This window comes from Miscanthus floridulus, chromosome 8 (assembly GCF_019320115.1).
Source record: "Miscanthus floridulus cultivar M001 chromosome 8, ASM1932011v1, whole genome shotgun sequence".
Classification (NCBI taxonomy): Eukaryota; Viridiplantae; Streptophyta; class Magnoliopsida; order Poales; family Poaceae; genus Miscanthus; species Miscanthus floridulus.
The window spans coordinates 166,696,069-166,768,157 of NC_089587.1; the positions used below are offsets into that span (position 1 = coordinate 166,696,069).

The 72,089-nt window shown below is 46.5% G+C and overlaps 1 protein-coding gene, 1 long non-coding RNA gene and 3 pseudogenes across 2 annotated transcripts; 1 reads left to right on the top strand and 4 right to left on the bottom strand.

The window, feature by feature from the left end:
• Positions 1 to 20,768: 20,768 nt before the first annotated feature.
• On the bottom strand, positions 20,769 to 38,015 carry LOC136470133 (putative disease resistance protein RGA4; annotated as a pseudogene).
• LOC136475443 (uncharacterized) lies at positions 25,617 to 26,315 on the bottom strand (annotated as a pseudogene).
• Positions 38,016 to 38,247: 232 nt separating the features above from the next.
• LOC136477493 (uncharacterized) lies at positions 38,248 to 41,589 on the bottom strand. Its single transcript, XM_066475675.1, has 6 exons — positions 40,978 to 41,589; positions 40,669 to 40,861; positions 40,487 to 40,567; positions 39,313 to 39,420; positions 38,956 to 39,225; positions 38,248 to 38,621 (listed from the first exon to the last, which is right to left on the bottom strand). Exons 1-6 carry the CDS (start codon positions 41,487 to 41,489, stop codon positions 38,526 to 38,528), a joined length of 1,260 nt encoding a protein of 419 aa, XP_066331772.1. The 5' UTR covers positions 41,490 to 41,589; the 3' UTR covers positions 38,248 to 38,525.
• A 13,461-nt stretch (positions 41,590 to 55,050) lies between these two features.
• LOC136473932 (uncharacterized) lies at positions 55,051 to 58,789 on the bottom strand. The gene is made up of 3 exons (XR_010762811.1): positions 58,377 to 58,789; positions 58,176 to 58,224; positions 55,051 to 57,703 (listed from the first exon to the last, which is right to left on the bottom strand). It is a non-coding gene; the product is annotated as an uncharacterized lncRNA (long non-coding RNA).
• A 304-nt stretch (positions 58,790 to 59,093) lies between these two features.
• Positions 59,094 to 62,748, top strand: LOC136470134 (leucine aminopeptidase 2, chloroplastic-like; annotated as a pseudogene).
• Positions 62,749 to 72,089: the final 9,341 nt, after the last annotated feature.

Consider the following 72,089-nt stretch of genomic DNA (forward strand, 5'->3'; position numbering starts at 1 on the left):
TTATTTGATCTCATATGACTGCCAAAATTTTAATTCTTCCACCACTGCTACATGCTGAAAACTGCTGCACTATAGCTGACAAGAACCACTCCAAAACCGAAGCATTTCTTATCCAATTTTCATGAAATTTCTACAGCATCTTATACCATAAGTCTAGAGCATGTACACCAATTTTCATGCCAATCCAATAAGTTTTCAATACTCAAACATGGCTATGATCACAGCTAGCTCAGATTTTGAATATAGGACAGATTTCAAGCAATTGAGCTATTCTTGACCAAATATGAATCAAACTTGATACTAACTTGTTTGAATACTTCCATAAGACATATATCCATTCAAACCACTTACTAAATGTCATCTCATGAATTTATCCAACACAAATCAATCCAAACTTGATTACTAAGCAATTATCCATTCAAACATCTCATGGCAAGCAACATTGCATATTTATCCAATTCAATCAACTCATATGCACCCAAATGAAATGATCAACAAGAGATGTACCTTGATTATCTCATGATCATCCAACTAGCAAGCTTTAACTTAATTATTTGCAAGTCATCAAATATTCCAATAAATCACCACAACTTGAATATGATACTTGTATGTTGTAGCATTTGGACTTCATTCAATTTGTCATGGCATTGGGATTGGATGTGCACTAAGCTTCATATCTTGATTCAATTTATGATTATCACTATGAAGACAATTGAATCAATCCTCCAATGCAAATGGTACCTACACACATTCATCCACTTTTTGATGGTACCCAAACAACTTTGGGTCCTCTCAAGTTAGGAGCAACATACTTAGGCAACGCCTTAGTATGAGTAGTGGGATGTTTTGCAATTGCAACCAATGAGGTACCATTGCCATCCTTTCTAAGCATATCATGATCATCAATTGAAATAGGCTTAGAAATTTTACCTAGGGGACATGAATGTGTCATGTGTCCCCTTTCCCGGCATGAGTAGCACTTTCTCTTTGCTTGAGCCTTCTCTTCTTTGCTCATGTGGTGCTTCTCATTGCCTTGCCTCTCATGGATTGCTTGAGCCTTCTTCTCAAGCTTGTTAGGACACTTAGAGGCAAAGTGTCCCATACTTCCACACTTGAAGCACTTGATGTGAGCATAGACTTTCTTCTCATTGTCATTCTTGCTCATCATCTTCGCATCTTGAATTTGCATTGGATGCCTTGCCTTTCCACCCCTTCTTGTTTTCTTCTTCTTTATCATCAAATCACCACCATCTTCATGGTTGATCTTGATTTGCTCTTGGGGTGTCTTCTCTTGCTCAACTTGTGGCTTTGGTTGAGGCTTCACTTGTTGCTTCACCAATTCCTTGGTTGGGCACATCGAGGTAAGATGACCCCAAGTGCCGCACTTGAAGCACTTGACATGCTTAAGCCTCTCTTCTTCTTTTAGCTTCTTGAGCTTCTCAATGTTACGGCAACCATTTGCAAAGTGTCCCACTTCATGACACCGGAAGCACATGGTATGAGAGAGCTTTCTTTGTTGTAGCTTCTTCATCTTTCTTTCTCTCTTCATTTTGCCCTTTGTCATCTTCTTTTCGAAGCCAGGGCCACACTTGTCACCATAGTTTCTTTGAGTCTTCAATATATGCTCAAAGGTGACTTGAGAGTTGTAGCACCTCTCTAACTTGTTGCTCAATTTCTTCACTTCATTTTTGAGCTCATTGTTCTCCTTCAAAATGTTAGTCTCACAAGACATAGAAGTAGAACAAGCATATATATGTGAAGAGCATGGCATATCTAATAAATCATCGCAAGAGGTGGATACATGCTTCTTGCCTACATCACAAGGGTTAGCAATAGCATGTGATTGATCATTTGACCCATGTGATGAGCTCTCATTATTTTTAAGTTTCTTTGTAAATATTTTAATGAGAGAAGCTTGTTTTTCTAATAATTCATCATGAGATGCAAGTAGTGTCTCATGATTCAATTTAAGCTCATCAAGTGAAGATTTATATGCATCAAGTAATTTCTTATGATCTTCACAAGAGTTCTTTAGAAATGAGTTTTCACTTTCTAATTTTAATGTTTTAGCTTTCTCATTTTCTAAAGACATGGTCATGCTAGCAAGTCCACTAACAAGCTCATCATATGAATCAACATGATCAACCACATTATCATTTGATACCTTAGTGTCATTTTGTGACATGAAGCAATGTGGTGATGTGGTTGTTGGGCTTGTAGTAGCATCATCATGGCTTGAGCATGAACCATCATCACCATCAAGTGTGCATGGGGTAGCATCATCACTTGCAACACTTGTGGCATCATCATCAACCTTGTCAAGTGAACTTGTAGTGGATTGATCATCATCATCCTCACTTGACAATGAGGTGGAGCAATCTTCCACAATCACCAAATTGTGGTTATGCTCAACACACTCATGTGCCTCCTCCTTGAGCTCATCATCATCATCATCATCATCGGAGACCGTCCCATACTTCTCATTGAGATAACTCCAAATCTCATGGGCGGTCTTCATGTCCATGATCTCTCCAAATATGCAATCATGCAAAGATCTATACATGATGTTAGTAGCATGGATGTCGAGATCTAGGCATTTCTCTTGTGCTTGAGTTAGATTATCTTCATCTAACACATGAGAAAAGCCTACATCTACCATCCACCACATTTGAGGGCATACATACTTAAAATTACATATCATCCAATTTTTCCATCGTGCAAAGTGTGTGCCATCAAAAATGTATGGACAATCATCTAGCCCATTAGACGCCAACCTCTCGGGTTGGTGAAGACCACAAATGAGAGACCGGTCTCTGATACCACTTGAAGGGTCGAGATGGCGACTAGAGGGGGGTGAATAGTCTTTTCTAAAACTTAATCGTGTCGGCTAACCGATACAAATGCGGAATTAAAACTATCGGTCTAGCCAAGACTATACCCCACTATATATGTTCACTAGCACCTTGCAAGGATAACAATTATGCAACAAAGGTGCCGGGCTAGATAGAGCTCTCCTAAACAATTCTATGAGCAAGGTTACACAAACCTATGCCACTAGTACTTTAAGCAACAAAGAAGCTCCTACACATGCTAGTAAGCAAAAGCACAAAGCTAATGATGCTCACTAGCAATGCTCAATAACAAGGCAACCAATGCCTAATTAGAGAGCGCAAATACTTAGCTACACAAACTAAGCAATGTGACTAACAAGGTTACTAAAACCAAATTAGCCACACAAGGGAGCTACTTCTATGCTACACAAGCAAGAAGGTAATTAGCAAGCTACACAAGCTATCTAATTACAAGAGCAACTACACAAGCTTAATATGTATAAAAGTAATTGCAAGCTTGTGTAATGGGGATGCAAACCAACGGGAAGAACAAGGTTGACACGATGATTTTTCTCCCGAGGTTCACGTGTTTGCCAACACGCTAGTCCCCGTTGTGTCGACCGCTCACTTGGTGGTTCGGCGGCTAATTAGCATCACCCGCTAAGCCCGCACGTTGGGCGCCGCAAGAACCCACCCCTTGAGTGAGGGTAGCTCAATGACACGCTTTACTAGAGTTGCTCTTCGCGGCTCCCACGGGGCGAGCACAATGCCCCTCACAAGCACTTCTCCGGAGCGCCGCACAAGCTTCTTGCGCGCTTCGACGGAGACCACCACCAAGCCGTCTAGGAGGTGGCAACCTCCAAGAGTAACAAGCTCCACCGACTTGCAACTCGATCACCTAGTGCCACTCGATGCAACCTCACGATGCAATCGCACTAGAATCGCTCACTCACACAATCGAATGATCACTATCAAGTATATGTGTGATGGAGGGCTCCTAAGCACTCTCAAGCATGGACACAAAGTCCCCCAAGGTGCTCAGCACCAGCCATGGCCGAAGGCCACTTCTATTTATAGCCCCAAGGGCTAAACTAGCCGTTACCCCTTCACTGGGCAACGGTCGGGACGACCGGACGCTCTGGTCATGTTGACCGGACACTGGACCTCAGCGTCCGGTCGCTCGCAGACGACCATGTGTCCCGGTTCCAATGGTCATTTGACTTGACCGGACGCAGCAGCACTCAACTGATCGGATGCTGGACCCTCAGCGTCCGGTCGTTTCCAGTAAGCTCCCAAGCATGACCGGACACGTCTGGTCGAACGCGATCGGACGCAGCCAGCGTCCGATCACACTCTAGCTACTGCGTCACCGTACGTTAGCCTGACCGGACGCAGCCTTCCAGCGTCCGGTGCATTCAGATCCAGCGTCCGGTCAGTTGACCGACGCTGGCATCTTCGCGACCAACTCGTTTTCACTTCTAACTTCTTCACCCTTGCACCAATGTGCTAACCACCAAGAATTTGCATCCAGCGCAATAGAAAATAGACATTCCATTTTCCCGAAAGCACCGAATCCCGCCTCGCAAGCTCGGTGGGAGGGAGAGAGGGACCCAAACCCATCTCACCCCTACAAACACCACCGCCTTTGTAAATGTGCCAACACCATCAAGTGTACACCACCATGTGTATGTGTGTTAGCATTTTCACAATCATTTCCCAAAGGATGTTAGCCACTCAACTTGCCACGCCACTCGATCCTAGCGATAATACAAAGTTAGATCACTCGAGTGGCACTAGATGACCGATATGCAAACAAGTTTGCCCCTCTTGATAGTACAGCCATCTATCCTAAACCCGGTCATAAACTTCTCTACACACCTATGACCGGTGAAATGAAATGCCCTAGGTTATACCTTTGCCTTGCGCATTCCATTCCATCTCCTTCAATGTCGATGCAACACATGCACCAACACGATCAACAATGATATGATCCACTTCATATCATCACATGATCACATTGGTTCATCGATCTTGACTCTACTTTCTCTTCACCATTGCCATCGTCCATCGGCACCAAGTCTTGCTCAAGCTTCACCGCCACGCGATCCATCACTCCAAAGCCTTCGACTTGCCCTTCACGCTTGCAACCGGTTCATCAAGCCAAGTCTTGTCTTGATCTTCTCCACCTTGATCACATGACTCAATGTCATGTCTCATGTGCATTTAAGCTCCTTCATCATCACATGTGTGAGCTTTGCAACATCTCCAAGCCATTTTCACCTTCATGGCATATGTTGCTCACAACACATGTACCTGTGGACTAATCGCCTGTGTATCTCACATAAACACAATTAGTCCACCTAAGTTGTCACTCAATTACTAAAACCAAACAAGGACCTTTCAATCTCCCTTTGACAAGAGTCCAACCGGACTTCTTATACCCCCATCTTTCTCCTTCTCATTTGTAACCCCACTGCAAACTTTGAGCACCTGGGCTTAGGAATAAAATTATCGACCGACTCAAACTGGACGTAGGGCACATTGCCTGAACCAGTATAAACCCTGTGTCATTGAGTGCTAGGTCACCTCCGATCACAACGTATGATAGAACTACAAATATTTAGGTGTTGGTCACTTTCTGCACCGACAGTTGGCGCCGTCCTCGGGGAAGACGCTGTACGTTCAACACTTTTTGGTCATCGGATGGCCCACTTTTCTACCACCTTTGCCATGGCGGGCTCAAGCGATACGACTCGCTTCGGCTCACTAGAGTTTCCCGCACTCCCATCGGTTGGGATGTGGATTCCACCCATCATCGAGCCGTCCTAGGCCTTCCTCTTCAGAAGCCTAGACTTCATCGTTGATCGGCTTAGTGTACTGCACCTCTGCGAGGAGACTCTCATTCTAACACCCATCAGAGGGGCACCCTCCATCGACTTCGGGATGCATGATGACTTCAACGATGAGGCATCTATGCTTCATTCTAAGCAAACTCTCTGCTCAAACCATGATGTGAGTAATATGCATACTGTTATTTACTCTCTATTTACTATCTCCTGCCGATTATTCGGAGGGACTATATTGACAGCATCGCGGACACCATACGATCGGTTCCCCTATGACCTCATGTCCCCCTCAGATGCATGTGCTCAGGGACTCTGAGGGATGCTGCTGCCATCCCCCCTCACATCTAAATTCGTTGGAATGGCGAGCTATGCTCCTACCACTTTCCACAAACTCCCAGATGATGAGGGTGAGAGCGACGGCTCCAGCATCGGCGATGTGGCACCTAGCCACCGTCCATCCTGGGAGTGCGCTATGGTGGATGCTCTAGGACAGCCGCCGGTCATTGCGAAGTTTGCACAAACTCACACCCCTCTGGACCCGCGTGCGGGGGCCCTCATGTTTGCGTAAGGGCATGCCAAGGAACTACAACAACGGCGGCAGAACCAGCCACCACCTACGTCAGCACGCTCAGTGCAGCACGTTGCGCCCCATGCACATAACCCGGTAGGCGGTACCTAGGGTCGCGCCCACCAGGTCCAACACAACATCATGAATGAGGGGAATGATCTCCCAAAGTTCGCTCGGGCTACCCAAAACATCACTGCTATAGCAATGCTTCTGTGCGGCGTTCCTGAGCCCATCGACCCCCAGGAGTGGTTAGTCTATCGAAACCTCTAAGTTCTAGTAGAAGCCATCGTCATTCCAACACGCGTCCTCTCTCCCCACCAGGGGAGCGGGGATGTGCCAGCTCCATCCTCTCGCCGCTACAGCTGCTAGGTGTGGCTCAGGAGGTAATAGCTACGACATGGTCCAACCTAGTGCCTGCTCCGCACCAACCATTGGTACACGAATGGCCTGGTCCGCACCAAGATGCTCATAGCGTCATCAATAATTGGCATCTGGTCTGGCATGATGATGACGTCCACCGGGCAGCGATGAGAGCAGGCGACACAGATCCTAGCCAAAGCATCGAGGGGAGTGAAGAAATGCGCCCCATGCATGGTCGTTGGCCAGATGACTAGAGTCCTAGCCCTAAGGGCCTAGGACCACAGGACTTTGACTGGCGTATTCAGAGAGCGCCGTTCCTACAGCGCTTCTAACCGCCCACCAACATCACCAAGTACACCGGGAAGACAAACCCTAGTATTTGGCTCAAAGATTTCTGGCTCACCTACTGAGCCGGAGAGGTGGATGATGACTATTTCATCATTCAGTATCTCCCCATCTGCATAGGGGAATGTAACACCTCGGGTGTTTAAATACTAAAACCTAACATGTCATCATACGCATTGCAAAGCATTTGGCATTTGGTAAAAACTTTGAGATGCATATACTAAAACAAGTTTATATTTATGTGGTATATGTTGAATTGTATTGTTTGACTCAAGTTCAAAGTTTGCTTGGATTTGTAAATTTTCGAGAAAACCCTGATTTTCAGTATTTAAATCCTGCCCTAAAAACTCATTTCAAAATCTAAGCATATTTTGGGGTTGAGCCCAAAAGAAAAAGTGTAGAGCTTGACAAGTTAAACAAAGTTTGTTTTTGGAGTTTTTCAAGTTGTTTAGTAAAATTTGGAGTAATTCAAAAAGGTGTAATTCGTTAAATTTCCCCATTCGAAATTTAAAAGTTCATTTCAAAATCTAGACCGAATTTGGGGGTGGTTATAAAAGCAAAGTTGTAGAACTTGAAATTTTGAACAACTTTTGTTTTTGGAGATTTTTTAGTTGTTATGAAAATTTGGGAGTAATTTGGGAATTTTGGCGAATGGCAAATCTGTAATTTTTGTGAACAGTGTCCACCACCGAAGCTACATTATCGGCGTTTCCTTCTTCGGCGTTCCAGGCGCGGTCGTGGCTGTTTTGGCATCGCGCTAGCGCGGTGAAGGCCACAGCGCAGCTTCCTCGAGCTTCTTGGCCCCCTTTATAGCCTGAGCCGCCGTCGTCTTTGCCCTTTCTCCCTGCTCTGTTTTTTTCCCGTCGCCTTGCTCATCTCCGACGAGCCCGCGCCGTCGTTGTTGTGCTCCACCGTCACTGATAAGCTAGATTCAATTTCGCTTACTCCTTGTGCATCCAGCGGACCCACCAATTCGGCTCATCTTCGTCGGGAACTCGAGTTGCATCGTCTTCTTCCTCGCGGCCGGCAACTCCTCCGCCGAGCACGATTCGCTGCGGCTAGAGCTCCACGGTGCATCTTCGTCCCTAGTTTTGGTTGATTCCGTTTCGTCTCGATGCTGTGGTACTTAATCCATAGTTGGTTGCTCATTTTGACCACTGCAGTCACCGGTACACCATCGCCGATGATGTTTTGCTCCGCCGTGCTTGCGCTGATCGTCGAACCACCTTGCTGTTGCTCCTTAGGCTCGGTAATTGACTCCAAACCGTTCGGGGTAAGCTACTAATGCTTCCCAGACCTTTTGTTTAACTGCTACCGGCTTGTTGTTGCCGGCATAGCACCACCGTGCATTCGTGTCTGCCATGGCCGGCATTGTGCTCGGTCCAGTCGCTGTTGGGTCTTGATTTTGCCACCAATCGATGCGTCCTGTTGTCGTGAACATATTAGAGCTTTGTCTGTCGCCGATGATCTCACCGTCGGCGAGTTTGCGCCGGTCAGCGCCGTTGTCATTGTAGTCAACGTCGGAGGTTGAAGATGACATGTGGGGTCATGGTGTCAGCGACTCAGCGTTCAAATGGATTTTTCTATTTTTAGATTTGAATGAATAGTGATGTAATTTGTTATTTTTGTGTAGATTTATTTAGGGCTCCAAAAATTATGAAAATTTTTGTGTAACTTCTATGTGATGTATAGTATTTAATAAAAATATGAAATAATGTTTTTCAGTAATTTTTGAATGTGATAAAAATTGCTCAATTTATTAATAAATGGATTTCTATGATTTTTCTAGGCTTATTTAATTGTCCAAAAAATTATGAAATTTGTTTTGCCACTTACTTATCATGTAATAAACATATACTAAAATTTTGAGCTCAATTAGAATAAGTTGATTTATTTCATAATTTCGAATTAAATAATTAATTCATAAAAGCAAATAGTAACCTTTAATGATTTAGGTTTTGTTTGAAATTTTGGATTGAGTGATGATCTTGGATCATTTGTTAATAATGATCCATGACAATTGATGTATGTGTTACGAAAAAGATTTAATTTGTTTAACTTACAACTGTACCGTGAAGGAAAGTTGTATTCAAATTGTTAATTTTTGCATCCATCATCGAGCATCATGTTTTGTATTCCGCATCATGTTAAACATGGCATTGTTATTACGTGTAGTGAACGAAGGTGAACACGTGGTAGTTAATCAAGTTGTTGAGGAGGTTAATCCGTATGTTGAGGTCGGATCGAATACTTGTGAAACGTCGCAGGAACCAGACTTTTCCGTCAACGAAGGCAAGCCCCGGATGCATACAACCCTACCTTGTATTTTTCAAATTGATTTCGCTTTTGCTTCTCATTACTACATTAAGTGATTAGGAGTCAAGTAAAAAAACAAATTGGTGCATTACCAACCTTGTGATTCCATATTTACCATATTACCGGTTTTAAATTCGTATATGCCTAGTTTTGCTTAGCTATGCTTAGAACGATGAAAGTCGGGTGATTACCTGTCACCTGTGAACTTTAAACAGAATTTTGGTTAACTCATGTTATCATGTGATATGGGAATGTGGAGTAATAAATCTAGATCGGGCGGACTCGGTGTGTGTGAGCCACAAGACATGGAGGTCTTGTGAGCGGGTTCTTTCTGCCTATGTCGATTAAGGCACGTCCGTTATTGAATTGCATGAGGTGAGAATTTGTAGTACTAACCACATACTCTGGTAAGCCTTAACTTGGCGATTCTAGTACGAGAATGGCTACTCGTGCACTAGGAGTGGAGAGATGGTGGGAATAGCGTGTACCCACGTGGCCATGGGCTGGAATGGTGGAGTACTGTATTCTCGGGTGGCGCAGACACGTTCTTGTTTTAGAGGATCTGAGGGTAGGTTGGTATATGGAGGTCAGGGATCTACATATGTTGTGTGGTCTAGAATTCCCAGCTGGGTTTTTAATTGGTTCGAATCGTCGTTGCTCCTCGGTTATGGAGACTCAACTCACTGTTCATCATCGTAGTATTAATAACTAGAACTTGAGGCTGGTTGAGAAAGTGTTGGATATGAAGTTTCATGATCTTCATACGGATCATGTTAGCTTTGTATATGATTTATGAAGTTATAAATGTCAAATTAAAGAATTTTATTAAAGAGCTTTTACGCAAAATAACTTTGATTATTGCTATAGCCATATCTTGAATCCCTGAGCCTGCATTCCTAAGTTTATCAGTTCTTATTTCGGTTAAGTCTTGTTGAGTACTTTTGTACTTAGGGTTCGTAAACCCTTGTTGCAGGTGAGCCTCATGAGCAGATCTGTTTTGGATCATGCTGCATGACAGTTGTTCCTTGTGATGACGATGAGAAGTAAATGTGTGGCCCTTGGGTAGGGCAGTTTCATTATGTGTTTTGTACTACATTATAATGCCACTCCACTATTTCGTTTTGTAATAATCATCGAACTTAGTTATGAGGTTTGAAACTACTGTTTTGTAAATTATGTTATTGTAAGACTTCAGCTGTTTTTACTCTGATGTCGATATTTGAATAAATGTTGTAATACTGCAATGACTCTGTAACATGATCCTGCTCGGAAATCGTGGATGATTCAGGGTTCCCCAAGGACACCCGACAGTCTTCTTAAGTTAACGGAAACATATGCATAAATATCAAAGGTCGTCGGACAGTGACAGGTGCATATGGGCCCTATAATTTAGGAGGTTCTGCCACAGAATGGTATCGGAGCGATTGTTACAAGGTTTTTGTTGTATTGTTTTACAAAAACTTCAAAATGATTTGGGATGACTAAATTTAACTTGATAATTTGGTCCAAATTGCTTCTGACTTATCTTATTTCTTTCTCACCATTCTGTATTTGATTAAAAAGGTTTTGTGTGGTGGAGTAGTAATCTTACTATGCCCTATATAAAAAATAAATGTTGTTTATGTGCATTATAAACTTTGATGTTTTTGTTCATAAGAACGATTCATGCATCATGATTAATTCACTCATTACTTCCTTCACCTCTTAGTCTGGAGTTGAGTAGTGAGTCTGGTTTGAGTAATGTAATCCATCTTAGCTACTCTTTAGACTTTGATCAAATGGTCTTACTTGGATTAAATTGGCTTCCTACAGTATGGCTCATGCCAAGATGATGCCTCGTAAGTCCACTAGACCCAAAGGAGTTCCTCATCACCAACTTACCCCTAGAAATGATGGTGCTAGCAGTAGCAGTTCTAGGCCTAATCCCCAGGTAGAGATACAGAGGATTTCTGTAGAGTTAGCACAAGCTACTAGAGATAGGGCTTTGGATGCTATACAGGTAGGAGAATTACAGGATCAATTGAGGCATCTCACCATCGCGCATAGGAACTGCGAAAGTATGTTAGTTCGTACGGTGGAGGGAAGAAATGAAGCTTGGCACAGGGAAAATATAGCTAGAGCTAGAGCTAGAACTCATGAGCTAGAATTCTATGTAGAAGATTTAGAAGAACATAATACTTATCTGCATGAGGAAGTTCATAGGCTTAGCAATCTACTAAATCCAAATCATGAGCCCCAAGCCGATGCAATGGACCCCGGTGTCATCCTTGCCGATGATAACGAATCGAAAGAGGAAGAATAAGAAGATCCTGAAGAATTAGTAATGATCAATGAAAGTGATGATGAAGGCGGTAATAATTCCGGAATGGATACCAAGCCTAAAGTTTGAAGTAATCACGGAAAGGAGTAGAGTTGTATAAGAGTTAGTTATAGTTAAGTTATGTAGTTTTGTTTTGGTACTTACAGGTTCTGGTGTTTATATTAGTAAACCCTATGTAATGTGTCTAGAGTAAGCTTTTGTGCAAATTCAATAAAGGCTTGTGAATAAAGTTTGGTTTGTTATGAGCAGATGCGTCGTACGCGGGGTACGTATATTCCTGGAACTTCACAAGATGAGGATGGTATTCTAGATCTGCCACCAGTTCCAACAAATCTGGCTGATGCTATAACCGCACTTGTCAATGTGACGGCCGAAAATTCTCGTTTACTTCATGAGATAGCTCAGAGTAATCAGAATCAGATGCATGGAAACCGTGGTCGCCACCATAATAGACAGGAGGCTACATATGTTGATTTTATAGACACAAGACCACCGGTGTTCACCAAGGTAGATGAACCATTGGAGGCTGATGACTGGCTTCGAACCATGGAGCAGAAATTTGATCTTATTCCATGCACGGAGTATTAGAAACCTGCGTTTACCGCCCAACAACTTAGAGGAGCAGCAAGTGCTTAGTGGGCAAACTTAGTGGCTATGCAACCAGCTGGCATTCCAATAACTTGGGCTGAGTTCCGTACTGCCTTCAGAGCTCATTATATCCCTAAAGGAGTGATGGCAATGAAGCTAGATGAATTCCTTGCTTTGATGCAAGGAGATCAAACCGTGATGCAGTATGTGGGAAGATTTAATCACCTGTCACAATATGCGTCAGAACATGTCAATACTAATGCAAAGAAGAAGAGGTGGTTTATGAGAGGTTTGAATACCAAGCTGCAAACAATGATGACAACTTGCACCAATGTCACTTATCATGAGGCCGTAAATATTGCAATTGCTTCAGAGTCGAAGTATCGGCAGCATAAGGAGCTCAAAAAAAAGAGTATGTCATCTAGATCTTTTGGGGGAAATCAGAAGAGGCAGAGGGTGATTTATCATCTAGTACATTATAATCATCCTCCTTACCGTTCGCCATAGTCTCAAGCTAGGCAATAGTCAAATGGCCGTCCTGCTATAACCTATCCGAATTCATAGTCAACCAATGCTCCTGGTGGCAATGCTCCAACGTCCCAGGGTCACAACTATCCATGTTACAATTATGGAAGGACTGGTCATTTCTCCAGGGAATGTCCATACCCTAGATAGGCTAATCAAAATTATTAGAAGGCCCCTACAAATCAACAACAGGTTCAGGCACCAAACAAGAACCCCAATCAGAATGCTCAGAAGGGCAAAGATGAGAGGAAGACAGGACGGGTGTTCTATATTCAAGCTGGAGAAATTTTGGAAGGGAAGCCAGTGATGATGGGTATGTTTCCTGTTGCCAATCACCCTACAGTTATACTTTTTGATTCTGGCGCATCGCATTCATTCATCAATAGAACATTTGTCGTGAAGCATGAAATTTCAATTGGGGCAACAAAGGAAAGTTTCTTTATACAGTCATCCGGGGGATGTCTGCGTACTAAGGAAATGGTATACTAGGTACCTGTAAACCTAGGTGGGCATATTTTCCCCACTATCATGATTATCCTTAAGGATCAGGATATAGATGTAATCTTGGGAATGAATTGGATGTATCAGCATAAGGCTGTTATAGATGCTTTGAATAGGACATTAAGAGTGAGTTTGTCTGATAGTAATTCTCAACTTCTCATCCAACTTCCAACCCTAAGAAGATCAGTGGGCAAGGTTTGTGCAGCTGCTATCAAAGAGATTAGAGATATTCTGGTAGTGTGTGAATTTCTGGACATGTTTCCTAAAGATTTACCCGGTCTACCACCTGATAGGGATGTACAGTTTAACATAGAGTTACAACCTGGAACAGCTCCGATTTCTTGGAGAGCTTATAGGATGCCACCTAAGGAATTGGCTGAGTTGAAGACTCAGTTACAAGAATTGATTGAGAAGGGGTTTATCCAACCTAGTTCCTCACCTTGGGGATGTTCGGCAATTTTTGTGAAAAAGAAAGATGAGACCCTGAGGTTATGTGTTGACTATCGTCCGTTGAATAAAGTGACCATCAAGAATAAGTATCCCTTACCTCGAATAGATTTGCTTTTTGATCAATTGGCTAGAGCCAAAGTTTTCTCCAAGATAGATTTGAGGTCAGGATATCACCAAATCAAGATAAAGCCTGAAGATATTCCCAAAACGACATTTACCACAAGATATGGATTATATGAATACTTGGTAATGTCTTTTGGTTTGACAAATGCTTTAGCTCATTTCATGTATCTGATGAACTCAGTATTCATGCCTGAGCTAGACAAGTTTGTAGTGGTGTTTATTGATGACATTTTAGTATATTCCAAGAATAAGAAAGAACATGCGGAACATCTTAGAATTGTTCTAACACGCTTGAGAGAACATCAACTATATGCCAAGTTCAGCAAGTGTAATTTTTGGCTGAAGGAAGTGCAATTTCTTGGACATGTCTTGTCAGCCGAAGGAGTTGCAGTTGATCCCAGCAAAGTGAAGGATGTGCTTGATTGGAAACTGCCAACCACAGTTCATCAAGTTTGGAGTTTTCTGGGTTTGGGCAGGGCAGTTTCATTGTGTGTTTTGTACTATATTATAATGCCACTCCACTATTTCATTTTGTAATAATCATCGAACTTAGTTATGAGGTTTGAAACTACTGTTTTGTAAATTATGTTATTATAAGACTTCCGTTGTTTTTACTCTGATGTCGATATTTGAATAAATGTTGTAATACTGCAATGACTTTGTAACGTGATCCTGCTTGGAAATCGTGGATGATTCGGGGTTCCCCGAGGACACCCGACAGTCTTCTTAAGTTAACGGAAACATATGCATAAATGTCAAAGGTCGTCGGACAGTGACAGGTGCATGTGGGCCCTATAATTTAGGAGGTTCTACCACAGGGAACATGTTCGGGCATGGCTTGAATTCCTCCCACACGATAGCATCCATGACTGGGCGGACCTCAAGAGGGTCTTCGTCAAAAATTTCTAGGGGACGTATGTCCACCCTGGAAACTCCTAGGACCTCAAGAGTTGCCAGCCAGAGCCTAGCGAGTCCCTGCAGGATTACATCCGCAGGTTCTCCCAACGATGCAACTCACTCCCTGATGTTGTCAACACTGATGTCATCAGCGCATTCCTCTCTGAGATGACCTGCGAGTCCCTGATCCACAAGCTTGGATGCCTGAAGCCCTGTACCACCCGTGACCTACTCAACGTCGCCAATAACCATGCCTCTGGTGAGGAGGCGGTCGGAGCAATTTTCAACAGGGGCTAGGACAAAGACAAGGCCAAGTGCACGGACCAAGACGAGGGCCCCTCCACATAGAGGGGCAAGAAGAACAAAAAGGATCGGCACCGATTGGACAACATCACGTTGGTCACCATGGCTGATCACATGGGCAAGCAGCCCCAACAGGGACTACCTGACCACTTCAACAAGCTCATGGATAGCCCATGCACCAACCACGCCTACCCCGTTAAACACCTTACAAGGACTACGAGCTCCTCAAACATTTCTTACGACAAGTCGGTGGGCCAAAAGAGGGAGATGATAGCCAAGAAAGGAGGTGTGGCAGGCAAGGATGGGGACAGCTTCCCCGACCCTGAGGAATGCATCATGATCTTCGGTGGATGCGACGCCATCTGGACCAAGCGCCAGCACAAGGTGCACTATAGGGAGGCATGCACCACCGAGACAGCCGTCCCCTCCTTCCTCGGTTGGTCAGAATCCTCAATCACCTTTGATCAGAAGGACCATCCCTCCCACGTCCTGAGACCAGGATGCTACCCGCTCGTTGTTGATCCCATTGTCTGCAAGAAGCGCCTCACCAAGGTGCTGATGGACGGAGGCAGTGGCCTTAACATCCTCTATGTTGACACCCTTGAAGCCATGCGCATCCCCCTGGTCGGAGCTCCACCTGGTGGGCTCTCCCTTCCATGGGGTGATCTTGGGAGCGTAGGCATACCTGCTCAGGCAGATCGACCTGCTTATCATGTTTGGCAACCGAGCCAACTTCCGCTCGAAGGTCCTCACCTTTGAAGTGGTAGACTTCCTAGGGTCCTACCATGCTATCTTGGGGTGACCATGCTATGCCAAATTCATGGTAATCCCCAACTACACCTACCTCAAGCTAAAGATGCCAGGACCAAATGACATCATCACCATGAGCAACGCCTTTTCGCATGCCTTCATGTGTGACCGTGAGCACTTCGAGCTTGCCACTGTGGTCGTCAACTCATCTGAGCTCTCGTGGCTCAGGGAATCATCGACCCTGGTAGTCCTAGACTACAACAAACTAACCTCCTCGATGGCCTTCTACCTGCTTGAGGATACCAAGGCACTGGGAATTGACCCCACTGACCCAACCAAGATGGTGTGGATCGGGACCCAGCTCTTGGCCAAATAGGAATATGTGCTCATCGACTTCCTGCGCGCCAATCATGATGTCTTCGCATGGTAGCCTTCTAACATGCTAGGCATACCGTGGGAGGTCACCAAGCATGCACTACACCTCATCCTGGGCTCGAAGCCCACCAAGCAGCGCCTGCATCACTTCGACGATGAGAGGCATAGGGCCTTAGGTGAAAAGATCGCCAAACTCCTAGCAGCCAGATTCATCAGAGAGGTATTCCACTCCGACTGGCTTGCCAATCCTGTTCTTATTAAAAAGAAGACCGGGAAGTGGAGAATGTGTGTCGATTATACTAGCCTCAACAAAGCATGTCCAAAGGATCACTTTCCTTTGCCGTGCATAGACCAGATAGTTGACTCCACCTCGGGTTGCGAGATCCTCTCCTTTTCTAGATGCCTACTCGGGCTATCACCAGATCACGATGAAAGAGACTGATCAGCTCACAACCTCATTCATCACCCCATATGGTTCATACTGCTATGTAACCATGCCTTTCGGCTTGAAGAACGCTGGTGCCACCTACCAATGGTGCATACAGCAATGCTTCGCTGACCAAATTGACCTGCTCGATTAGCATGATCAAGCCGAGCGGCCAAGACCAAAGATCACCATCTATGTTGATGACATAGTGGTCAAAACAACTCTAGCTTGTGACCTAATCGCAAACTTGGCCGCAATGTTCGTGAACCTCCGGAGGTTCAACATCAGGCTAAATCCCAAAAAATGTGTTTTCAGGGTTCCGAAGGGGAAGCTGCTGGGATACATTATGTCCGAGCGCGGCATCGAGGCCAACCCCAAAAAATCATGGCCATCTCCAACATGGGCCCCATACACAACGTCAAGGGTGTGTAAAGGCTCACCGGTTGTCTGGCTTCCCAAAGCTGATTCATCTCCCGGCTCAATGAATGGGGGAAGCCACTCTACAAACTCCTCAAAAAGACAGACACTTTCGTCTGGACTGAGGAAGCTCAACAGGCTCTAGAGAGCCTCAAAGCATCTTTGATGTTAGTCCCGATCCTCATTGCTCCTGAATAGGGAGAACCCCTTCTCTTGTACATCGCGGCCAGCAACCATGTGGTAAGCGTCGCGCTCATCGTCGAAAGGGAGGAGTCGGGACACCACCTTAAGGTCCAGTGGCCCGTATACTTCTTCGGGGAAGTACTCACCGACCCCAAGGTCTAGTACCCCTAGGTGTAGAAACTCCTATACGCCATACTGATGGTGACCCGAAAGCTCCTGCACTACTTCACGGACCACGAAGTCATGGTCGTGACTTCATACCCGCTCGGGGACATCATCCGCAACCGCAATGCCATGGGATGGATCTCTAAGTGGGCACTCAAACTCATGGGCCACAACATGAGGTGCGTCCCCCATACCACCATTAAATCTCAAGCTCTCATGGATTTTGTTGCCGAATGGATAGAGGTGCAGCTATTGACCCCGGATGTCACCCACGAGTACTGGACAATGTACTTCGATGGGTCCATAATGGCACCCGGCTCAGGGGCTGGAGTGGTTCTAATCTCCCTAGATGGGAGTAGGTTCCGCTATGCCATCCTCCTCCACTTTTTAGCCTTGAACAACGCCACAGAGTATGAGGCCCTCATCAATGGACTACACATCGCCATCGAGCTTGGTGCTACATGACTCTACTTTTGTGGTGACTCAGAGCTGGTTGTTGATCAGGTAATGAAGGAGTCCTCCTACAAAAGCCCCCTCATGGCAGCATACTGCCAAGAGGTGCGTAAGCTCAAGGACAAATTCTAGGGGATCAAGCTACCTCACGTCCCCCGAAAGGACAATGATGCCTCCGATTTTCTTGCAAAACTAGCCGCCAGGCGGGATCCATCCCTAAGCGGGGTCTTCATCAACGACGTCCACGAGCCATTCTCCCGCATCCTAGGAGGTCCGGTCTAGACACACCCCAACGCCTAGCCGATGCCCAACGGCTCTGACCCCGATGCCAAGCCAGCGCCCGAGGGCTTCGACCCCAACACCAAGCCAGCGCTCAGGGGCTTTGATCCTAGTACCTCTATAATGACATCACCCGCTGACGTCGCTGTATTGGCACTTGATCAAACCGACTGGCGAGCACCGCTACTCGCCTACCTCCTCGAGGAGGTTCTCCCACCCGAAAGGACTGAGGCCCGATGGATCGCTCGACGTGCCAAGACCTTCATCGTGCTCGGTGATGAACTCTACAAATGGAGTCCATCAGGTGTACTCATGAAGTATATTCCCACCAGCCAGGGGAAGCAGCTCCTCCTCAAGGTCCATGTAGGGATCTGCGAACATCACGTGGCCCAAAGGTCGCTGGTCAGAAAAGCCTCCCACTAAGGTTTTTACTAGCCCACCGTGCTATGAGATGTAGAGGAGGTCGTCCGCAGGTGTGAAGGATGCCAGTTCTACGCCCGGCAAACCCATTTGCTGGCATAGGAGCTCCAAACCATCCCCATCACCTGACCATTCGTGGTCTAGGACCTCCACATGGTAGGACCCCGCAAAAAGGGCCCAGGTAGTTTCACTCACCAACTCGTAGCAGTTGACAAGTTCACCAAGTGGATAAAGGCCACTCCCATCACCAACATCCGCTCGGAAGAGGCGGTCAAATTTTTCCTCGACATCATCTACTGGTTCGGCGTTCCTAACTGTATCATCACTGACCATGGGACTAACCTCACCGAGAAGAAGTTCCTAGACTTCAGTGATGGATACGACATCAGAATCGACTAGGCCTCAGTCGGACACCCATGTACTAATGGTCAGGTCGAGCATGCCAATGGTCAGAATCGACTGGACCTCCAAGGACTCAAGTCACGCATCTTCGACCGACTCAACACGTACGTCGGGCGATGGGTTGCAGAGGTCCTAGCGATCCTCTGGAGCCTAAGAACGACCTCGATCCGATCTATAGGGTTCACACTCTTCTTCCTAACCTATGGAGCTGAAGCAGTACTGCCCTTCGACCTCGACCACGGTGCCCCAAGAGTGAAGGTTTTCAATGGCGACCGAGCCATGGAGGCTCAGCAAGACACAGTCGACCTACTCGAGGAGGCCCACAAAATGACCGTCATCTGCTCCGCTCACTATTAGTAAACTCTCCGCATGTACCATGAAAGGAAGATCAGGGGGAGGATCCTTGAAGTTGGAGATCTCGTACTCCGGAGGACCCAATCAACGAAAGAAAAACACAAACTCTCTCCACCATAGGAAGGACCCTATATGGTGACCGAATTGATCCGACCGGGCACCTACCGACTGGAGGACAACAACGACAATGTTCTCACCAACACTTGGAATATTGAACAGCTCCGTCGTTTCCCCCTAAATTTGGTCTTACCGCTTTTTAGTCAACACTTGCCCCTGTAAAGCACCCCAGCCCAAACGCTTTCAGCCTAGGTCGCTCAAGGGCTCCATGAGGGTACAATATTGAATACTACCTCTTTTTTTACTATCACACGGTAAGGCTCCCCCCACATGCCTCTGAGGCATCGACAGTGTTGTGGGCGCCGGTATTTACCGTACCAGACGAACATGGTAAAACCCCCTACATGCCTCTCGACATCAACAGTATAGTAGGTACCGACATCTGTCATACCTAAAGAAGACGACGCAACCTCCCACGTGCATCTGACATTCAACAGTATTGTGGGCGCCTACCATCATCTTGTACCCGCCGGCGTGGTTAGCAAGACTTAGCAGTGAACGTACTCCCTCCCTCTCACTTGTAAGGCCATCCCATTTATCTATAAAAGGGGATGCACTCTCTTCCAACAGATAAGTTGATTCAGATCGATCAAGTTTACTAGTACACCACAACAGAACCACCAGGTTCGAACCTCGAGCTCACGCTCAAACACATAGCACATAGCGGAGCTCCCGTCACTCTCGGCCCCTCTGACCAGAGTCCGACCGGACTTCTTGTACCCCCATCTTTCTCCTTCTCGTTTGTAACCCAACTGCAAACTTTGAGCACCTGGGCTCAAGAATAAAGTCACCGACCGACTCAAACTGGACGTAGGGCACGTTGCTTGAACCAGTATAAACCCTGTGTCATTGAGTGCTAGGCCACCTCCAATCACAACGTACCGTAAAACTACAAATATTTACGTGTTGGTCACTTTCTGCACCGACACTGAGTATTACATTATTTTGCATTAAATTTGCAAATTGAGGTGCAAGGTAGATGCCAAAAATTGACAGACATCTGACTGCCTTCAACTATACCTGGAACCTAATTCAAACAAGTGCATTCAGTGAAATTACCTGCAAGACATAACAAATGACACTGTAAGAAGCTTAAAGATCTGTATCCACTAACAAAACAGAAATGGCAGTGGCACTGCAGGGGGAGTTGATTAGAGCGTTTAGCCAATAATCATAACAAGATCAATGATGGCATGCCAACAGGAATAATTCACAGTCAAAACTAAAAGGCATATTCAATCATGCCATACAACTCACTATTGAAAATTTCAGCTACCTTTGTCATCATTGAACACAATGCGGTCCATACTCCATAAATTATCATAAATGAAAATGCAAACATACTTGGTGATGCTAATATATATTAATTACAATTCAGAATGTAAAAGGAAAAGCGTGATAGAGAACTGCATAGTTCCAAGTCGTACCAACTGATGCATTTCACCAACGAGTGCCACAGTGCATATATATATAGAGTAAACAAACAGACTCAGACAAGGTTTTCTTTATCAGATCTCATCGGACATCATGTACCACATAGTATTAGGAAATATCGACATCATGAATGTGTGCAATCTTGCCCCAATCAGAGCCTACATTCTTTTTGTAGCGTTCCTTGAGCTCAGTGTGGCAATTGTTGATGTGTAGATTACTCAGAGATGCAGGCATATCTGGAAGCATCTGAATCAGATTTGCATTGGATATCTGCAATGACTGCAGGGAGGTCAGACTTCCAATCTCTTGTGGTAAACGTTGCAAATGGGAAGCATCACGCGCTACAATCACTTCTAGGGCTTGACAGTTGCGCATAAGCCATTCCCCAGGTAAAAGTCTTAGTTCAGGACCGCCAGAAATTCGGAGCCTCTTCACAATGGCCATGCTCCTTAATGGCTCTTTGAGTAAGAGAGATGGGTGGTCAATATCAAGCTCGCTGATCTCCAAGGCACAACCGGATAGATCAGCACCCTCCCCTGATATGTCAGGCAAATCTTGAACAAGGCTGTCACAACCAATGATTACCAAGAATGTGAGCGAGCTGAGCCCTTGAATTCCATCCAGTGAAAGTAGCTCTTTGCAATCCCAGATGTCTAGATTTTCAAGATTTCTCAGTCTTGCAAAGTCTTGTGCGGAGGGGAGGGATGTCATTGCGCAGTCACTAAACACCACAGAAGTTAGGCCTGTCAAACACGCAAAAACTTTAGAAGGGAGTAATGACATTGCACACCCATCCAAAAACAATCGCGTCAGTGATGTGAGATCTTGCAATGAGTAAATCAGTGGAGTTTCAACATCATCACATGATCCCGAAGTGAAATATCTCACCGTAGGGGGCAACCTGATCTCTCCTGTCTTCAAATTTGGACACTTCACTATATCAAAGGTCTTCAGAGCAGAAGGTGAACAAAATGAATCCTCAGGTAGGTATGACAGGCTCGCACATTGTTGGATGGACAATTCCTCCAGAACAGGAAGAGAGTACCCCTGCCACAAAGTTGACAGATCTAGGCAGCAAGAAATTGTTAACTTTGAAAGAGACAGGCATGTTATAACCATAGGATCGATCTAGGGTAGAACCGAGGACCTTCTAGGTAACCAGTTGATCCAAACAAGCCCTAGTACATCTAGACCGAGAGATAGAGAGATAGGGGTTCGAACCTGAGACCGCAGAGGTGGAAGATCTAGTGGCCTCCATCAGGTTCATCTATGCAGTCTGCGCACGGGCAGCGATGGTCGGGGAAGATGTCGGTGTAGTTGCCGTCGTCGGAGCGCAGCGGCGCGGCTGGTGGCTTTCCGTCACTGGCTGCGCCCCTCTTGATCGGATTAGGGTTAGTGTCGGTGGGGAGGTCGGCTCAGGTCAACCTCGTGATTAGAGCCGTCGGCCCCCACCTCTTTATATAGCGCAGGGTGACAGGGGCCCTCCAGCCATGATGGGCTGGGCGCCCCGATCAGGGCGCAAATCAAAGGCCTAACTGGGCCGTTGGGTCCAGTTAGGTTAGAGATCAATATAACAATCTCCCCCTTGATCTCTTTCCATCTTTCACTTTCATATTCTTTACTTTTGTTCATTCCATTACAGATTAGCACATAGAGCATGTCTCATCGTTACGGTCCATTGCCGATAGATTTAACAGCTACAACACACTACTCTGTTCTGAAATAGATACTTATCTTTGGGCCTTCTTTTGTCCAGGAATTATAGGCTTTCCCTTAAACCCATGCCGGCTACATGTTCTCTGAACACGTTGGGTGGTAAGCCTTTTGTAAGCGGATCCGCGAGCATCTTTACTGTACTTATATGCTCAAGACTTATGATTTGATCCCGAACTGTGAGCATACTGTATTGCTGGATTATTATCGCAGTATAACTTTAGTGGTCTATAGATGTCGTTAACCACCTTCAAACCGGGTATGAACTTCTTTAACTAGTTCACCTGCCACATTGCCTCATAACACGCTACAAACTCGGCATACATTGTGGACGATGTAGTGACGGTTTGCTTTGAGCTTTTCCATGAAATAGCTCCCCCTGCGAGAGTGAATACATATCCAGACGTGGATTTTCTATTATCTCCCGCGTAATCAGAATCTAAATATCCCACTATATGGAGTGAATCAGATCTTCTATACGTCATCATGAGGCCTCTTGTTCCTTGCAAATAACGCAAGACTTTCTTTACCAATTTCTAGTGTTCTATTCCAGGATTGCTTTAGAATCTGCCAAGTAACCCGGTAACAAATGCCAAGTCAGGGCGCGTGCATACTTGAGCATATTGCAAGCTTTCGACAGCTGAAGCATATGGAACCACTTTCATTTGATCAACCTCATATTGGTTCCTAGGGTATTGAAAATCCCCATATCTGTCGCCCTTGACTATAGGAGCAGGTGAGGGACTACATTTGTGCATACTGAATTTCTTTAAGATCTTTTCAATGTATGCCTTTTGTGATAGTCCTAATACCCCTTTTCTTCTATCTCGGTGAATCTCGATCCCTAGAACGAACGAAGCTTCACCAAGATCTTTCATATCAAACTTTAAGGACAAAAACTTCTTTGCTATAGTAGTAGACTAACATCACTACTAGCAAGTAAGATATCATCCACATACAGGACAAGGAAGATAAACTTTCCATTCTTAAACTTTGTATAGACACAATTGTCCTCTACATTCTTTTTAAAGCCAAAATTCTTTATTGTCTGATCAAACTTCAAGTACCACTGTCTTAAAGCTTGTTTTAATCCATAAATGGATTTCTTTAGGCGACATCCCATTCGTTCTTTTTCTTTCATGACAAAACTTTTCGGTTGTGCTATGTAAACATTTTTCTTCAAGTCTCCATTAAGAAATGTCATCTTTACATCCATCTGATGTAATTCTAAATCGTAATGTGCCACTAATGCCATTATGATTCTGAAGGAATCCTTACATGAGACTGGAGAAAATGTCTCATTGTAATCAATCCCTTCTCTTTGCGTAAAGCCTTTTACCACAAGTCGGGCTTTATATCTCTCTATATTCCCTTGAGAGTCAAGCTTTGTCTTGTAGACCCATTTATAACCTACTGTTTTGGTTCCTTTAGAAATTATCTCTAAATCTCAAACTTTATTGGCATTCATTGATTTCATTTCATCTTCTATGGCCTCAAGCCACTTTGATGAATGATCACTTCTCATGGCTTCTTCAAATGAGATGGGATCATCCTGTATTTGAAATTCCTTAGTGTTGTACACTTCATAATCAGTAGGAATAGCTGATTTTCTAACTCTTTGAGACCTTCTAGGGGCCTCCACATTTGACACATCTTCTGTTTGAGGCTGTTGTTGCTCCCCCTCATTTATGGCAATAGGTTCTACAAGATCCTGAAGAATAGGTTCCTCATCATCATTCATTGGTGCCACAGGCGAGATAACAACAGGTGCTGGCACCATAGTGTCTTGCACTGTCGGTGCAGCAATAGCAGGTAGTAAGAAAAATGGCTCATGAATCATCGAAGTGGGTGCATACACCCGCTTTTCTTCAAGGTCAATTTCTCAAGCTACCATGCTCTCCCTCATCATTTCATCCTCTAGGAAGACAGCGTGTCTCATTTCCACAAACTTTATATGTCTATCTGGACAGTAGAAACGAAAACCTTTTGACTTTTCTGGGTAGCCAATAAAATGGCAACTTACTATTTTGAGATCTAGCTTCCTAATGTTTGGGTTAAATACTTTAGCCTCAGTAGGGCTCCTCCACACACGCAAGTGGTTTAGTGAGGGTACTCTTCCTGTCCACAACTCATACGGTGTTTTGAGCACCGATTTACTTGGTACTCTATTGAGAATATGAATGGCGGTTTTTAACGTCTCCATCCATAGGCTCAATGATAAGGTGGAGTAACTTGTCATACTGCGCACCATATCCATCAGGGTACGATTACGTCTTTCAGCTACTCTATTCTGTTGAGGTTCGCCCGGTGTTGAATACTGGCAACTATGCCATTCTCCTGTAAAAACCTTGCAAAAGGTCCAGGAACTTGGCCATATGGGGTATGCCGACCGTAGTACTCCCTTCCATGGTTGGACCTAACTATCTTAATCTTTAAATTATGTTGGTTTTCAACTTCTGTCTTAAATATCTTAAATTTATCTAATGCTTCTGTTCTTTCTTTGATTGGATAAATATAGCCATAACGGGAGTAATCATCTGTGAATGTTATGAATGAATCATAACCATCCATACTCTTTACGGGGAAAGGACCACAGATGTCTGTGTGAATAATCTGTAGAATTCCCGTGCTTCGTTTGGCATATTTCTTAATTTTCTTTACATACTTTCCTTTTATGCAATCTCTGCATTGTTCTAAATCTGAGAGCTCTAATGGAGGAAGAATATCATTCTTAACTAATCTTTCTATTCTCCCCCTCGAAATATGGCCTAAACGACAGTGCTATAATTTCGACAACGCATTGTGAGCTCTCTTTCATTTTCTGTTTACATCCACAGACGAGGATACATTCACATTGTCGCACGCAACGTTTCCATTATCGCATACAACATTCACATCATCACGTAGTGATAACAAATAAAGCTCATTTTGTAAGATAGCATGACCAACACATGCATCATTATATGTTATCTTACATTTGCCATTTCCAAAATAGCAATCATAACCATCGTTGTCCAAACATGAAACACTAATCAAATTCCTCTGTAGGGAGGGAACATAAAGAACATCTCTAAGTATAAGTTTGAAACCATCAGCTAGCTCTAGAGAAAGATCACCAACGACTTCAATTTCTGCTTGGACTCCATTTGTGACTTTAACGTGTCTTTCGCTTCTTTGCGTAGTCCTCGTCGAACAGAATCCCTTTCTTTGCCATAATCATCTTTAGGTAATCGGGACAATCTTTCTTATGATGTCCCGTCTTCTTGTAGTGGAGACATTGATCTTTATCCACTGTAAACTTATTTTGCTGAGGCTGATGCAGCATGGGACCTTTTCCCTTTGACTTTGAAGAGGAGTTAACATTATTATTCTTTTTCTTATTATCTTTAAGATAACTAATAGTGCCATCATTGGCAGCTTTTATTCTCTCCTCCTCTTATACACACATAGCCATGAGCCTCTCCATGTCCCATTTCTCGGGCTGTATGTTATAGTTGACAACAAAAGTGTTAAACTCTTTTGGCAAGGAAGCAAAAACCAGATGGATAAGGAACTCATCCTTGAGAGCCAGATCCATTGGTTTTAGCTTGGATGCCAAATGGCTCATCCTTAGTATGTGCTCTCTTATGCCACCATTACCTAAGTATCTCTCTATGACCAGCTGCTTTATCAGCTGGGTAGCATATATCTTTGAAGAGCCAGTAGACTGACTCTTTATTCTTTCGAGATACTCAATGACGGTGTCACACTCTGGGATTGAGCCCACAATAGCAGGCTCAATCGTGTTCTTTATCACTACCAAACACTTTTTGTTGGCAGTGACCCACTTCTTATGCTCAAGGTCATAGGACATTTTTTGGGATGCAAAATCCCTCTTTCTGGTTGCCCAAGCGGCATCAGCCTCGTTTGTCTCCCGCACCGGTGCCACAGGCTCTATGGGACATGGTGTGGTGACTACCCAGTCCACCTCAGCGAGGATGAAAGCCAGGTCGATCTTTTTCTTCCACTCAATGTAGTTATCACCTTTTAGAGTGGGGATTTCTTTGATACAACTCATCAAGTTGTATACGCTTGAAAACACAATTCAAATAGTGTGGGAACATAAATAATAACAATAACAATTGCATGTCTTAGTTCAACGTTGGTCAAAATTAAAACATACAATTATTCTCTACATTAATTCTATATCACCGTTGGGCAGAAAATAGAATTGATGCAAGACAAAACATCATAATATTGCCATTAATCAATGTTGGTCAGAATAATAACAATATTATAATCAATTAAAACATATCTATTTTTCAAAATTAAATTCTCCCGTTGGTTCGAATTTAATAATGGAAATTACATCTTTACATACGCAGCGGAAAATTATTCAATTTGATGAATTTTACCCATAGGAAAAATCCTCTTTTCTATTTTCTTTTGAGCCAATTTCTATTTTCAATTTTCTGGAAAAAAGAAAAACGAAAATTGGGCTCATTTTTTACTATTTCGGCCCAAGACTGGCAAAACTGGCTCGGCCCACACAGCTGAGCGACGCCCAGCCGCACCGAGGCCGCAAACTGGGCCTGGGCCGGCAAAGTGATTCAGCCGCGCGCGCCCGCCTGGGCTGCGAGTTGGCCCATTCGATCCGGCCATCCGTCCTGATCCGACGACCGAGCACGCATCTCGCTCGGATAAAACGTAGACACGGCGCGCCCCCGAGCAAACCCTAGAACCATTCGGCCTAGCCCTCTCTCTCTCTCTTCGCCTCACTCTGCTCTCTCTTCTCACTTTCCTCAGCGCAGCAACGCACCGAGCGAGCGAGTGGGCGAATCAGTGCAGCAGCGAGCCCCGGTGCTGTCGCCGGCCCCCTCGCCGGCGTGCGCGTTCCCCAGCGGGTGAGCGCGCTGCCGTCGAGCGGCCTGGCCGCGGGGCCCCTGTGGCCGGATCCCGGCGAGCAGTGCCCCGGCCGTCCCTTTCTTTTCCCCGCGCGTCGGCATGACAGCAGCGCTGCATAGCGGCGAGGTAAGCCACCCCCTTCCCCCTCTTCCCCTTTCGGTTTCTTTGGTTCTTGTGCTCGGATTCAACCGATTGGGGATAGTTAGGGTTAGGGTTTCTTTTCTTTTTAGGGTTTCACTATTTATCTTCCCCATGATGTCTTCACGGGTTTGAGGTTCGGTTTCCAGTTGAAACCATGTTTTCATCTCTATCCCAAAACCCGATCTTGGGTTTGGATGTTCCTTTTCTTCACTTTTCCCGAACCCGATCTAGGGTTAGGGTTAGAGTTTCTTTCATCCGAATCAAAATTTGAATCGTTCTACTTCTTTCTCTTTCTACCCCAAGATCTAGATCCACACCTAGGGTAACAACCTGCTCTGGTACCATTGTTATAACCATAGGATCGATCTAGGGTAGAACCGAGAACCTTCTAGGTAACCAGTTGATACAAACAAGCCCTAGTACATTTAGACAGAGAGATAGAGAGATAGGGGGTTCAAACCTGAGACCGCAGGGGTGGAAGATCCAGTGGCCTCCATCAGGTTCGTCGATGCAGTCTGCGCACGGGCAGCGATGGTCGGGGAAGATGTCGGTGTAGTTGCCGTCATCGGAGCGGGGCGGCGCGGCTGGTGGCTTCCCGTCACTGGCTGTGCCCCTCTTGATCGGATTAGGGTTAGTGTCGGTGGGGAAGTCGGCTCAGGTCAACCTCGTGATTAGAGCCGCCGGCCCCCACCTCTTTATATAGCGCAGGGTGACAGGGGCCCTCCAGCCATGGTGGGCTGGGCGCCCCTAATCAGGGCGCAAATCAAAGGCCCAACTGGGCCGTTGGGTCCAGTTAGGTTAGAGATCAATATAACAATGCCCAGCCTCGGCGATGAAGAGGAACTTGCACCTAAACTTGGTGGCAGCGGTATAGCATGTAGACCAGCATTATAGATTTCAACATGTTGAATGCTAATAGGTATATTTGGTAGTTGTCTCAACACCTTACAGTCACGCACCACAAGTGTGTCAAGCTGGGGAAATAAGTTCTCACCCTCGGGTCCAACCCATTCAGTGCATATAGGCATGTCTTGAATCTCTAATACCTTAAGGGATTGCAGTCCATAAGGTTTCTCACTTCCAAAAAATGAAGAATCCACAAGGTCAACTGATTCCAGATTAATTATATAGGGATACTGGAGAGAAGGTGGCTGCCCAATAGGTGGAAGACGCTGCAATCTTTTACAATCACATATAAAGAGATATGTCAAATTGATGAGTTTGGGAATTTCCAGCCAACATGGAGATCGAGAACCAGGATATCCTTGAATCTTCAATTTACAAGCGTTAGGATGTGGTTGAAGTTTTTCAAGAAGTTGCTCAGCTTTGCTTGGGTCACATGAGTCAGAAGAGACTGGGCTAACTTTTAGTGGGTCTCTAGGGCCTGGTGGAGACCAACTATAAGTGCTATTGCAGCTAGATTCTCTTTCTGGTTCAACATAACTTCAGCAGCTTCTTCTGTGTTCATTACTTTGTCAAGACCTGAAACATCCAAATAGCAGAGGTTCTTTAGATTCTTTAGTTCACCAATAGTATATCCATCTCTTTGTTGGATGAAGAAACCATATAGTTCATGTAGAGAAGTCATCTTTCCTATGTAAGGAATCATAGCCATTATAAAATATGGTAACTGCATATGACGCAAATTAACTAGATTACAGAGACTGTCCATTTTTCCTCTTACAGGAGCTGCAAGATGAGGATCATCGTACTTCATTATTTGCAGGTTGTATAACTTGTATACGGACTGTGGGAACCAGGAGACATGTGTCATGCTTTGTCCAATCCGAATGAGAGACAAGTAACGAAGGTGCACTAGATGCCCAAATTCATTAGGCAGCTTGAAGACAGAATTTGTGGTTAGGGACAACACCCGCAAGGTTTTGGCCACAGTCAACACTTTGTTGAGTATGAGTTCTTGTGCTGCTTGATCTTGCTCTTGAAAATGCATGACACGGGTGCGCAATTTCTTTGCTTTAGACATTTGTTCAACCACAGTAGGATTTATTATTTCAATGTACATGTGTCTAACAGTCTTTAGATTCATTTCAGAAAAATTCCTGTCAACTCTAACACATTCCTTTACTGAAGCTGAAACTGCCAACTCATGCAAAAGATCATGAATAACATATTTTTCTTCATCATATTCATTAAAATTGCATCTTATATCATGAAAAGATAGAGGCCTTGATTTTGTTAGTCGTTGAATTCTCACTCTTGGTAGTAGGAGAATTCTTACTCTCATCGAGAGAGGACGACACTAGGAGTTGGGGCAATTTTCTTGTCTATTTCTCACACAAGCTCACACAAATGCCATACCAACCTGAGGGGTTGGGGTTACATATTTATAGGCTGCTAGCCAGCCAAGCATATGCCAAGATGCTAGTCTAAGATGCTAGTCTAAGATGCTAATATGCTGTCCTAGCTAAGATGCTGTCCTCTAGTCTAAGATGCTGTCCTCTAAGATGCTGTCCTCTAGTCTAAGATGCTGTCCTAAAAATAGAAAAACAGCCACAAGGACCATGACCATGTGAGCATCATAGCCCCACAAAGACCAGCCACACATGAGACTTATCCATCATTCTCCCCCTAAGTCTTGTGCGTCGTCTTGTGGGAGAGTTGAACCATCCCGGTCCTGGAGCAGAGCTCAAGGAACTTGATCCTCCCAAGGGGCTTGGTGAGCAGGTCCGCAAGCTGGTCGTTGGTGTTGATGTAGCTCGCCTTGATGCTCCCTTCCTCCAAACAGCCTCGGATGAAGTGGTACCTCACCCGGATGTGCTTGCTGCGTTCGTGGAACACGGGGTTCTTTGCCAGGGCCAGAGCGGACTTGCTGTCCACCCTGAGCTCCACCGCTCTGGTGTCTCTGCCGAGGAGATCACCAAGCAGTCGAGCGAGCCAGAGCGCCTGAGTCGAAGCGGTGGAGGCCGCTATGTACTCGGCCTCGCAGCTGGACAGGGCCACCACCTGCTGCTTGACCGACTGCCAGCTAACGAGGCACTTGCCGAGGAAGAAGAGGATCCCGCTCGTGCTCTTGCTGGTGTCGATGTCGCCGGCGTGGTCGCTGTCGCTGTACCCGACGAAGTGTGCCGCCCCAGGGCACCTCGGGTAGTAGAGGCCGTGGTCGAGAGTCCCCGCAACGTAGCGGATGATCCTCTTCATAGCCTGCTGGTGCTCCGTCGTCGGTCGCTGCATGAACCGACTAACGTAGCCGACGGAGAATGCCAAGTCCGGCCGTGTGTGGGCGAGGTAGCGAAGGCTCCCCACAAGACGCCGGTACTGCGTAGCGTCCACCTCCTCCGTCGTGCTATCGCGGCTCAGCTTCAGCCTCTCCTCCATCGGAGTGAGAGCTGGGTTGCAGTCGGTGAGCCCAGCTAGCTCAACGACGCGCTTGGCGTAGGCGGTCTGTCGAAGCGTGATCCCAGAGTCATCCTGGTGTACCTCGATTCCCAGGTAGAAGGAGAGAGGCCCCAGGTCACTCATCTGGAAGGTGGCCTTCATCTCTTCCTTGAATGCCGCCACCTCCGCATCCTTGGTGCCGGTGATCACCAAGTCGTCGACGTAGACACCCACCAGCAGGGCATTACCTCCATTGCCCCGTCGGTAGATGGCCGCCTCGTGCGGGCTTTGCTCGAAGCCCATCCCCTTTAGCGTGGAATCCAGCTTGGCATTCCACGCCCTCGGTGCCTGCCGCAAGCCATAGAGGGCCTTGCGCAGGCGGAGCACCTTGCCCTCCTTGCCGGGGATCGCAAATCCCGGCGGCTGGTGCACGTAGACCTCCTCCTTCAAGTCGCCGTTAAGGAACGCCGACTTGACGTCCATGTGATGAACACGCCAGCCCTCCTGGGCAGCTAGCGCAAGGAGGAGTCGCACGGACTCCATCCGTGCCACGGGAGCAAAGGCGTCGTCGAAGTCGACCCCCTCCTGCTGCACGAAACCTCGTGCCACCAAGCGAGCCTTGTGCTTGACGATGGCACCGGCTTCATCCCTCTTCAGCTTGTACACCCACTTAAGGGTGATCGCGCGATGACCACGAGGAAGGTCAGCAAGCTCCCAGGTGCGGTTCTTCTCAACCGCATCCATCTCCAACTGCATCGCGGCGCGCCATGCCGCGTGTCTCTCGGCCTCTGCGAACGACCGAGGCTCGCCGTCGTCACACGCAAGGTGCAACTGCGCCTCCAGGTCCTCCAGGTCGTGAGGCACCAGTCCCGGCACCGGCTGGTCGCCGAGAAGGTTCTCCACCGTACGGTACCGCAACGGCTCACCGTCGTGGTACGCGTCGACGCGCTCCTCGTCGTGAGAGAGCGGAGTAGCGAGCTCAACCGGGTCGTGCTCGACACGAGCTGGTGGTGGAGTAGACGTGCCCGGAGTGGTGCCTGTCGGTGCTGGAGTGCGTGGCGTTGCCGGCTGTGGTGGAGCCGGCGAAGAGCTCATCGCAGCCGAGGTCCTGGCTGGAGAGCGTGGTGCTGTCGGAGTAGCAGGTGCCGGGGTCGGTGGAGGCTCGGAGACTGGGGTAGACGCGCTTGCCAAAGAAGAACTGCCTACTCCCCCAGTTCCCTCGAAGTGGACGTACTCGACAGTGAAGTCGTCGTACGTCGGAGCTGAGCCGTCGTCCACTGCCTTGTCCCACGCCCATCCTCGCCCTTCGTCGAACACAACGTCGCGCGCCGTGCGCACACGCTGTGTCTTCGGGTCGAGGATGCGGTAGGCCTTCGAGCCCTCCGCGTAGCCAATGAACACTCCCGGAGTGCTCCTGTCATCGAGCTTGCTGATGTGGCCAAGCTCCTTGGCGAATGCGAGGCAGCCGAAGACCCGCAAGTGGGAGACCGCCGGCTTGCGCCCATGCCAAGCCTCGTACGGCGTCCTGCCGTCGAGCGCCTTGGTAGGCGAGCGGTTGAGGATGTAGATGGCCGTCACCACCGCCTCTCCCCAGAAGATAGCCGGCATCCCCCTCTGCTTGAGGAGGGCCCGAGCCATCCCCACAACCGTCTGGTTGCGCCGCTCGACGACGCCGTTCTGCTGCGGGCTGTACGGCGCGGAGTAGTGGCGCTGAATGCCCTCGTCAGCGCAGTACGACGCGAATTCAGCCGCCGTTGTCGGTGCGCAGCACGCGCAGCTTGCGGCCGCACTCCGCCTCCGCAGCAGCCTGCACGCGTCTGATGGCGTCCGCAGCCTCTCCCTTGCTGCCGAGGACCATCACCCACATGTAGCGGGAGAGGTCGTCGACGAGCAGCAGGAAGTAGCGTCGTCCTCCCGGTGTGGCCGGTGTCACCGGGCCACACAAGTCCCCGTGCACGAGCTCGAGCCTCTCCTTGGCTCGAAAGCTCGCCCGCTGGGGAAAGGGGAGTCGCCTCTGCTTCGTCAACACACAGACGTCGCAGAGCTGCTCCACATGGTCGAGGCACGGCAGGCCTCGCACCATCTCCGTGGCACTGAGCCGCTTCAGGGCCTCAAAGTGAAGGTGCCCGAAACGCTCGTGCCACTGCCACGCCTCGTCGTCCCGACGAGCAGCGAGACAGAGGGGTTGTGCCACCTGCACGTTAAGGACGTAGAGTCGATTTGCGCTTCTGGATACCTTGGCAAGAAGGCGACGGCGACGATCCCAAATCCTCATGACTCTGTCCTCAACCACCACGCGCGAACCGTTCTCATCCAGCTGTCCCAAGCTGATGATGGAGTTCCTCAACGCGGGGATGTAGTAGACTCCGGTGAGCAGCCTGTGCTCACCAGACACGGCGGTGAAGATGATGGAGCCGACGCCCTTGATCTCCACGCCGGAGGCATCCCCAAACTTGACGGAGCCTCGGACGCTAGAGTCAAGCTCGGTGAAGAACTCCCGTCGATCGGTCATGTGATGGGTGGCGCCGGTGTCGAGGCACCACCCGTCAGTCTTGTCGTTGCCGGAGCTGTCGCCGAGGAGGGCGTGTGCTTTTAGCTCGTCAAGGTGGAGGAGAGCCGCTGCGGCCGGTGCCGCTGGAGGTAGCTCGATGCTGGCATGTGCCATGAACAGAGCCGGCTCCTCCTCCTCCGCCTGTGCGACGTGGGCCTGGCCGCGTCGTGGCTGTCGACAGTCCTTGGCCCAATGGCCAAGCTGGCCGCAGTTGCGGCAGGTGTCGTCTCGTGCCGGCTTGTGCCTGCCGGCGACGCCGCCCTGGGCGCCTCCGCGGGCATCACCCTCGGCACGTCCTCACGCCCCGGCCTGGGCGTCTCTGCACGCCTTGCGCGGCTTGCCACGCTTGCGGCCGCCTGTCGCGGAAGAAGGCTCCCCCTTCCTCCGGTCACCTTGGCTGGCAAGCCACTGCTCCCGAGTGAGAAGGAGCTTCCCGCCAGTGGTGATGGGCCCCGAGAGGGACTGTGGCTCATCGCTGTCGACGACCTTGAGGCGACCTATCGCCTCCTCGATCGACATCGTGGAGAGATCCAGCAGAGACTCGATCGAGCGAGCCATCTGCTTGTACTTCTCGGGGACGCAGCGGAAGAGCTTTTCGACAGCTCTCTCCTCGCCGTAGGTGTCGTCGCCGAACTGCACCATCTTCTGCAACAGAGTATTGAGACGGAGAGCAAAGTCATCAACGTCCTCACCTGGCTTGAAGGCCAGGTTCTCCCACTCCTTGCGAAGTGCCTGCAGTGTGGACTTACGGGCGCGGTCGCTGCCGATGCGTGCTGCAGCGATGGTGTCCCAAGCCTCCTTGGCAGTTCGCTTGCTGGTAAGCGAGAACTGCATCTCGGGCGGGACTGCAGCGATGAGAGCATCTAGCGCCCGTCGATCTAGGTCGTAGTCGACGTCGCCGTACCGGACTGCCTCCCACATGTGCCGCACCTGGAGCTTTACCCTCATCACCGCAGCCCACTCGATGTAGTTGGTCTTGGTGAGGGTAGGCCACCCACCGCCGGGACCGACGTCCCTGACAACAGCCTGGAGCCCGTGGTGACCACGGTACCGATCCGGGGAGAGAGAGCCATGCTGCCTGTGAAGGCCGCGCTCTCCATCGACCCGTCGGTACCGATCCGGGGAGAGAGAGCCACGCTGCCTGTGAAGGCCGCGCTCTCCATCGACCCGTCCGCCACCGTTGCCGTGCGCGCCTCCTCCAGGAGCGCCGCCGCCGTGCGCGCCTCCTCCAGGAGCGCCACCGGCGCGTCCGCGCCTGTCTGGGCTGCCGCCGCGCTCGTGGGCGTGCGCGGCCGCCCCAGGAGCGCCACCGCCGTGCGCGGCCTCCTCCAGGAGCGCCGCCAGCGCGTCCGCGCCTGTCTGGGCTGCCGCCACGCTCGTGTACGTGCGCGGCTGTCCACTGCGCCGCCCGCGCTCGCGCTGCCTCCCTCTCTAGCAGCTCGAGGTCCGCGTCGGCGGTGTCGTCAGCGGAAATGGAGCTGCCGATGCTGCCGCGCAGAGCCTCGACCTCCGCCGCCGCCGCACGCGCTGCATTCGCCGCCGCCGCTGCTTCCGCCTCCGCTCTGGCTGCTGCCAGCTCCACCGCTGCTAGCCTCGACGCCCTTGCCGCCGCTGCAGCGGTCTCTGCCGCCGCTCGCTCGCGTTCCTCTGCCGCGGCAAGTTCGGCCTCCTGCCGACGCCGCGTGCTCGAGGCGACCGAGCGCTGAGACTGCCCTGCGGACATGACGCGCTACCGGGGGGCTGCTGCGTGGGGAGAGGGCTGCTTCAGACGAGCTGGGAGATGAGTGAACAGGAGCGGCCGGAGGAGCTGGGGCTGTTGTGGGGCTGGGAGAGAAGATGAGCAAGAGATGCTCAGGCTACAGGATAATACGGCTCTGATACCAGTTGTTAGTCGCTGAATTCTCACTCTTGGTAGTAGGAGAATTCTTACTCTCATCGAGAGAGGATGACACTAGGAGTTGGGGCAATTTTCTTGTCTATTTCTCACACAAGCTCACACAAATGCCATACCAACCTGAGGGGTTGGGGTTACATATTTATAGGCTGCTAGCCAGCCAAGCATATGCCAAGATGCTAGTCTAAGATGCTAGTCTAAGATGCTAGTCTAAGATGCTAATATGCTGTCCTAGCTAAGATGCTGTCCTCTAGTCTAAGATGCTGTCCTCTAAGATGCTGTCCTCTAGTCTAAGATGCTGTCCTAAAAACAGAAAAACAGCCACAAGGACCATGACCATGTGAGCATCATAGCCCCACAAAGACCAGCCACACATGAGACTTATCCATCAGATTTGATATCAAAAAAATATTTCTTGGTTAATATATCCAAGTACTCCATTCCAACATCCTCTGGCATCTTGTCATCCACCACATGTTGGATCAGTCCTGATCCCATCCATAAGTACACCAATTCTTTCTTTGTGAACTCATAGTTTTTATGAAATAAGCTGCAGTACCTGAAACATGCCTGCAAATGAGTTTGTAGATGCTGATAACTTAACCTTAATACCCGCATGATCCCTTCCTTACCCTGTTCGATATTATAAATACTTGATGTCAACATTCTGTTCCAAGTGCTACTGTCCCTTTTGCTGTTCAACAATCCACCAAGAACTTTTGCTGCCAATGGAGAACCATTGAGCTTTCCCACCATTTTCTTGCTAATCTGCTGCAGATTTCTGTAATCATCAGGATTAACGCCAGAAAATGCATGCATGTTCAGTAGATCAAGAAGGTCAGTTTCTCCTAGTCCACTCAATTTCGAAGACTGGCATTTTTCCTGCATTGCTCTTGCAGTCAGCTACCGATTGCATTCGAGTTGTCAGCAATATCTTACTCCCTCTCTTCCCATATCTCAATGGTGGTACTAAATTTTCCCAAGAATCTATTCTGTCATCATTCCACACATCATCCAGTACAAGGAGAAAGGTTTTGGAACTCAAGTTCTCCTTGAGCTCATTGTGAAGAGCATTTAGACCAACAATGTTTATTTGTTGTCTAGTTACATCTTGAAGAATCTTTCTTGTTAATGTCTCAACATCAAAATAATAAGAAACGCAAGCCCAGATGATTGAATCGGAATAACCTTTCACCTTATCATCATTGCATATAACTTGGGCCAGTGTTGTCTTCCCCAGTCCACCAATCACAACTATAGAAAATATAGGGATATTGTTGACGACCCGTTCAGATGCACTGCTTCCAGCCTTGGTCAACCAGTGAACTATAGTCTCCCTCTCCTTCTCTCTGCCAAGTACCAGGCTTTGAGGTAGCGAGCTTGTTTCACGCCAGTTCCAGAAATCCACATCCTGTTTATGCTTGTTCAACTTATTGTTATCAAACTGATTGAGAACAGGGAGAAAACGCTGCACATCAGCAACAGCCTCATCTAAAGTCTTGACAGCACTCGTCAACCTCTTCAGAGATCCAGTGTTGAACGTGTGATTAAACTTCTGTACGAGCTTCCCTTTGTACTTATGCAGAGAGCCACACACCTTGCTATCTCGCAATTTCACCTCTTCCTCAAGCTTGTAATACTCCAGCTCATCAAGTGCGTCCTCAGCTTCCTCGACGGCATCCCGGAGCTGCCACAACCAATCATCTAGCGCCTCACTTTGATCTCTGATCTGCTCTGTGTCGACGGCGTCAAAGACTACTTGGATCTGAGGGAGTAGTTTCTCTAACCTTGCTTTGGTACTCTTCAAAGCTCCAGCTTTCTTGTTATCCTTGTTGATGATATAGGAGATGGTTGATGTCGCAACAGCTTTTCCTGCAAAAGCTGCAACAGCAGCCATGGCTGGGTTCTGGGAAGTGGAAAGCTTCAACTCAAGAGGAGCTTCCGACGGTATGGAGAAAACATGCTTAACTCTTGTAAATGCATATCTTGGTTAGGGACTAGTGGACAGCATTGATCAACTTGGCACATGGTTTGTCTATTGTATTCGCGACTAGACCCTTGGAAATTAGCAAGCAGGACTGATTGACTTGGTTTCCTTTGCTAGTTATATCCACTAGTGGCTTACTGATGGATCATGGCTGTTTGACCGGAGCCGTCTTGAGTCTTGTCGCTATGAAACGTCTGAGAGTAGTGCTAGAATATAACATTAGTACTACTAAAACAAACCCTCCATTTACCATCTTACTGGACGCGAATTATACGAATCCTAGAGATCATGGATAACACGCCATTGGCATGCATCTTGTATCTTACAGATATGATAACCTGAGAGTGACAACCGACGGGCGATGGTGCTTGGCGTCTAGGCTGTCGGTGGGCCGGCCAGTGCCCAGGCAGCAGTCGGCAGAGGCTAGAGGATGCTCCAATTTGACATACACCTGATGCAATGCCATGGATCATGGATGCTCTCTTCGGCATTTCGTCGACCACCTGGTGGTTGTGGGCGACTAAGGAAACAGGAGCAACGTCATGTAATGTAGATGTAGGTGGATTCTCTTGAAGATCGATCTTCGCTGCAACTGTCCGGCTCCATGACAAATCTCTGTATAATCTTAATTAACACTCTCCGCCATAGCTGAATTTGTGTTGCATCGTTCGTTGATTCTAGCTCGTGCTCGAGAAAAACGTGGCGTGGCTGCTCCCAGTCCCCGGATCTGGTCGACCACACATAGCACGGCCACACTGGTGACCTGACCAACGGGAGGTGCGTGGCGAGCGCTGCTGCTGCTGCGTCGCGTGGACGAGAAGGTAGATGAGCCCGGGCCCAGCCATGCCGCCGCCGGCAGCACGGGCATTGCAACTGCGGGTGCGGGAGAATGGGAACAGAAAGTTGAAATGAAGACTCCTTTACGATGCATGCGTACGTGTACGTTTGTGAAATTGTGATTACATGGCCATCCTCCAGAAAGTTTTTTGAAACCTAATGAGGGGAAACCCCGGAGAGTTCACTGCCTGTTTACAACAGCCCAATACCAAACATACGACCGCAAGCGAAGCAATCAACACGTTGTGCTGAAATCAACCCCAATTATTGTGGCCACTGGTCAGACTTGGATCAAGTAGAACTTGCCAACCAACCAATTCCATAATACAGTACTCAGGTCTAACGACTGCAGATGACAGATCACGACAAAACGACGCTGTATACAAACCAACTCGCATTGCATCTCCAGTTGTCTGTATAACTGTAACCGAGCTCAAGGCACGATCTGGTAGTTCAGCGCATTGTCCCAAACCATTTGGACCGCAGACTCCAGCATCTCCTTCACAGAGTTCTCCACCGGCTCACCTTCCTGGGAAATTAACAAAAGGCGTAATCAGGGCTTCAGTCTACTTCAATGTCAAACGGGATTGTGATGGCACCAACTGCACCACCAATTAGAAGAAATCACGATGACCACAATACAGTTATGAGTACCCCTGCTATGTTAACAAAACGAATTACTCTAAAAAAAACTGCAACCAGATTCAGAACTTTGTGTTTTCCTCACTTTCAAGTTATTTCAATAGAGAAAACATTGCACAAGCAAAATCAACATAAAAACACAAATATGCAACCTAACAGCCTAACAGTAAGTGGCTACAGAAGAGTACAACACAACAATCTTTCGAGTAGATTTCACTGACCTCCAGTTTGCGAGAAATGGCAGTTAGTTTGAACGTGACTTCATTAGAAACTTCCCCACTCGAGCTCCGGTGATCGAATCTGTCAGCATGCCTTAGCTTGAGCCTCATGGTTTCATTTCTGAAAGCTTTGTAGTTTGTGTGCCACACCCCAACTATGCTGAACCTCTCCCCAATTGACTCCTTTCCAAGTGGCCATCTAATTCCCCCTTTCACATTAGGATCAATAACAGCAGCAGACACCAAGCTCTTTACAGCAATTTCCACTTCAGACTGCAGTTGACATCAAATAAGTCTACAATCTTTATTAAAAAAAACATAATACCAGAAAGGAACAAGGTGTTCTCAATGAGTACTTACATCTAGGTTTTTCAGGATCCTTTTCTTACACAACATCAGCCTTAGATCAAGACCTTTCAAAAGACAGGATATGTCTTCCACCAAGTGCCGTACCTGATTCAATTCAACCTGCATAAAAGGCAGCACTGAGGAATCAGAACCTGAAGTATGGTTTGAATAGCTGGTTGAAATTAATCACATTTGAAGAACACAGCAAGGCCCATAATATGTGGAGTATATCACATCCTATAATCTAACTAACTATCACCAGTTAATCCAGAAATTAACATATTTTTTCCATCCACCTACTGCAATACAATATAACATACGGTAACACTCATTGGGGGAAATGAATTGCAATGACAAGCAACTAAATATAAGGTAGTTAGTATTCAGTAGCAAAGCCTGCTTCCATTCTTTGCTACCCTTTTAAAATAAGGCTAATCAATAGATGCGGTCAGTTGAGTTCGAATTTTCACTCCTGGTTTTGAATTAACAAAACAAAGAACGTCAGGAATCATATAAAGATAATTGATCTATGGCAATCCTAAATATTGACAAGACAAGTGGAAAGTAGCATAAACAGTTTTCTGCAAAGCTGAAAGTACAGCTAAATACATTTTGCATGATCAAATTATCTAGATATAAAAAGTAATGCATGGGAATTTCTACTCAAGGATATACAAGCTTGGACAGACACACAACTCTCGAGGAGGCATCAGCTAAACAAGTCAAGCTACAATAATGAAGTTCAGAGATTTTCAGTTGTATATAGAAGTAAACAGCCCATAAGGATGTCTGAGGTAAACATGTTCATGTCTCTGCATCTCATAATATGTCAGCTATCAAGTTTTCGTACAGAACATGGCATTACAAATTTAGAATAGCTAGAATCAAGTTACGTGAAAGCCCCAAAATTCACGATTTTGTGGACCAGTTATTCATGCAATTAGATTAGATGTGCCTAAACATCAAGTGCTAAAAATATTAAAAAAGTATAATATCCTCAGGAATCACGACTTTGTGGAGCTAGCAGCTATACTAGAAAGCATCAACACATTCGATATTAGACAACAATCAAGACATGCTGCTGCCTCAAAGTGGACCAAGGAATCTGGTAGTCTAAATCATTGAAATGAGCTGCAAAATAACAAAGCAAACAGAGTCCTGATGGGATGGTTAATGGCACACTAACCTTATGGATGGCAAGGCTCTCATCTTCCTCCACGGTGCATTTGCAAGATATTGTAGAATCACTTTGATTCTTGTCAAAAACCTGTCACAAAATTGAAGACCCTTATAAACTCATTTACTTATCTGAGCCCAACACAATTTGTAGTTCAATTCACTTTGGACTGGAGCATTAGAAGACCAAACCTTCACATGGTAGTGCTCCTTGGACGAATCAAAATCCAGCCCCATCCTCTTCACCATGAACCGCTCCATATCATCCAGACACTCACTAGGCACATTGGTGTAGAACGATTTACGCAGCTGGCTCTTGGAACCATCTTCCCCTGCTTTAGCGGCCTCCTGGCGGAGTGTGTCCAGTGAGACGGGCGATCCACCGCTGAAGACATCATTCACAGTAAATCGTCGAATTCAGCATTCACCACAGGATCGCGCGAAGCATAGGTCCCAGAAATGTAACTGGGATGCAAAACAAGAAGAGGAGAAAGGACTCACGGCTGGCACTGGAAGAGCACCTTTCCCAGCCTTGCCACGAGACTCAGCTTCACCAACTCATCCTTAGGCGCGCCTTCCGCCTTGGTCCTCTCCGCGGCGGCAAGGAGGTCGGGAAGGAACCTCTCGGCGATGGCGGTGACAGCCACCGCAGTGGAGCCAGAGGAGCCTTGTACTGGGGTGGAGGCAACGACGAGGGCAAGGGGTTTGGCGCCGGTCCTGTGCTCGATGGGGGCGCAAGGGAAGGGCTCGAGGCGGAGGGTGTGCTCCTCGCCGTCGCCGCCATGGGAGAAGGGCGGTAGCGGGGACCAACGGGAGATGCAGCCGGCGGCGTGGATGATCTTTGTAGAAGCGCGCGGGTGGCGTCCGCCGGCGCCGCGGCCGCGGCCGCGCGCGGAGGCGAGGGAGAGGGAGCGGAGGGAGGAAGAGAGGGACGGAGGTGGCGGGTTGGGTGCGGGGGTGGACGTGGAGGCGGTGGTGCTGGGGTGCCGCTTGTGGGGAGGGAGGTACGCCATGGCCGCTGCCCGCCGGCGTGCGCTGCGATGCGGGTGCGGCGTCCAAGAGGTTTTGGAGAAGGCGGGGGCCGCGGCCCGCGGGGACTAGGGGAAACTGATTTCTTTTTTCTTTTTTTGGTTTGGAATACGAGTGGAAGAAGAAGGCTTCGTTGGCAAAACTTTTGCCATTCATGCGTTTCCTGTGTACAGTAAGGCCCTGTTCGTTTGGATTTTTTTTTTCAGTCGGAATAATATTTTTTTTACAATAATTTAGTTGGAACAGTATTTTTTAGTTAGCTTCAGCTAAGTTTTAGACTAGCGAACGGAGCTAAGACAGTAAAAGATATCTGGGATTATAATGATGTTGGCAGTATGTACACTTCCCTACCAAAATTTTGCATGGGATCCATGTCTGAATATACTCATAATAATAATGTTACACTCCGTCTAAAAAAAGTCTCATTCCCACTTTCTCTGCCAAATCTAATTTTGTTTCATACGCCATCAAAACTTATACCAAATGTTTATGTGCAATTGGATATAAATTGTTCACTTCAATGACACTATTTGAGCTGATTTGCTTACATTAAAGATAGAAAATACGAACAGTTAACCTAAACACTTGGTATCGCAATGAGATTAGCTAAAGATAGGAATAGAAATGGGCCAATACATTATTCGATAGTTAATCCAAGATAAAAAAAACAAACTCTAAAATAGACCAATAGAGACAAAATCTATTGACCCAATGGATATAATTGATCAATCTAGTCGTCAAATAGCAATCTTTTTTATTTATTGGTTTTCTTTATTTTTTCTGAATAAGCATGGTTGGAAGTTTTATTTTCCTGAATAAGCATGGTTGGAAGTAGATTAGGAGATATCATATTTTGAAAATGAAAATAGATAAAATTAAAATAATGATTCACTTGCAAACTTATTTAATATGATGCAACACTAATAACGTTAGAGGGTTTTACCTGTGTACCATTAAAAAAGATAGCTTTTATCTACGAGCTACTAAAAAGTTTGGACGCACCCAAGTACCATTCACCTAAGCTTTTTTTCCATCTCCTAGGCCATCCCATCCACTTTCACGGGTGACGGTGTTAAACTACGCTGTAAAAAGTCTAAACTACCCTGGTACAAGTGTATTTCTAAAATATTTCTTAATTTATTTTTCTAAAGGAAAATGGTTGTATATTTGACCATGACCTCATGGTGAGGTCATCAAGCTAGATAGACAGCTTGCCGAGCTCAGCGTTGTGATCTTGCGGAGGCCCAGCGCGGCGCGGAACACGCCACCGACGATGTGCGACAGGCGGTCCAGCCGCGGCGCGAGCTCTTCGGTGTGACTCTCCACCTCCTGCGTCGCGCGCTGCTCCTACCCCGGGCGCCAGGCTTGAGCTGCTGCACCTGCTGGCCGCGCGGCACGAGGGCCCGCCGCACCTCCGCCTCACCGCCGTGCACGAGCACAGGGATGTGCTCACGCAGACTGCCATGGAGCTGACCAAGGAGGCAGAAGCGTCGTTCATCCCCCTTAAGCACGCCAGTGCCAGCCTCGGCGTCCCTAACAAGGCCGAGGCGAGCGAGTTGGCGGTGCACACGTCGGAGCCAAGGCCGAGCTTGATCATGCCCGCGTGTGAGGCGCGGCTGTCGCCTAGCGCACCGGCGCGCGTGCAGCACTTGACGTGGTACACTGTGAGCACGTGGAGAGGGAGGCAGACTCGAGGTGGCGTGGCCGCGGACCCGAACGCCAGCTTGACGAGGTCGTGGACGACGGGGTCAGCTCCCGGCTTGGCATGGCGGCGAGGCTCAGCTGTGCAGGCCATCGCGGCCAGCAGCAGCGTCGTCCACTGTAGGACTGGCTGCTCCCGACCACGCGGCCCTGGGTGCGGCGAGCGCGCGCATGGGCGCACACAGGTCGGGGAGCACACGGTCGTGCGGCCATGGCGGTTGGAGCTCGCGGGGCAAGGCGCGCAGGGCCAGGGTGGCACTGGAGGTCTTGTGGTTGACGGCCATGGCGGGCAGGGGCACACGCGGCCATGGCGGCCAGAGCTCGTGGGGCGGGGCACACGGGGACAGGGCGGCGCTGGAGGTGTTGCGGGCGACGGCGTGGGAAGCGTCCGGCGGCGGGCGCGGACGGGTGCTCGTCGGAGCTCGGCCATCTCAGTCTCGCCCTTAGCCACGCACGAGAGCGGAGGTGCCGGTCCAACCACCTCCGGCTGCTGGGGGGCGAACCAGGTCTAGATCCAAGCCAGCCCTCGCCGCGGCCACTACCGCTGTGGGCACGAGCAGGCAGGTCAGGCCACCCGATGGAGAGAGAAAGTAGAGGATGGGGTTACAAGAGAAGGGCATTTTGGATATTTTCATTTGCTAGGTCCACGTGTCAGGGCTGGCAAACGGCAAAAACCAAACGGAAGGTGGACGGAATGGCTTAAGAGACAAAAAAAGTTGAGGTGAATGGCACCTGAGTGCGCCCAAACTTTTTAGTGACCTGTAGGTAAGGGCTATCTTATTTAATGGTATGGAGGTAAAACCCTCGTAACGTTAATGTGTGAATGAAGGCTAGTACCCAGCTCGGCCCTATGTCGCTCCTTCTCTAGGGCGACTCGGGCGGAACACCAGGCCTGAGTGTCGCCGCCCAGACCCCTCCCTCCTCTGCCTCGCCATCGCCCGAGCGGGTCGCCGGAGGCCCATACGACCACAAGGAAGGCGGTGGCGGGTCTCTTCCATCCATCTCGCACTCGAGCGGTAGGTCTGACACCCATCTCAAGCTCTAGCCATGGTGACAGGCGGCAGCTGGCCCTGGCCTCTAGCGAGCAGATCCGGCCATCCCCTATCTAGATACACAAGAAGACACCTGATCCGGTTGGTCGACGTCCATTTCTGACCGCTTCAGCTTGGGTGGTAGTTTCCGGATGCGCTATTGTGCTGCCGCCGGTGAAGCTGCTCCGGCGCTGCTGTGGCCACATCGGGGGTTGTCTTTGCTAGATCCGTCATCCTCAAGGGTGGATCTGGCTATGGCGGCAATGATGGCCATGTGTGGTGGCAGTTCTAGCAGTGATGGTGGGTGTCGAGTAGTGGTGGCTCGGAGGCCATGCGCAGCGCGGTTTGGTGCGGAGGCTGTTGAAGCCTTATGCGGCATGGTGGATGTGGGGCCGGCTCATCAGGGGTTGGGACGTTGGTGGGCTGGGCGACTGGGGCTTCTTTCTGATCCTAGCCCTCTTCTCCACACCATCTGCCTTCCCCTTGGGCTGGCTTTGTGGCAGAGCTAGGTGGATACGCTTGCTGCTGGCCAGCTTTGCCGGTTCCGACAGGGGGACGGACTCTCTGATGGGCTTCACCCTACGTTTCTCCTGATCGGTGTCCCTATGGGTGGCAGCGGGGTGGGTTGCTACTAAACCATCACCGCACCCTGCCTCCCTAGTAGGGTTGGGGCTCTGGCGACAACAGTGTGGAGGTTGCTTGAGGTCGGGGCTTAAGCTTGGACGACGACGTCTGCGGACGCTCTTACCTTCTTGGAGGCATCCTTTACTACCTCTCCTCCTAATGTACTTTGTCAGCGCTTTTGGCATCGTTTCCTCCTTGAAGGCATTGCTAGGCTTTCTAGTTCCGCTTTGCCCCTTGCCGTTTGGCCCTAAGTTATGCTATTTGGCGTCACCAGGCAGGTCGTCGTGTTTTCTCCGGTCCTTGTTAGTTGTTAGTTGGGTTGACTCAACCAAGTTGGAGCAAGTAGGGACATGAGTTTTGATAGTTGTCTGGTTACTGTATCAAAATTGTATAGGATGAGTGGAGCACGCTCCTTAGTTGTATGGTTTTTGGGCCCAGTTTCCATTCAAAAAACTAGGTGGACATTTGACTTTTTCCTTTCTTCATCTAATAAAAATCACGGCAAAGCTTTTGCCATCCTTTCTAAAAAATAACCTTAATGTGTTATCATGGTACTTTTAAATCTTGTATCTTATCATGATAACACATTGGGTTAGAGAGTTCATAGCCTTTAGATGAAATGGCTCAGCACATAACCTCTGAAATTGGCCTTGAGTCTACGAGGCTAGATCCAAGACCAGGGACGGGTCAACCCATTTCCATCTTTACCGGCAAGTACATTGGTGTTGTCTTATAGATGGTTACATGGAGTGCCATGTAATCATGAGACGATTAAACAACCAACTCATATATGGGTTTTATTTTAAGTTGTCTTATAGTAATTTTAAGTTATCTTATAGTAATTTAATTCTCTTTATTTTATAAGTTGAATGACGAGATTAAATTATACAATGGTGAAATAGTTGTTTCATAGTGCTAATGTTTGCTCATGAGGTGGTTGTTTTACAAAATTGCCTTATCTTTTTCTCACCTTCCTCTCTTTCTTCTTCACGTCATATATATTAGTACATTGAGCGCGCCCTTGCGAGCGTCAGACTATTTGCAATTCAAATTTGATATTTAATATGAATAAATTCATAAGGAGAGGCAAATAGTGGTATTATAATATATATATATATATATATATATATATATATATATATATATTTCATTAGGGAGATCATGAAGGTGGAGGGATATTATATAGGCATATAATATTAGTTCAAGCCAAACATACTTGATAAGTCTAACATAGTTAATGTTAATGCATGGCTAGATATATATGGGATCGCAATGTGTTACCCTTAGAGGCTGATTCTTGTCAATTCAAAGTTTGGAGCATTGGAGTAATCTATGACATAAAGTGAGCTCAATATGTTAAGCCAATAGGAATAATGTATCACAAGTATGACATAAAAGAAACAGTATGCATGACACCTTCAAAAAGGAGATCAAAAGCTACTAAATAAGAATCGGGAAAAGAAGTATATATATAAACAATAAGTTGGGTATAGAAGTTAGACCTTCAGTAGCACAGGACAACTAAGGTAATGAGCAAACTAAGTGACAATATGTGGACACCAGCCTGCTCTAAGCTTGTAAGCACATCAGGAACACAGAGACATCAAAAGTACATGTTGGCAAGCAATAAAGACCACGCCATGGCAGATATAGTTAGCACATGACCACACAATTTCACTATGTTCAACAGTAAAATGCAGTGTGTGGGAACCAAATGCACAATAATGTAGGTAGAGTGATAAGAACAAAGTATGGGATATATATATAGTTCCAATTGAACATTCAGGAATCCCACCATTGTGACCACCCCAATGGAAGCCAACTTGCAGACAACAGGGCGTCATCAGTGAAATTTTCGTAGGAGCATTTCATTGATGGCATAGCGTGTAAAAATGTTGCACTACTAATTGCGATTTGATTGGCAAGGCAACATTGCCGATTTGCCCTAGACAAATAACTGCTTATTTTCATCGGTGGTTTTAGATGTACATCTAACTCCGCCTATGTTGTCTCAACATAGCAGGTCCCAAGCCCTGGTAAAGGAGGAGGGTTGTGATAGACGTGGCGAGCCAACGTTAAATCTAGCTATTCTAATGGAGATGAAACCCAAAAGAAAACCATTGGGGCGTAACCCTCTTAGCGACACGCCATATCGTAACCCAGGTATGGTGTTAAATGGGCAAGGGCCGGGTTGGCACCCCCATGGTGACGCGTCGTGTCACAATCTGGGCATGGTGTCAAGTGAGCAAGGATCATGTCATCGCTTCCTTAGTGGGCTCTTGGAAGGAAGAAGAGGACATAAACAACATGTGGGAGAAGATGGCAACCAACATTCGGAAGGTGGCCTTAGAGGTGTGTGGAGTAACCAAAGGAAGTGGAGGCGAGGCTAAAGATACTTGGTGGTGGAACGAGGAAGTCCAAAGGGCTATTAAGAAGAAGAAAGAATGCTATAGATGCTTGTACCATGACAGGAGTGTGGACAACATAGAAAAGTACAAGGTGGCAAAGAAGACTGCAAAGCGAGTTGTAAGTGTGGCAAAGGGTAGAGCGTATGAGGATCTTTACCAACATTTGAGTATGAAGGAAGGAGAGAAGGATATTTATAGGATGGCTACGGTTCGTGAGAGAAAGACAAGGGACTTCAACCAAGTTAAGTGCATTAAGGATGAAAGGGAGCATCTCTTGGTGAAGGAGGATGAGATCCGACATTGATGGCAAGAGTATTTTGACAAATTGTTCAATGGTGAGAATACAGACACAACCTTTCAGTTGGATGACTCTTTTGATGACACCAATAGGCGCTTTGTGCGAAGAATCCAAGAATCTGAGGTCAGAGAGGCGTTAAAAAGGATGAAAGGAGGTAAGGCGATGGGACTGGATGGTATCCCAATCGAGGTGTGGAGATGCCTCGGGGACATAGCTATAGTATGGCTAACCAAGCTGTTCAACTATATTTTTCGATCGAACAAGATGCCTGACGAGTGGAGGAGAAGTATATTGGTACCGATCTACAAGAATAAAGGGGATATTCAAAGTTGTACTAATTATTAGGGAATTAAGTTGATGAGCCATACTATGAAGCTATGGGAGAGAGTTATCGAGCATCACTTGAGAGCAATAATGCGGGTCTCTATGAACCAATTTGGTTTCATGCCCGGTAGGTCAACCATGGAAGCCATTTTCTTAATAAGACAAGTTATGGAGCGGTATAGGGAGAAGAAGAAGGACCTACACATGGTTTTTATTGACTTGGAAAAGGCTTATGATAAAATACCAAGGAATGTTATGTGGTGGTCTTTGGACAAACATAAAGTCCCAACGAAGTACATCAGGCTCATTAAGGACATGTACAACAATGTTGTGACTAGTGTTCAAACAAGTGATGGAGATACGGATGACTTTCCGATTAGGATAGGACTACATCAAAGGTCAGCTTTGAGCCCTTATCTGTTTGCCTTAGTGATAGATGAAGTCACAAGAGACATACAAGGGGACATCCCTTGGTGTATGCTTTTCGCGAATGATGTAGTGCTAGTTGATGAAAGCTGGACAGGAGTGAATTAGAAACTGGAGTTATGGCGGGAGACTTTAGAGTCCAAAGGTTTTAGACTCAGTAGAACTAAAACTGAGTATATGAGATGTGATTTTGGCACTACTACTCGGGAGGAGGAAGATATTAATTTGGAAGGTCAAGTAGTGCCTAGAAAGGATACCTTTCGATATTTAGGATCAATGCTACAAAGAGACAGAGATATTGATGAAGATGTTAGCCATAGAATCAAAGCAGGGTGGATGAAGTGGCGCCAAGCATCTGGTGTCCTATGTCACAAAAGGGTACCACAGAAGCTAAAAGGCAAATTTTATAGGACGGTGATTAGACCTGGTATGTTGTATGGTGTAGAATGTTGGCCTACGAAAAGAAGACATGTTCAATAGATAAGTGTCGCGGAAATGCGTATGTTGCATTGGATTTGCGGTCATACAAGAAGAGATCGAGTTTGGAATGATGATATATGTGATAGATTAGGGGTAGCACCAATTAAAGAAAAGCTTGTCCAACACCGGTTGAGATGGTTTGGATATGTCCAATAGAGACCTCCAGAGACACCGGTGCGTAGTGGAATCCTAAGCCAGGATAGTAACGTGAAGAGAGGCAGAGGAAGACCGAAGTTGACTTGGGTAGAGGCAATAAAAGGAGACTTGAAAGGATGGAATATACCAAAAGACTTAGCCTTAGATAGGAGTGCTTGGAAAACATCTATTCATGTGCCTGAACCTTGATGGTTTCTGCTGGGTTTCAACTCTAGCCTACCCTAACTTGTTTGGGACTTAAAGGCTTTGTTGTTGGTTTTAGATGTACATCTGGAAGCTCATCCACAATTTGTCATAGATGTTGGCTGTCATAGTTGTTGCACTGTTAAATTAGCTAGCATATAAGAAAAAACAAAAGCTAGCAAGTGGTTGCAAATTACTAAAAGATGAGGAAAGATGCTTACAATTGATTCCTGTTGTAGTATGGAAAGGACAAAGATATATACCTACACAAAGGACACGACAACTTGTATTTGTTTTGCATAGGCTAATGACTTTTGGTAAAGTGAGACATGTAACATCGCTAGTAATAAATTTCTTTGTGGGGGCTCTGATTGATAATTATTTATACATGATTGAAGAAAATGCAAGCAGCACAAAGAAAATGTGAGAAAAACAGTATTTATCATTAAGCAAATGGTAAAACCATGATTTAGGTCTAAAGGCACTTTTTAGCTTAACAAAGACCATCCATTTTCATGTGTCTTGTAAGAAATTTGATGGTACCAATTCTTTCACCTGAACAATTTGAATGGCTGTTCACGGATTAGCGGTCAAAGTCTGACAACTCAAATTCTAGACTGTAGTTTGCCTATTAGCACTTATTTCCCGGTTCTGAATGGAGTACATTTTTCTTATATAGTTTGCTACTGCCGCTTTTATCTCTTGGTTCCCACTACCAAGAAGCTACTAACATGAGCGTTTGATCAAAAGTGTGCTAAAAAACCAAAACCTGTTTGCAAAGCAAACACAACCCCCTAAAATTAGTGAACTGGAGGGAATAACTCCACAATATTAGATAAAACCCCATTGTGACATACATTTTACAAACTGCTAAAGCCAAATATTATCATCAACTAGTGGGTCCTGCCAAAACAAATAAAAAGAGATCAAGATAGTAAGGGAAATCAAGTAAAGGGATTAAGAGACCAAAGAAACGAGGGGAAACAATAATACCTTGATACTGCAACAAAACTGCTAGGTGACCATAATACCTTGATACTGCAACAAAACTGCTAGGTGACATATTGCCTTGCTAGACTGCCCAGGCACCTCCTTGTTGCACAAACTGTAATATGTGAAAATTTAAGGTACCAACACTGCATGACTGATAAGTCTAAAAAAATTAGCAAATTTGGGGTTTACTTCTACACTGGCATATTTCCTAAAATTTGCAAACAAACACCATCACCCACGTGGGGGTATCTTTTTCCCCATAGAGGAAGAATACAATAACTAAACTTCAACACAATGTCCTTTTCTAGAAACCGATGCATGGTGATCCTTTTTCCACATAGAGGAACAATACATTAACTAAAATAGAGCACAATGTCCTTTTCTAAAAAGTAAGACACAATGTAAAATGTTATCAAATTAAGCGCTAGAAAAAAATAGTAACATGAATTGCTCATTGTGCATCATACAAACAAAAAACTGCTTGGACCACAGAGAACTCTCAAAATTGTATCATCAAGTAACCAAAAAAGCTTAGGAACTTATAATTGCAATTGTTAATTATACACCTTCTTTGATACCAAAATAGATAATATATGTACCTCCCTTCAGTTGTGTGGTGCTCCTTGATCAGCATTGAAATGATCAAGATGCCCAAGAGGGGGAGGTGAATTGGGCTAATTCTAAATTTCTTTGCAATAATTAAACTCTGTGGTTAGCCCAATTAACCCCTTGTACCTAGAAAGTGTTTCTATTGATCTAACGCACAAAAGTTTAGCACCCTAAGTTCCAATCCTACTCTAGCATGGCAATTCTAGGAATGTAAAAGACAAGAATTGAATTGCTCAAAATAAATGCTTAAAGTAAAGAGAGAAGGAGGAACGCGGCGATGTTTTGCCGAGGTATCGGAGAGTCGCCACTCCCCACTAGTCCTCGTTGGAGCACCCGCGCAAGGGTGTAGCTCCCCCTTGATCCACGCAAGGATCAAGTGCTCTCTAAGGGTTGATTCTTCAACACTCCGTCGTGGTGAATCACTCACAACCGCTCACAACTTGAGTTGGGTCATCCACAAGCTCTCCGGATGATCACCAAGCTCCTAATCACCACCAAGCCGTCTAGGTGATGGCGATCACCAAGAGTAATAAGCACGGACTCTCACTTGACCACGACAAGCCTAATGAGAAGGGTGGATGCACACTTTGCTACTCTTGATCTCACTAATGAGGGCTCTCTTTGGGATTCTCAAATCTCAATCACCTCACTAGGACCTTGCTCTTCTTGGTACTCTCAAAGGTGTTTCTCAGCTGTTGGAATGAGCAAAAGTACCCCCACACACGAATGGAGAAAGTATTTATAACATGGGCTAAAAAACGAACCGTTATGTGCCTCTGTGGGGTGACCGGACGCTCCGGTCATGTTGACTGGACGCTCCGGTCATGTTGACCGGACGCGCCGATCAGTTCACCCCAAACTCTAGTGTTTACAGTGTGACCGGACGTTGGCCAGCGTCCGGTCAGTACTGACCGGACGTGTTCGGTCAAGATTTTCCCTCTCTAGAACCTTACTGGAGTCGACCGGACGCTAGCCCTCAATGTCCGGTCACTTGACCTCTTAGCGTCCGGTCGCATCAGACGAAAACACCTTGGTCAAATGAACTGACCGGACCCTGAGCCAGCGTCCGGTCAGTATTTGACCCTCCATTCACTTCCAACTTTCGAACGTACATGAATGAAGTTTGCTCCATTAGATCTAAGGGCTATTTTGGAGCTACCTAGTGCTAGATTTAGCAAGTGTGCACCACACCTAACTCACTAGACTCACCTAGGTCAAGCTACCCATCCATACCCCCCTTAATAGTATGGCCAAAGGAAAAACAAAGTCATAAACTACTCTAAGTGTCTCTTCAACTCCAATCAACACTTAGAACTAGTCCATCCTTAACCTTGTCGTTCATCCTTTGAAAACCGAAATGATTTCCATCATAGGGGCATGACCACCATGATAGCCCAATCGATCTCCATTACCATGACCTAACTTGATTGCCTCTGCAAAACACACATTAATCATAGTAATCATGTATTGTCATTAATCACCGAAACCCAACAAGGGGCCTAGATGCTTTCAATCTCTCCCTTTTTGGTGATTGATGACAATACTACCTCGAGTATGTGAAAGAGTTGAGGTTTTTGACATGCTTGGTTTATATAAGCTTTTGGCAATAAGAACAAAGGTGTTAGGCAAGCTTATATGACCCAAGCCAACATGATGTACTCAAAAGATATGAAATAAGCATGAGTACAAGTAATAAAGCTCATTTGCATCGGAGTAAAATGCGGAAGCAAAGCAAATGAGCATAGCACAAGTGATATGACATATAAATAATTCAAAGTAGAGAGCACACATGCCATATATCACGATTACATAGATATCACTATCACATAGATATAGTTTGATGTATAAAAGTAAACACACAAATGCATAATAGTGTATCACACATAAAACTCCAAATGTAATAGATAGTCTAAGTAAAACTAAGATCCCCCTAAGTCACTCCCCCTAAGTCTAGCATACTCGAACCCTCTCCCCCTTTGGCGTCAAACACCAAAACCTAAGAGTCAGTCGGTGGGGCTACAGCAGACGAGTCGGGCGCCGAGGTACGAGGAGCTAGCTGAAACTGGGTGCCATCGTCATCTGAACCAGAGCTCTGAGCTGTCTAACCCTCTGTAGCTGGAAGCAATGCTGAAGCGGTCTAGGTCAGATCAACAACTGGAGCTGCTGTAGACTATGTAGGTATGACTGGAGCAGCTGGCTCTAATGATGCCATTGACGAAGGGAGCGTCTCTGTAGTCCTAGTAATAGGTGCAACTATAGAAGGACCTAGGACATGCAAATATGGCGGAGTAGGTTGCCTTGTCAACTCACTAAAGGATGCACCAAGGCTCCTGGACACTGTAGTCTCTAGCACTAGCAGCGAGGAAGTCTGAGCTGGTGTGAAGCCTATCTGAAGAGGTGTGAACTATGGGGCTAGCACTGGCGAAGCGAACCACTAGGACACCTGCTCTATAGGAGAAGCAAACTGTGGTGGTGGTTGTCCCTGACTCTGAAGCCCACTAGGCTATAATGCTGGAGTCATAGAAGTGGTGGCAGGCTAACCAAGCTATGGTGAAGACTATGGTGGTGGAACCCCAATAGCTGTCACTACATGCAAATCCAAGGAGCTGCTGCTGCATGAGGAGCTGATGTTGATGCGTGGCCTGTTGCTGCTGCTGTATGGCCTGCTGCTGCCATTGAAACTCATCCTATCAATTCTAGAACTATGCAAATGTGGCGGTGGTCTCCTGAGCCTGGTGAACCTGATCCTGCCTCATCTGCTCAAGTATGGCAAGTAGAGCGGGGTCTGTCTACAGTGTAGGTGGAGCTAAACTGGAGCTACCAGCCTCATGGTCATGTCATCGAGGAGGCATCTGAGGTATCTCACGGTAGTCCTCATCTGAGCTATCACTGGGGTCGCTCGTGACCATCCCCTCCTACTGAGAATCCAACTGCTCCTCTATAGCTGCTATGCCCCTAATAGTAGCATCCTACTGGGCTGTAGTCTCTGGCACCTCTAGACAATGACACGGCTGGCTAGGTGCAGTTGATGTATTATGATGGATCATCTAAGTCAGGTTATATGTAGGGAACTCTGTCGTAGCACCATTGTACTCAGTTATCATCTTAGGTGGCCTCACTATAACTGCCCTGTGAATAAGAAACATGATCCAGTGGGCATAGGGCAACTATCAGTGACCTCTGAACCCCTCAGCAATAGTGTCCTCCATCTCTAATAGGAGATCCCAGATATCAAACACTGTTTACTGCATCAGATAGTTCAGTAGCCACAACTGTATGCGAGTCAATCCCTTGTGATACCCCATCCTCGGAAGCAGTGTCCTCCTGATAATAGCATCAAGCACTCTAGCAGTGGGAGTAAGATCACTGGGTGTCCTGCTAGACCCCTCGCCGAATGGCTCTGTGAAGCAATGGCGGACTAGATTAGTAGGGGGTACCATCCCACCATGAGGACGTCTGGGGGGTGTTGTCTGTCCATAGCAAACCTCATGTAGCCAGACTGGCTACTCCTAAAGCCTGAGTATCTCTCTGACCTTAGTGCTCGTCAGCCTGTAATCTCTGCCACTAAATGCAAAGTGTATGAATCTGTGCTGTGGGTCAATCCAGAGAGAAGCATAGAACTGATGGACCCAAGATGGAACATATAATCCTATCCATCCAAGTAAATCTGTCAGCCCTGGCAGGTAACAAAGGTAGGGGCGAATGTGCTCTCCAGCTACTGCAACAATAGATTCTATGTTGCACACCCTTTGAGATCTAAAAATAGCTCTACTATTAAGATATGCATTGTAGAAATCCTCCTACAGTGGTGTGTAGAAGCCCTCTGATGCACGCTCATCTCGCCTCGGCGGAAACCACTGGTCAAACTCCACAAATCTGAGCTATTGCACCTACTTGGCCATGGCGGCCCTCAGATCAAGATGAGTCACTAGAGGCGGACCCTGTAGTCTGGGTGGTGGATGAGAACCCCTCCGCTATGTATCTGCCCTCGGTGTGACTAGAGCACGAGTACGACTAGAGCAGCAAAGCTGTGGCTGAGGTGCCTGCTCTGTCTCCTAGGCCTGCTGTCCCTCCTGAGTCTGCTCTGTTGCCTGTGGCTCCTGCTGCGACTCCCCCTGTGGCTGACTCTCATCCAAGACAACTCACCATCCCACAACCATGACGGTCCTAGCTAGACCACCATGATGGCGCTCAACCTGCTCAAGTGCTTCTATTGTCACTGGTGGAAGCTGCTGATCTACAATGACTACACCACTGCGAGCACCTCCTATCTCGGCATGCTCTTTACCTGATCCGCCACGTCATTCTGCTATGGTGAGTATGACATGGTGTGGTGTCGCACCACACCCTGATCCGCGTAGTACGCAGCAAACTCCACCGAATTGAATTCGCCGCCCTGATCAGTCCGCAGCACACGCAGCTTCTTGCCACTCTCCGCCTTCGCGCGCGCATTGAACTTCTTAATCGCCTCCGCCGCCTCGTCCTTGCTCGTCAGGAGTTGCAGCCACATATAGTGACTATAATCATCCACGAGCAGGAGGAAGTACTGCCGACCACCGTTTGTGGCTGGCGTGATTGGACCGCAGAGGTCACCATGGACCAGCTCGAGGGTCTCCACCGCGTGGTACTTCACCGTTTTCGAGAACAACAACCTTCTTTGCTTCCTGGCCAGGCAGCTGTCACACAGCTTGCCTGTGTGCTCGATGTGAGGTAGCCAAGTCACCATCTTCTCCAGCCGACCAAGAGCATCAAAGCTGAGATGTCCATCTCGGGCATGCCACAACCACGGCTCCTTTGTATGTCATGCAGCCAAGTAGATGGGCTGGTCCACCTTGAGGTCAAGCAGGTACAACCAGTTTCGGGACCTCTTTACCTTAGCAAGAAGCCACTGCTCCTGGTCCCCGATCCTGAGGACGCCGTCCTTGATCGGTACCTCGCTGCCACACTCATCTAGCTGGCTAATGCTGTTGATGCTTGAACGTAGCTGTGGGATGTAGTACACATCCGTCAGCGTGCGGTGCTCACTGTTTTGGCACCTGAAGATGATGGTGTCGCGCCCTCAAATCGCCACCCTTGAGCCATCACTGAACTTCACCATGCCGGTCACGTTGTCATCGAGCTCAGAGAAGGCTGCCTTGGAGCCCATCATGTGGTTGCTGGCGCCGGAGTCTAGGTACCACCGCTGCTCCTATCCACCGCCCACACATCCGAGGTGGACTTGGGTGCGCGGTTTGTCGAGGTGAACAACCTTCAGAGCCTTCCCAGCCCTTGCACCGCCATCCCCTCTCCCTTCTCCTTGGCCTCAACATCGTGCAGTGTACAGAATGTCGCCATCAGGAGAGTGGCCTCATCATCATCATCAGCCTAAGCCAGATGAGCCTCAGCCTTCTTCTCCTGCTTGCGATTTGGGCACTCCTTTGTCCAATGGCCTATCTTCCCGCAACGCCGGCAGGAGTTGGGGTCGACCTTCTTCTTTTTCTCCGAAGAAGCCTTGCCGCGGTGCTTGCCATCGCCACCGCGGCTGGAGGAGGCTTCCCCGAAGTTCCTCCGGACAGCCCACTCCTCCTCTATCAGCAGCAGCTTGCCGCTGTCCGTCGTTGCTGCGGCCTGCTCCATGCGCTCGTCCACCGCCCATAGATGGCCTGTCACATCCTCAATGATGAGGGTGGACAAGTCTAGCATTGTCTCTATGGAAAGAGCGATCTGGATATACTTCATTAGCACGGAGTGAAGGTACTTGGAGGTGGCCTCTTCTTCGTCGATGGTGACACCGTGGCTCCTCAGCTTGCTGATAAGCGTTTGCAGGCGGAGGAAGAAATCCTCCACCGCCTCATCATTCTTGAACTTGAGGTTGACGTACTCCTACTTCAGCAGCTGGGCCGTCGCCTTCTTTGCGCGGTAAGAACCGATGTGCATCGCTGCAATGATCTCCCATGCCTCCTTAGTAGAGTTCTTTGCCCCCAACGGCTCCCTGTACTCCGCTGGCACAGCAACGAGGATAGCCTCCAATGTTGACATGTCATCTTCTTCGTTGTAGGTGCCCTTGTCAACAGCATTCCAGAGCCGTCGGGCTCTGAGCTCGACCTTCATGGTCACCACCCACTCGCCATAGTTGGTACGAGTCAGCGTCGACCAACTGGTGCCGCTGACCTCCCGCACTGTGCGCACAACGACATCCTATCGTGGCTGGGTAGCCACAGCAGCGCCGCTGTTGTCTCCCATCTCCAAACCGTTCGTCATCGCTAGCGGTTAGTCCGACGACGACGCTTATACGGCTCTAATACCACTTGTTGGCCCATGGATCTTCGGAACGGGTGAGCCAACCACTCACCTCCATTGCCGATCACACGCTATGGCTAGAGGTAGAAGAAGGGAGGGAAAACACAGCACACACATAGCACAGACACTAGCGTTGTCCGGAGCTCTGCAGAGGAGATGGTAAAATGAACTCGCTCTCTTTACTGAGTTGCAGTGGAAAACTATATATACAACTTTACCCATCTAATCCTAGTACACAGACATGTCAGGCTACCATATTGCTAGAGTGACTAGATGTGACAGCAGGGCTAACTTTGGTGTTTGCCCTTGTTGTGGCTACAGTACGGCAGGGGAACCTTTCGGCGCCTGCCCCTGCAGTGGCAACAGTGCAGCAGCAGAGAGCCCTTTCGACGCCTACCCCTGCCGCGCGTTCACACAGGAGAGCAGCAGATTACTTAACAACCAACATAAAAAGCAATGAGAGGCACATATAAGGATCTAGATAAACTAAGCAGCACCATGTGAAATTTCTTGTACCTCTTTGTTTCTATTTTTTTGGTGGGCATAACTAATCGTTATCACACAAATAAGATAATACCTAGGTGAATGGTAAAGTTCTTTGGCATAGGTAGTTCATATAAAAAATGTTGCTGGTCCTTCCACTGTTGCAGCCACGATCCTGCACAGAATCATATATCAAAGTACCCCTGCACGGAAGAAACGAATAGTTTTATAGCTTAAAAAGGAGGACTAATTGACTAAATAAGAGTTTGCAATCATGAAGACTAAAAGGAGGTTGTAATCAATTAAAACCTATCAACTCTAAAAAAGTTCTATAGAACTATATGCAGATTTCAACTAATCCAAGTTAATTGTCGCATTATATAGCATGTTGTAAATACTATAGTAATCTAGAATAAATACTTTTTACATTTGTAATTCAAACCATCTCATCTTAAAAATAGGCATAGTAAATGCCTAGACGCAGCCCTCCCTTCCCTTTCAGAGGCCGCAACTCAGAACCGGGAACTCATAGTAACTCCCAAAACCTAGACCAGTGGCAATCTCAATTTGGAATGAGCATGCACACAACTGAAAAATATAGAAAATAGGAAAAAATCCCAAGAATGGCTACCGAAAAAAAATATAAAAATAGAGAAAAAAGCCAAGAATGTCCACCTGCCCAAACAGCTCCCCGCTTTGTCATCGCCGTAGCTCGGTGGGACCTCTGTTACAATGGGGAGAAGAAAAATACATGAAACCCTAGACCACAATATTTCATATGGAATGAAGCGATTTAAGGAGGCAATAAGTAAAGTCAAAGAATCCTGAAGAGCAAAATCAAACAGGCAAGAGAAACAAGATGAAGGATCGACCTACCATGGATGACATCGAGATGGAGACGAAGACGGGTGCGGCGTTCGCCGGGAACCGCTCACCGTCGTGGGAGGGGCCGACGCTGGTGCAGCGTCCTGGGCAAGGCCCAGGCCCGCACCCGTGCAGGTGCCCTCGCACCACCCGCTCGTGTGGCCACCCTCGCGCCGCCTATCCAGGAGGTCGTCGGCCACGACGTTGTCTTGGAAGGAGGGCGGACGGCGGCCGGCGGATGGCGCCGTCAGGGAGGCACGGAGCGTGGGCAGCGCTGGGAGAGGCGGAGGACGGTGCGACGTAGGAGCAGAGGAAGACCGGAGGAGCGCTCGTGTGGTCGCGGAGTCGTCGATGCGGGAGGGAGAAGCAGAGGAGGCTATATACGGGAAAGAGAAGGAAATATATTTTGGATGGAGCCACTTAAGGCTCGTTCGGTTATCAGATTCCTGCCCAGGAACAGGAATTATTCCTATTTATCCACGGTTATATAAATTAGACTATCATTTCTAGCCGGATTCATTCCAGTTCACTATTTTACAGCAACCGAACGGGGCCTTACACAGTGACGCGTGGGCTGTAAACAGTAATTGTTCGGTGGGGGGTAAAACTGAGCCATCAAAACAAGATCAGACGGTGTGAAATTTTTTACTGTCGTGGACGGGCTGGTTGGCCGCCGAGCTCCTAAGAAGAAATAAGAAGAAATTCCTACATGACTAATTAGTCTCAACGATGCAAGGTGATGGGATAAAATCGAGACCTAAAACATCAAGGAAGAGAAAGCCATCGAAGATCGGTGGTGCTCCGCGTGCAGGGGCAGAGGTTCAAGAGGGTGGCTCTCGTCGGTTTCGTTGCCCGCAGCGCCGGTTGCCTGTAGGGCCTAGGTGAATCCGTTGCGTCACTTGCCGGGGCCGCTCAGGCTACCAGCGCCGCCATCCTTCTCGCCGCCCCCGTTGTGATCCGACAAGAGTTGAAGCTGAATGCTGCAGCGGCAATTGCTTCTGGTACTGTATGTAGTTATTATTATATCAGTCTGGCTGTGCTCCTGGAATGATCGAATTGACTTCATCATGCTTGCTGGATTAGTTAATTTTCTTTCTGTTCTGTTTAATTTGAATTTGAATTTGAACTGTATGTATATTGCAGGAACTGTGCTTGGACTGTACGAGGACAGCAGATACAAGTCTGAATGAAAAAAGGTGCATCTGAAACAGATAGACCTAATTGGGCTGGGATCTGGTCCGGAGGTGGATCAGAAACTTCACCATGGTAACCATCTTTCATCGGGCGTCATGCTTGCGAGAGATCTTGTGAACTCTCCTGCCAATGTCCTTACACCGGGTCAGTACAGTAGTCAGTAGAATTAGCCTCAATTTTCAGTAAACATTAGTAGGATAGTGTTACATCCACATGTTTGGCATATTAATTGTCAGAGTAGTCCTCATTCGTCCTTAATCATTCATTCCAGGTTCTCTTGCGGAGGAGGCGGCGAAGATCGCTTCGACATACAGCGATGTATTCACAGCCACAATATTAGATGCGGAGAAGTGCAAAGAACTGAAGATGGGCTCCTACTTGGCAGTTGCAGCGGCTTCTGAAACAAACCCACCTTACTTTATCCGCCTGTGTTACAAACCCCCTGGTGGTAATGTCAAGACAAAGCTGGCTCTTATTGGGAAGGGCATAACATTTGACAGATTTATATATATACTACTTTCAAAACTGAATAATTGGTATTCTTTTTACTACTGGAATTCAGTAATGAATTAATGTCATGATAACTATATAAGTGATTTTGAATGCTTCACCTATGTCGTCTCCAGTGGTCGCTACAACATTAAGGCCATACCAGTCGCCATTGGCGGATCCAAGGGGGGGGGGGGGGGGGGGGGGGGGGGCTGCAGCCCCCCCTGTGAGCCTTAATTCCCCCTTAAATTACTGTAGCATCAAGCATAAATCATCATTAAATCTTCATTATCAATCAACATGTCCATTACTTAGCCCCCTCCTTGATCCCATCCTGAATCCGCCACTGCCAGTCGCCACCATTGAGCTTATGAAGAAGGACATGGGAGGTGCGGCAGCTGTGTTTGGTGCAGCAAAAGTTTTGGGACAGATCAAACCGCCTGGAGTTGAGGTACTGATTCAGATTCAGTTGCTAGCTAGCTAGTTCAAGTATTCAGCCTTCACGTTTTAGTGTATTTTCTGATGATCTCAATCTGACATGTTCATTTCATATCTGCTGCGTCTGAAAGTATGATTAGTGGCTTAGGCATGAGACCCGGTAACATCGTGACTGCTTCTAATGGAAAGACAATCGAGGTATATATATTTCTCTTGTAACAGTAATGCTCAGAATCCACTTGATCCATGAAGCATGGTACTATAGTAGTAGTGTGATGACTATATATCCTTACACATGCTGGAACCTTTGGAAGGAAAGAAACCAAAAAATTTTCAATAGCGCTCAAGAATCGCCATTGCAGGTGGCTTCAAGAATTAAAGAAGACATTGAACAAAGGAAGAGGGCGTTCCAAGAGGCATTCCAGGGAGGGGGCTAGCAAGCCGGCTAGTTTGGTTGTATACGTGATTTGGAGGTTTTTTTTTACCCTTGTTCGTTTGCACAGCTCCTTGGGCTGTGGCTGTACATAAACCTTCTTTATTCCTTCCTTAATTGAGAGGCAGAGCTCCTGCCGTGAGTTTAAAAAAAAATGACTATATATCCTGCCTTGTAGTATTAATTTGTCTTCATATATAAATATATGCTTCTTCTTCTTCTTCAGGTAGATAACACGGATGCGGAGGGGAGGCTTACACTTGCTGACGCTTTGGTCTATGCTTGTAACCAAGGTGTTGACAAGGTAACAACTTACGCTTTGGTCTATGTCAGTTGCTAAATGCGTTTTCCTGATGCCATTACCTATATAAATTCCTCTTGCACTAGCATCATGGTTCATGGACTTCTAGGCCAATAATTTAGAGAAACATGGTTTTCTCTGTTTATTAGGGAAGAAAATTTGTTCAGGTGATGATGAATTCATTCTTTATTTAGTGATTCAGCTGTGCTTGCCAGTTTGTGTAGGAATAAGATACTAAAATGCAGATGATCATGCTGAATTGATAATACACAAGTAGATTTTACTTTTATCACACTATTCCTTGGATTCATAGGTTGTAATTTTCTGTCTGTTTGTGGAAGACTATGCAAGTATATAAACAACTGTATCTTGCGCGTGTCTTGCTTGATCTATTGACCATTGTAATCATGGTATGTAGATTATTGATCTGGCAACATTAACCGGAGCCATTCGTGATGCACTTGGGCCTAGCATTGCTGGTAATATAACTAACCGTGACCGGTGCTCCACTCCTGACCTCGCTAATAATTAAGTTTTACTAGCATATAAAAAGATAACAATAAGTTTTACAGCATGTATGCATGCATGTGTCCAAAATAATGCGGCATCAGATTTCTTTTTGAATGTTTTGCATATAGGAGTAGTAGGCAAAGGAAATTAACACCGCCTTCCATTCCATATATACACAGGGATTTTAACACCAAGCGATGAGCTAGCCGAGGAATTTGCGGCCGCCTATGAGGTCTCCGGAGAGAAGTTCTGGAGGCTGCCGATGGAGGAGAGCTACTGGGAGTCCATGGAGTCCAGCATCGCTGATATGCTCAGCGCCGGCCCGTTGCAACCCAAGGCCGGCGCTATCACTGCCGCATTGTTCCTGAAACACGTACCTACAGCAACCATCTTTATTTGCTTATCATGGTTTATTATGCACGCACCCATATAAATTGGATCAGATGTTCGTAGAAACAAAACAATTGACTGATGCTCTGTTCTATGTACGTGTTGCAGTTTGTTTATGAGAAGGTTCAGTGGATGCACATCGACATTGCCGGCACAGTCTGGAGCAACAAGAAGCGGGTGGGTACTGGCTTCGGAGTCACCACCTTGGTGGAGTGGGTTCTCAACAACTCGTCATCCTGAAGAAACCCTTCAATAATTCAAAAATCCCCTCCCATCCTTTCTTTAAAGACAGGATCAAGCAAAGAACAAAAGAGCACGGTGATATATATGGTGTTCAGTACGTGTTTAGCCGGAACTGTCGGACGTCGCAAGTTGTAAGCCCAAAGCGTTGCATGACACACTGATAGAATAAGCAAAGAATTAATTAAACATCATCGGTGAATGTTGCCATCCATCGGCACAACTAGGCATTCTCAATGTTTGAGTAATGAAGGATATTAGCTTTTGTAATTTTGCTATACATGTACTTCCTCCGTCTAAGAAAAGATACAATTATAGGATTGGACAAGTCAAACTTGCATAACTTTGATCAAGTTTATAATGAATAGTATTATCATTTATGTTTGCAACTAGATCTACTAAAAACCATATTTCATAATAATTTAATGGTACTTATTTTGTATCATAAATATTAGTGTTTTTATATAATTTTAGTCAAACTTTAGATCATTTGACTTTTCGAAAAGTGATAATTGCATTCTTATGTAGATAGAGCGAGTATTAACTACGTAGTTTTGTGTCTTTTTTACTAAAATATAAGTGTTTTTTAAAGTTTCACTAGCGCAACTAGATGCCCATCCTCTTTCAAATTGGGCTGCTAAAGGCCCCTGACCGGATGCATATCTAGCCCGTTTTGGCAAAAACACCTGAAGCAAGATATTGTACCAGCATTTCAAAACAAAAAAAAATGATAGGCATTATGCGGTAAATGAGACATTCATTGTGCTTATAACAAATTCTGATCATGCTGTTGAGCAAAGACGCCGTAGCCGTCGAGGCGTAGGTTTCTCACAGTCTGACCAGTTTTACTCAGAGTTTGTTTCCGTATCCCTAGCTTCTAGGTCTCAATGTGAGAGGGTGTCGGGCACGGAGAATGTTCGCCAGCCGGACAGACTCTTAAACGTGTACCGACTCTTTCTATGGCTAAGGCCAAAAAGCCCAGGGTGCGGAAAAAACTTTGATCACGCTGGTGAGCAAAGGCGCCATAGCCGTCGAGGCGTAGGTTTCTCGCAGTCCGACCAGTTTTACTCAGCGTTTGTTTCCGCAAACTTCGCTTCTGGGTCTTAATCGTGAGAAAGGGTCGGGCATAGAGACTTTCTACCGAATATATATCCTCTTATCAGCCCCCGGGTGAGACCCGACCCCTTGCCGTAGCTGGGGTCGGGTGTCACTAAAGATCGGAGAGTCGATAGCGAAACTGATAAGAGAAAGTGTTCGTTTATTAAGGGTAAAAGCGACGTAGCTGCTCGATGTTCCAGGCATTGACGAAGACTTCACCGTCGACGGTCTTGAGCTTGTAGGCACCTGGTCGGAGCACATCCGCGATGATGTACGGTCCCTCGTACAGCGGAGAAAGCTTGTGGCGGTCCTTGTTGCTCTGGACGAGGCAGAGAACCAGGTCTCCGACGTTGAAGACCCAACCCTGCACTTGATGGCTGTGATATCGGCGCAATGCTTGCTGGTACTTGGCCGAGGGGAGGAGGGCAACATCGCGCGCTTCTTCTAGCTGATCCATGGCATCTTCGAGGGATGCCTTGGCTCCCTGTTCATTGTACGCTCTAACCCTTGGCGCTCCATAGTTAAGGTCGTTCGGGAGGATAGCCTCGGAACCATAGACCATAAAAAATGGAGTGTAGCCGGTGGCCCGGCTAGGAGTCGTCCTCAGGCTCCAGAGCACCACGGGAAGCTCCGCGACCCATCATCCGCCAAACTTGTTCAACCGGTTGAAGATCATAGGCTTGAGGCCTTGTAGGACCATGTTGTTCGCGCGCTCGACCTACCCGTTCATGCGGGGATGCACCACGGCGGCCCAATTGACCCGGATGTGGTATTCATCACAAAATCAGAGGAACTTTTTTTCTGGTGAACTGTGTGTCATTGTCCATGATGATGGAGTTCAGGACTCCAAAGCGATGGACGATGTCGAGGAAGAACAACACGGCTTGCTCAGACTTGATCGCGGAGATCAGCTGAGCCTCTATCCATTTTGTAAACTTGTCTACGGTGATGTAACACCTCGGATGTTTAAATATTAAAATCTGGCATGTCATCATATGCATTGCAAAGCATTTGGCATTTGGTGAAACTTTGAGATGCATACACTAATACAAGTTTATATTTATGTGGTATGTGTTGCAATGTATTGTTTGACTCAAGTTCAATGTTTGTTTGGATTTTGAATTTTTCGAGAAAACCCCACTTTTCAACATTTAAACCTTACCCTGAAAAATCCATTTCAAAATCTAAGCATATTTTGGGGTTGGGCCCAAAAGCAAAAGTGTAGAGCTTAATAAGTTATACAAAGTTTATCTTTGGAGTTTTTCAAGTTGTTTAGAAAATTTTTGAGTAAATAAAAAAGGCGTAATTTGGTAAATTTCCCTATTCAAATTCAAAAGTTCATTTCAAAATCTAGACCGAATTAGGAGATGATTATAAAAGCAAAGTTGTAGAACTTTTGATTTTGAACAACTTTTATTTTTGGAGATTTTTGAGTTGTTATGAAAATTTGGGAGTAATTTGTGAATTTTGGCGAATGGCAAACTTGTAATTTTGATGAACAGTGTTCACCGCTTGCGCTACACCGCCGGCGAGCTTCGGCTTGCTTCCAGTCGCGCGCGTGGCCGTCTAGGCATCGCGTTGGCGCGCTGAAGGCTTCGTCGTGGCTTCTTTGCGCTTCCTTGGCTGCCCTATAAAGCTCTAGAGCCGCCGCCGTTCTTCTTTCTTCGTTCTCTGTTTTTCCCGTCGCCGCTGCTCCATCTCCGGCGAGCCCGTGCCGTCATTGTCGTGCTCCACTGTCGCTGATAAGCTAGTCCCAGCTCCTCCTGAACCTTGCGCATCCATCCGACCCACCAATTTGGCTTGTCTTCACCGGGAACTCGAGTTTCATCGCCTTCTTCCTCACGGCCGGTAATCTCACCGTCGCATGCGCATCTCTGTGGCCAGAGCCCATCGGTGAGCCGTTGCCCTTGATTGGTGTACCTTTAGCTTCGTCTCGATGTCATAGTGCTCATTTCACTGTTGATTGGCCGTTTTATCCACTGTAGTCGCCAGCACACCGTCACCGACGATCCTTGCTCCGCCGCCGTTGCTATTCACGTCGACCCGCATCTACACTGCTTCTCCAGCCTTGCTTTCTGCTCTGTAGTGTTCGTGGTGAGCTCCTAATGCTTCCTGTGCCCTTTGATTAACTGCTACTGTACTCCTGTCGTTGGCGTAACATCGCCGAGCCACCGCATCCGCCATGGCCGACGCCAAGCTCGTAACTCGTAGTAATTCATCTAGCTAGTGCCTTCAGTCGATGCGCCGGGATGATGTGGTCATTTTGGTACGTTGGTCGTCGCCGTTGATCTCACCGTCGGTGAGTTTGCGCCGGTCAGCGCCGTCATCGTCGTAGTCAACACGCGGGAGGTAGAAGATGACAGGTGGGGTCACCATGTCAGTGACTCAACGTTCAAAATGAATTTTTCTATTTTCAGATTTGAATGAATAGTGTCTGTTTTTGTTATTTTTGTGTAGATTTATTTAGAGCTCCAAAAATTATGAAAATTTTTGAGTGACTTCTCTGTGAGGTATAGTATTTAAGAAAAATATGAAATAGTGTTTTTCAGTAATTTTTAAATGTGATAAAAATTGCTCAATTTATTCATAAATGGATTTCCATGATTTTTCTAGGCTTATTTATTTATCAAAAAAATTATAAAATTTGTTTTGCCACTTAGTTAACATGTAATGAACATGTACTAAAATTTTGAGCTCAAATAGAATAAGTTGATTTATTTCATAATTTTGAATTAAATAATTAATTCATAAAAGCAAATAGTAACCTTTAATGATTTAGGTTTTTGTTTGGACTTTTGGATTGAGTGATGACCTCGGGTCATTTGTTGTTAATGATCCTTGGTAGTTGATGTATGTGTTACGAAAAAGATTTAGTTTGTTTGACTTACAACTGTACCGCGAAGGAAAGTTGTATTCAAATTATTAACTTTGCATCCATCATCGAGCATCATATTTCGTATTCCGCATCATGTTAAACATGGCATTGTTATTACGTGTAGTAAACGAAGGTGAAAACGTGGTAGTTAATCAAGTCGTGGAAGAAGTTTATCCGTCTGTTGAGGTCGGATCGAATCCTTGTGAAACGTCGCAGGAATCGGGCTTTTCCGTCAACGAAGGCAAGCCCTGGATGCATACAACCCTACCTTGTGTTTTACAAATTAATTTCGCTTTTGCTTTCCGTTACTGCATTAAGTGATTAAGAGTTAAGTAAAAGCCTAATTGGTGCATTACCACCCTTGTTATTCCATATTTACCATTTTATCAGTTTTAAACTCGTATATGCCTAATTTTGCTTAGCTATGCGTAGAACGATGAAAGTCGGGTGACTACCTGCCACTTGCAAGTTTTAAATGGAACATTGGTTAATTATGTTAGCATGTGATATGAGAATGTGGAGTAATAAATCTAGACCGGGCAGACTCGGTGTGTGTGAGCCACCAAACATGGAGGTCTTGTGAGCGGGTTCTTTCCGCCTGTGTCGATTAAGGCACATCCGTTGTTGAATTGTATGAGGTGAGAATTTGTAGTACTAACCACATACTCCGGTAAGCCTGAACTTGGCAATTCTATTACGAGAATGGCTACTCGCGCACTGGGAGTGGAGAGATGGCGGGAATAGCGTGTACCCACGTGGCCATGGGCTGGAATGGTGGAGTACTGTGTTCTCGGGTGGCGCGGACCCGTTCTTGTTTTAGAGGATCCGAGGGTAGGTTGGTATATGGAGGTCAGGGACCTGCATATGTCATGTGGTCTAGAATTCCCAGCTGGGTTTATAATCGGTTCGAATCGTCGTTGCTCCTCGGTTAAGGAGACTCAACTCACTGTTCATCATCGTAGAATTAATAACCGGAACTTGAATAAGGCTTGTGAAGGTGCTGAATATGAAGTTTCATGATCTCTGTGCGGATCGTGTCAGCTTTGTATATAATTCTTGAGAAGTTTTCTATATAAAGAATGTTGTTAAAAGAGCTTTTACGCAAAAGAACTTTGATCATTATTAAAGCTATACCTTGAATCCCTGAGCCTGCATTACTGAGTTTATCAATTAATATTTCGGATAAGTCTTGTTGAGTACTTTCGTACTCAGGGTTCGTTGACCCCTTGTTGCAGGTGAGCCTCATGAGCAGATCTATTTTGGATCGTGCTGCATGACTATTGTTCATTCTGACGATGAGATGTAAATGTGTGATCCTTGGGCAGGATGTTTATTTTGTGTGTTATGTATATATTAATTATGCCACTCCACTACTACTATGGTTTGTAATAATTAAAGAACTTAGTTTGTAAGGTTTGAAATAACTGGTTTGTAAACTATGTTATCGTAAGACTTCCGCTGTTTTTACTCTGGTTTTGATATTTGAATAAATGTTGTAATACTACAATGACTCTGTAACGTGATCCTGCTCGGAAATCGTGGATGATTCGGGGTTCCCCGAGGACACCCGACAGTCTTTTTAAGTTCATGGAAACATATGCATAGATGTTAGAGGTCGTCGGACAGTGACAGGTGCATGTGGGCCCTATAACTTAGGAGGTTCTGCCACAGAATGGTATCAGAGCGATCGTTACAAGGTTTTGTTGTATTGTTTTACAAAAACTTCAAAATGATTTGGATGACTAAATTTAACTTGGTAATTTAGTCCAAATTGCTTCTGACTTATCTTATTTCTTTCTCACCATTCCCTATTTGATTAAAAATGTTTTTGTGTGGTGGAGTAGTAATTATACTATGCCCTATATAAAAATAAATGTTGTTTATGTGCATTATAAATTTTTGATGTTTTTGTTCATAAGAACGATTCATGCATCAGGAATAATTCACTTGTTACTTCCTTCACCTCTTAGTCTGGAGTTAAGTAGTGAGTCTGGTTTGAGGAATGTAATCCATCTTAGCTACTTTTTGGATTTTGATCAAATGATCTTACTTGGATTAAATTGGCTACCTACAGTATGGCTCGTGCCAAGATGACGCCCCGTAAGTCCACCGGACCTAAAGGAGTTCCTCATCACCAACTTGCCCCTAGAAATGATGGTGCCAGCAGCAGCAGCAGTACTAGGCCTGATCCCCAGGCAGAGATACAGAGGATTTCCACAGAGTTAGCACAATCTACTAGAGATAGGGCTTTGGATGTTATACAAATAGGAGAATTACAGGGTCAATTGAGGCAGCTCACCACCGCGCATAGGAACTGCGAAAGTATGTTAGTTCGTACGGTGGAAGGAAGAAATGAAGCTTGGCACAGGGAAAATGTAGCTAGAGCTAGAACTCATGAGCTAGAATTCTATGTAGAAGATTTAGAAGAACATAATACGTATCTACATGAGGAGGTGCATAGGCTTAGCAATCTACTAAATCCGAATCATGAGCCTCAAGCGGATGCAATGGACCCCGGTGTCATCCTTGCCGATGATGATGAATCGGGAGAGGAAGAAGAAGAAGATCCTGAAGAATTAGTAATGATTGATGAAAGTGATGATGAAGGCGGTAATAATTCCGAAATGGATACCGAGCCTGAAGTTTGAAGAAATTGAGGAAAAGAGTAGAGTTGTATAATAGTAGCTCTAGTTAAGTTAAGTAGTTTTGTTCTCGTACTCGTGGGTTTGTTTGTACATTAGTAAACTCTTTGTAATGTGTCTAGAGTAAGCTTTGGTACAATTCAATAAAGACATGTGAATAAAGTTTGGTTTGTTATGAGCAGATGCGTCGTACGCGGGGTTCGTATATTCCTAGAACTTCACAAGATGAGGATGGTATTCCAGATCTGCCACCAGTTCCAACCAATTTAGCTGATGCTATAACCGCACTTGTCAATGTGACGGCTGAAAATTCTTGTTTGCTTCATGAGATGGCCCAGAGTAATCAGAATCAGATGTACGAAAACCATGGACGCCACCATAACCGACAAGAGGCTACATATGTTGATTTCACAGACACAAGACCCCCAGTGTTCACCAAGGCAGATGAACCATTGGAGGCTGATGACTGGCTTGGAACCATGGAGTAGAAATTTGACCTTATCCCATGCACGGAGTATCAGAAACCTACGTTTGCCGCCCAACAACTTAGAGGAGCAGCAAGTGCTTGGTGGGCAAACTTAGTGGCTATGCAACCTGCTGGTATTCCAATAACTTGGGCTGAGTTCCGTACTGCCTTCAGAGCCCATTATATCCCTGAAGGAGTGATGGCTATGAAGCTAGATGAATTCCTTGCTTTGAAACAAGGAGATCAAACCGTGATGCAGTATGTGGGAAGATTTAATCATCTGTCCCAATATGCATCCGAACATGTCAATACTGATGCCAAGAAGAAGAGGTGGTTTATGAGAGGCTTGAATACCAAGTTGCAGACTATGATGACCACTTGCACCAATGTTACTTACCATGAGGCAGTAAATATTGCAATTGCTTCAGAATCAAAGTATCGGCAGCATAAGGAGCTCAAAAAGAAAAAGAGTGTGCCGTCTGGATCTTTTGGTGGAAATCAGAAGAGGCAGAGGGTGATTTATCATCCAGTACATCATAATCGTCCTCCTTATCATCCGCCGCAGTTCCAAGCCAGGCAACAGTCAAATGTCCATTCTGCTATAACCTGTCCGAGTTCACAGTCAACCAATGCTCCTGGTGGCAATGCTCCAACATCCCAGGGTCACAACTATCCGTGCTACAATTGCGGAAGGACTGGTCATTTCTCTAGGGAATGTCCATATCCTAGGCAGGCTAATCAAAATTATCAGAAGGCCCCTGCTAATCAACAACAGGGTCAGGCACCAAACAAGAACCCCAATCAGAATGCTCAAAAGGGCAAAGACGAGAGGAAGACAGGACGGGTGTTCTATATTCAAGCTGGAGAAATTCTAGAAGGGGAGCCAGTGATGATGGGTATGTTTCCTGTTGCCAATCACCCTACAGTTATACTTTTTGATTTTGGCGCATCGCATTCATTCATCAATAGAACATTTGTCATGAGGCATGAAATTTCAATTGGGGCAACAACAGAAAGTTTCTTTATACAGTCGCCCGGGGGACGTCTGTGTACTAAGGAAATGGCATACCAGGTACCCGTAAACCTGGGTGGGCATATTTTTCCCACTATCATGATTATCCTTAAGGATCAGGATATAGGTATAATTTTGGGAATGAATTGGATGTATCAGCATAAGGCTGTTATAGATGCTTTGAATAGAACCTTAAGAGTAAGTTTGCCTGATAGTAATTCTCAACTTCTTATCCAACTTCCAACCCTAAGAAGATCAGTGGGCAAGATTTGTGCAACTACTGTCAAAGAGATTAGAGATATTCCGGTAGTGTGTCAATTTCCGGATGTGTTTCCTGAAGATTTACCCAGTCTACCACCTGATAGGGATGTACAGTTCAATATAGAGTTACAACCTAGAACAGCTCCGATTTCTCAGAGAGCTTATAGGATGCCACCTAAGGAATTGGCCGAGTTGAAAACTCAGTTACAAGAATTGATTGAGAAAGGGTTTATCCAACCTAGTTCTTCACCTTGGGGATGTCCGGCAATTTTTGTGAAAAAGAAAGATGAGACTTTGAGGTTATGTGTCGACTATCGTCCATTGAATGAAGTGACCATCAAGAATAAATATCCATTACCTCGGATAGATCTGCTTTTTGATCAATTGGCCGGAGCCAAAGTTTTCTCCAAGATAGATTTGAGATCAGGATATCACCAAATCAAGATAAAGCCTGAGGATATTCCCAAAACGGCGTTTACCACAAGATATGGATTATATAATACTTGGTAATGTCTTTTGGTTTGACAAATGCTCCAGCTCATTTCATGTATCTAATGAACTCAGTATTCATGCCTGAGCTAGACAAGTTTGTAGTGGTGTTTATTGATGACATTTTAGTATATTCCAAGAATAAGAAAGAACATGCGGAACATCTCAGAATTGTTCTGACCCGTTTGAGAGAACATCAACTATATGCCAAGTTTAGCAAGTGTGATTTTTGGCTTAAAGAAGTGCAATTTCTTGGACATGTCTTGTCAGCCGAAGGAGTTGCAGTTGATCTAAGCAAAGTGAAGGATGTGCTTGATTGGAAACTGCCAACCACAGTTCATCAAGTTCGGAGTTTTCTGGGTTTGGCGGGATATTACCGCCGGTTTATTCCATATTTCTCAAAAATATCAAAGTCCATAACTGAATTGTTGAAGAACCAAGTTAAGTTTGTCTGGTCATCAGATTGTGAGGAGGCTTTCCAGACTTTGAAAAGACTGTTAACCACTGCACCAGTATTAGCCCAACCTAACATCGAGAAGCCGTTTGATGTTTATTGTGATGCTTCAGGTATTGGTATTGGGTGTGTATTGATGCAAGAAGGTCGAGTCATTACTTATGCATCCCGGCAACTTAAGCAACATGAAGAACACTATTCGACCCATGACTTGGAGTTAGCAGCTGTGGTTCATGCTCTGAAGATTTGGCGGCATTACCTGCTTGGTAATACGTGTCATATGTATACAGACCACAAAAGCTTAAAGTACATCTTTACTCAATCAGAGTTGAACATGCGATAGAGAAGATGGTTAGAACTGATTAAGGATTATGACTTGGAAGTACATTATCACCCCGGTAAAGCAAATGTAGTTGCAGATGCCCTCAGTCAC

What these genes read in the sequence shown, in the direction of transcription:
- LOC136477493 (XM_066475675.1), bottom strand. Translation starts at nt 41,489, where the DNA reads ATGGCGTACCTCCCTCCCCACAAGCGGCACCCCAGCACCACCGCCTCC. An exon ending in GTGCTCTTCCAGTGCCAGCC is followed by an intron (nt 40,862 to 40,977) that starts GTGAGTCCTTTC and finishes TGATGTCTTCAG; the next exon opens with CGGTGGATCGCCCGTCTCAC. An exon ending in AGAGCCTTGCCATCCATAAG is followed by an intron (nt 39,421 to 40,486) that starts GTTAGTGTGCCA and finishes CCTTTTATGCAG; the next exon opens with GTTGAATTGAATCAGGTACG.